Consider the following 71642-nt stretch of genomic DNA (forward strand, 5'->3'; position numbering starts at 1 on the left):
ACCCCCGAGCGCTCACTGGCTGCTCTGCCCGAGGAGGCGCTGACTGCTTTTTAAACGAGGCACATTTGGAGCTGTGTTTTTGTTTTTTTGTTGTTGTTGTTTTTTACTGGCACAAGAACAGGCAGATAGATCAATGGAACAGAACAGAGAATCCAGACATCAACCCAAGACATGATGCTCAATTAATATTTGACAAAGGAGGCAAGAGCATTCAACGGAATAAAGTCTCTTCAGTGAATGGTGCTGGGAAAATCGGACGGGCACGTGCAAACAATGAAAGTAGACCATCAACTTACACCACACACAAGAATAAACTCAAAGTGGATAAAAGACTTAAATGTAAGTCATGACACCATAAAATCCTAAAAGAAAATGCAGGCACCAAAATCTCAGACATCACATGTAGCAGAAGTGTCACTGATACATCACCTTGGACAAGAGAATCAAAGGAAAAAGGTAAACAGGGCTACATCAAAATAAAAGGCTTCTGCACAGCAAAAGAAACCACCAATAAAATGAACAGGGATCCCAGGATATGAGAGAACATATTCTCCAATCATACCTCTGATAAGGGGTTAATTTCCAAAATATATAAAGAACTCGTACAACTTAACAAAAGGAAGATTAACAATCCAATTAAGAAATGGGCAGAGGATCTGAATAGACACTTCTCCAAAGAGTACATACAAATGGCCAAGAGACATATGAAGAAATGCTCAGCGTCACTAATCATCAGAGAGATGCAAATTAAAACAACAATGAGGTATCACCTCACTCCTGCTAGAATGGCCGCCATCAGCAAATCATCAAACAAGTGTTGGCGAGGGTGTGGAGAAAAGGGGACTCTAGTACACTGCTGGTGGGAATGCAGACTGGTGCAGCCACTATGGAAAACAATATGGTGCTACCTCAAAAACTTAAAAATGGAACTTCCATTTGACCTAGTGATCCCACTTCTAGGAATATACCCTAAGAAGCCTGAAACACAATCAGAAAGAATATATGTACCCCTATGTTTATAACACTATTTACAATAGCTAAGATCTGGAAACAGCCCAAGTGCCCATCAGTAGATGAGTGGATGAAAAAGCTGTGGTATATATATACAATGGAGTACTATGCAGCTGTAAGAAAGAAGGATCTTTCACCCTTTGAGATGACATGGAGGGACCTGGAGAGTATTATGCTAAGGAGATAAGCCAATCAGAGAAAGACAAATACCATATGATCTCACCGATAGGTGGAACTTAATGAACAAAGACTGATGAACAAAATGGAACCAGAGCCCTCAGGGGCCAGGGGGGTGAGGTGGTGGGCAGGATATCAGAGCTCCATGAATCCCCACACCCAAGCTGCCGACCCTGGAGAGTTTGAGCTTCCACATCTATTCAATATAGAAAACCTGGCCCCTGTAACAATGAGGCCCTAGTCAGAACGGATTTTCCTTGGTGGACAGCAGCCAAGACCCATAAATTGAAAAGCTGTTTCTGCCCTGGCTGGTTTGGCTCAGCAGTTAGAGCTTTAGCCCACGGACCTAAGGGTCTTGGGTTCAATTCCAGGTCAAAGGCACATACCTGGGTTGTAGGTTCAATCCCTGGCTCTGGTCAAGGTCATGTGGGATGTAACCAATCGATGTGTCTCTCTCACATTGATGTTTCTCTCTTTCTCCCCCCCTTCTTGCAATCTGTCTAAAAAAACAAACAAATCAATGGAAAAATATTCTCGGGGGTGAGGATTAACCAAAAAATAGAAAGAAAAAAGAAAAAGCTGTTTCCACCCTGAGCATTGCCAACCCCAGAAAACTGAGGAGCTCTGGGCTCCTGCGATTTCCTGCCTGGTGCCCAGTCTGTGAAGCAGCTGAACAGGGGAACCTCAAGCAAACGAGCCAACTCCCAGCGAGCAGGTGGCGTGGGCAAACACCAGGGGGCGCTGAGGATAGAAGGATGGTCTCACCTGCTCTTTGCTGTCCTGGGAGCCCAGGAGCAGCGACTGCAGCCAATTTCCTGATTTGAGAGTCACTGGGGAACGGTGCCCTCAGATTCTTGAACCACCTCCCTATCAACCTGTCACCCTCAGACAGGCCCCCCGACAACCTGCCAACACACGCTTCAGAAGGAAGCCCTTCTTTCCTCCACCTCGGAGTGCCAGAGGGGGCTCCCGTCACCAGACAGGATGCTCCTGTTCAGGGGTCTGCGTACAGCGTCGCAAGGGACTTCCTGATTCAAGGTGTAACGAAGATTCCCTTATTAAGACGCATTTTCTCGGCAGTTTGGGAGCACCCTCCCCCGGGTTTACAAATACGGAGGTTTTGAGGGAAGGTACTTTGATGGTGTCTGTTTCACAGATGAAGACAGTGCCAAGTGTCCCCAGCAGGTGCATGGCAGAGCCAGGACTCAGACCTGGGCACTCTGTGTCCACTGTGCTGCCTCAAGGCGCCTGCTGAGACCGGCTGGAGTACCTGGTGGGACCACACACTTGTCATCCACGTGATGCATAAGGTCACTGGGCAGGTGTGCACAGCCCTTCCTGCTCGCTAAGGGACAGGCCCAGCTTTGGCCAACGCCACCCCAGGGCTCTTCCCGCCACCAGTGCCTGTCCCTCCATTCAGAGCCCCCAGAACGAATCCGGGGGAACCACTTGCTTTGTTCATCATTCTGCATTTGGTTGTTAAGCAGCAACCCATTTCTTCAGAAAAGGCCGCCTCCTTCCAGATCTCGGCGTGGAATTCTGGCTGCCCGCCCGGCTGGCCACCCTCGGGACCTCTCCCCTGAACACCGTGTCACGTGCTACCTGGTGGCCGTGGTCTCCCTGAAGTCATCAGACCTGCCTGCCCTAACGAGCAACACATGTGAATCTCCCTTTGGCGCAAAGAACTATGGCTACTCAGACTCCGAACTAAAACCTGATTCCCACTGCGCAACGCTCCGGCATTGCCTGGAAAATGTAGCCTTAGTGACTGTTTCTGTCGACGTGCTCCCGGGGAGAACGTGCGCCCCACGGTCACGGGGAGAACGCGCGCCCCACGGTCACGGGGAGAACGTGCGCCCCACGGTCACGGGGTGAGAGGCTCCACACCGCTGTGCTACCTCTGCCGCCAGCCAGCCCGTGGGCGGGACAGCAAGGGTGCCCGAGCCGGTCTCTGCAAGAGCTCACACACCCCTGAGGGAGAGGACCCCCAGCCCCCCACAGAGCATCCGCTCAGCTAACAGGCCCCTTGCTCCACCGACGGGCAGCTACGCATTGCTTGTGTGGTCTGAGGTCATCCTCACCGTGAGAACCATGACACCAGCGTGTGGACTCTGAGCTGTCGCCCGCCGCCCACCCCACTCAGACGGCCGACCCTTCGCAGCGGGTCCGCACCTGCAGTTGGATCACTGTCATCCGGAGAGATCGGGCTCATCTAGACGAGGAAAACCTATTTGATGAAAGGAAACGCTCACCCACTCACGCGGGGAGTGTCCTTTCCCGCTGTGATTCTCAGACGTGGTTCCGCGTTAGCATGGTCCAGGGAGCGGTACATGCCCGGGCGCCCGGCTGCACGTAGCCCTTATGTCGGAGGGCCCAGGGGTCCCACGTCTAAAGTCCCCCCCGGGAGGTTCCAACGTGTGGCTGGATTTGAGGACCCCTGGGTCACGGGGAGCTTTTCAGATGGGAGCCCTTACGAAGATGCCCACCCTCGTGTGGCCACTGCTGGGCCCGGCATCTGGAAGCAGGTTTCAACCAGAAACGCGTTTAGTCCTCCCCGAGACCACAGTGTTGGCGGGGGTACAGGACAGAGATGCAGTGACTTCTCCGGAGTCACCCTGCTACAAGGGCAGAGTCAGGATTTCTGCCCCGGCCCTTTGGCTCTTAACTCACGTGTTCTGCCATTTTCTGTGCTTTTCCTCTTCAGCTGGAAAGGGTGTGGCGGGGCGGAGTGTCCCCTGCACACAAACTCGCCGAGAGGCAGCGTTGCCAAACCATCGCCGGCTCCGGCCCGTCCCTGCTCCGTCTAGTTCCGTGTGTTACTGCTCTGGTCTGGGAACAGACCTCTCTGCCCAAGGCTTCTGTTCCTGAGGTTGGAGACTCGCTGTGTACCAGGGACCGGAGCTTAAAACCGTTTGTTAACACTGACAATGTCCATGGCCGACCGTCTTGCTACTATGATCACCTTGCCTCTCGTTCTCTTCAACGAATGATTCTTCCCCCCAAACAAACAAGCCAGCAGAGCTCCTTGGGCAGCGGTCTGGACCCCGTGCTGTCTTCCCAACGTTCCTCATTCACCCCGTGGACTCTCTTGACCCCAGCACAGCACAGAAACCAGGTGCTGATGGGCCCACAAGACCCAGAGGGAGAGGCTACTTCCCTCCTGAGCTGCAGCCGGAGGGGGGCCTCCCAGCCCGGGGCTCCCGGCAAGCCTCTGGCGGCTCCTGCTTGGATTCTGCCTCCGCTGCCTGGTAATGACCTGCGGGCGGACTGACGGGGGCCCTCGGGCCTCCAGGTCCAGCACTGACCTGCAGCTGCCGATGGTGACCTGGCCATTTGCGTGGGGCTCCACGCCCTGCGGTCGGTCAAGGCTGAGAAGAAACAGACCCCACCGCAGCTGGCCGCAGCCCACTCGTACGGGGCTGCCGCGCACCTGTGAGCACGCCCCCTAAACCTGTCTCAACAACTGTGTCTGTCCCTGCCTTTCTGTCCCAGCCTCTGAACAGGCTGACCTTCCACCCCGGGAGTGTGCAGTCCACGCCCCTAAGTCCAGCCCCAGCCAGGACTGCCACCTGCCTCCAGGTCTCGTGGACACACACAGATGGACACACACAGATGGACACACACAGATGCTCTCATGGACACACACAGATGGACACACACATGTGGACACACACAGATGGACACACACAGATGCTCCCGTGGACACACACAGATGAACACACACAGATGGACACACACATATTCTCTCATGGACACACACAGATGGACACACACAGATGCTCCCGTGGACACACACAGATGCTCTCGTGGACACACACATATGGACACACACAGATGGACACACACAGATGCTCCCGTGGATACACACAGATGAACACACACAGATGGACACACACAGATTCTCTCGTGGACACACACAGATGGATACACACAGATGCTCCCGTGGACACACACAGATGGACACACACAGATGGACACACACAGATGCTCCCGTGGACACACACAGATGCTCTCGTGGACACACACAGATGGACACACACAGATGGACACACACAGATGCTCTTGTGGCCCCAGGCCTGTCGACAGGCCTCTCAGAAACAATGTGCCCACCTGGCCCATATTTTCCCGTTACCACAGACCCTGCGACGTGTCCTGGGGCCCTTCTCTGCCCCGGGGCTGTGGTGTGTGTCTGCGCACTGGTCTTTTTTCAGCCTGACAACCCAGGGGCCACCTGAGGCTGAGGGGACCTTCTCTGCCCCGGGGCTGTGGTGTGTGTCTGCGCACTGGTCTTCTCCCGCCTGACAACCCAGGGGCCACCTGAGGCTGAGGGGACCTTCTCTGCCCCGGGGCTGTGGTGTGTGTCTGCGCACTGGTCTTCTCCCGCCTGACATCCCAGGGGCCACCTGAGGCTGAGGTCCGGCAGCCTGCTGGCCTGGAGCTGGGCTTTGTGATGAATCACAGACACACGCACCTGGGATTTTGTTTGTACCAAGCGTGGCTGGCAGTTTGCTCCTTCATTAAAGGGGCCAGATCCTTTTTAGTAAAACATTGAAAAACCACCTAGAAACAGGGCACACCTGTAAGTGGGTACACAGTGGTTTCTCAGGACGTCACTGGGCACCCCTCCTCCCAGCTGCTCTGGCCAGCACTGTCCAGCCTCCGCCCAGGCTCCTCCCCTCACCCCCGCACGCCCCTCTCACACCCCTCACCCAGCGGACTCAGTCCTCCTCCGGGCTGGGGCTCTCTGAGCATCACCTGAACTGCCCTCAGTCATTCCGGATCTGCCTGGGGCGTCCGGAGTCCCTGGAAGCCCGAGACTTCTGGGGAATGTGGTTCCTGTTCTTTCACGTGGAGGCCAGCAGCCCCGGCCCCCAGATTTACGGCGTCTCTCCATTGTCCTCGTACTCCTGACGCGTTACGTGGCATCCCGGGGACGGTGTGTGTGGGGACTGCGAGGTGGGTGTTCTCATGGTCTCTCTCCTAAGGCGGAGCTGTGATTCCTGTCCACCAAACCTCTGGGCTAGGACCTTTAAACAAGTATGTTCCACGCGTGTTCCCATCCAGTACACGTTCTAGACCTTGACATTCCTGGTCGCTCTGCTTTTTAAAACGCAGACCGTATTTTCCTCATTTACATGTATTCCTTGTAGGAAAAAACAGAAAACGCTTACAACCAAAACAGAATAACCAAAAGAGAAATCTGTTCTTACACCACCCAGAAATGACCAGCGAACCCTTTACTCTCTCTCCACTTGCTACATACCAAATTGAATCATACCTTATTCATTCAGCAGTATATTGTGTGAAAGCTTAGTTTTACTTTTTTTAATTTACATTTTTTTCTTTATTGATTTTAGAGAGAGAGAGAGAAACATTGATGAGAGAGAACATCAATTGGCTGCCTCCTGCATTCCCCCCATTGGGGATCAGGCCCACAACCTGGGCATGTGCCCTGACCGGGAATCGAACTGGTGACCTCTTGGTGCAGGGGTTGACGCTCAACCACTGAGCCACACCGGCCGGGCTGAAGGCTTAGTTTTATTAAAACAACTTGTGGACAAGCCAGCGAACATCAAGGAGGTTCCATCGTAAATGTGAAAGTCCCCGGAAGGACCCTAAGGTCTCTGGCTGCCATGTCCCTCTCGCCCAAACCCTTAAATAAACTTGTGTTTGGAAGAATGAACCTCAGGGGACTGTGAAATAGGGAAAGGTACTCTCTAGCAACTACATATAGGGACCAAAAAAAAAAAAGTGTAACAAAATGAATCCATTTCCTGAGGGTTCTGAGTGTTAATCCACACTTGCTGCTTTGACAGAAGAAAATCGCAGTGGCTGGTTCTGTCAGACACTTTTCGCCAGGCACAGCGCTAAACAGTTTACATGAATTCTTTTCTTCTTCTTCTTTTTTTAATCCTCACCCAAGGACATTTTTCCATTTTTTGTTCAGATACAGTGGGAGGGAGAGAGAGGAAGAGAGAGAGAAATATCGTGAAAGGGACACATCAAGTGGCTGCCACCCACAAGACCCAACCAGGGCCGGGGACAAACTGCAATCAAAGTACATTCCCTTAGCAGGAACCGAACCCGGGTCTCTGTGGACCGCAGGCCGATGCTCTAACCGCTGAGCCAAACCGGCCAGGGCTAAGTGAATTCTCGTTGACTGCTCACAATAGAACTGTTAACACTATGCAGTTATTGCGACCCCAAGGTTATAGTCATGCAAACAAGCCTGAATAGGCAAAAAACGTCAGCTGGGATCCAGGGGCAAACAGGGTGTCACGGGATCATCATGGTTGTTTCTGTCAAAAATGCAGTATCTTGCCTGGCTGGTGTGGCTCAGTGGTTGAGCGTCGACCCTGCACCAAGAGGTTGCTAGTTCGATTCCCAGTCAGGACACAGGCCCAGGTTGTGGGCCCGATCCCCAGTGGGGGGCATGCAGGAGGCGGCCAATCGGTGTTCTCTCTCATTGATGTTTCTATCTCTCTCTCTTCTCCCTTCCTCTCTTTCTAAAAGCAATAAAGAAAACAAAACAAAATAAAATAAAAAAAACTCAACAGCAAATAAACCAAACAACTCACCTAGAATATGGGCAGATACACACAAGACACCTGGAATGTTGAATAAACACACAAGAAGAGACTGAACATCATTGCTTTAGGCGAATGCAAATAGAGGCTCAGTGGGAACGCACTGCACAGTCAGAACAGCGATAGAAAAAGATGCGGAATGCTGGCGAGGATGTGGAGAAACTGAATCTCACGCGTCGCTGGTGGAAGTGTAAAGGCCACAGCGCTCTGGAAAGGAATTTGGCAATTTCTTGAAAACCTAAATATACAAACCAGAGACTCAACAACCAAACTTCCTGGCATTTCCCAGAGAAATGAAAACGTATGCCACAAAAACCTGGCTGCCACAGCTTTATGTGAAACAGCCCCAAACTGGGAACACCCAGCAGGTCCTACTGGGGTGAATGGCCCAGGGACCGGGGGACATACCTGAGGACTGGGGTGATCTGAAGGGCCCTGTGCTGAGTGCACAGACAGCGGACACCCAGAGGTTATCCACTGTGTGCACAGCCCCTCAGAAGCAGCATGGGGGACAGGCTGACGGGAGGGGCTGAGGAGGCGGGGAGGGGCTGGGGTGGCAGAAGGGAGGTCTCCTCCCCATGGGAGAGGCTTCTACCTGGATTTTGGCTGTGGCTCCGGGAATCTTCACTTGGGATCAAATGACAGACCCCGCCACACACACACTGTATCCTGTCAAGTTCCTGGTTTTGTACTGTCCCATACTTAATAAGACGGAACCAGTGGGAGAAACCAGGTAGGGGCCACACGGGACCTCTCTGTGACAATGATTTTTTAAATAACAGAAACAGCTGCGGGCCACATTATTTCATAGGAGAAGAAATGGTAGAACACACGGGGACCCAGCCCTACCGGTCCCATGACCTGGGGACTAGGAGGTGCGCAGGCGGAGCGAGCGGGTGGCGCCCTCCGCCGGTGGGAGGCGACAATGCGAAGGCCAGGTGCCGCCCCGCCGGCAGCCAGGAGCGGGCAGAGGAGGCAGAGCCAGCGCGGGCCGTGCGCTCCCCAGAAGGGCGGGAGCAGCCGGCCTGCACGGAGAACCGGTCGGTGGGAGGGTCCTGCCCCAGGCTCCGCGCTCTGCACCGCGGCGCCCCTGGAGCCGGTGCAATGCCGTCTCTCAACATCACCCCAGAGCAGTTCTCCCGGCTGCTGCGGGACCACAACCTGACCCGCGAGCGCTTCGTCGCGCTGTACGGGCTGCGGCCGCTGGTGTGGGTCCCCGAGCTCCCGCCGCGCGCCAGGCTGGCCCTCGCGCTGGCCGGCGGGCTCGCCTTCGCGCTGGCGCTGTCGGGCAACGCGCTGGTGGTCTACGTGGTGGCGCGCAGCAAGGCCATGCACTCGGCCGCCAACCTCTTCATCTGCTCCCTGGCGCTCAGCGACCTGCTCATCGCCTTCTTCTGCATCCCGGTCACCACGCTCCAGAACGTCTCCGACACCTGGCTGGGGGGTGAGTCGGGTCCCGGGGCCCACAGCCCCACACACTCGGCTCCTCTGACCTCCGGACATTTCTCTCCAGCAGAGGAGCCCGGCCTTTCTTAGAACTTCTCGCCTGTGCTCACTTGCAGAAAAGTTTTTTTGTTTTTTTGCCACTTGTGAGTCTGTACTGTTTCCTCTGCTTGTCGCTTAGAGATGCAGGTCAGGGAACAGCTTGGGAAGGAGGATCCGGGCGGAGAGGTGGGGAGTGTACTGCTCTCTAGTCATTTCTGCTCCCTTTTTCATAATTACCTGGACCCCCCCACCCCATTTTAAATAAAAGATAAAAAATGTTTCAAATAATAACAGCCTCCCGGTCCCCACATCCCCAGCCTCGGGGCTCACTCCCCAGGGTGCTTTGGTGGCTTCCAGACAGCCCTTGGCAGCCCAAGCACACATATGGAGTTAAAACTTTTAGAAAACAGATGTGATACATTTGCAGAAACGGGGCTGTTGGACCAGGCGTGAACACTGGGTTGGCAGTCAGGCAGGGGCAGGGACATGAAGCCTCTGCCTCCCAGCAGAGCAGAGAGCAGTCTCTCTCTCCCTGAGCAGGGAGCAGAAACTGTGGGAGCCCTGGGGGTCCCGGAGGCCCGAGCAGCGTGTGAGGCTGCGGCCCGAGCAGTGTGTGAGGCTGCGGACAGACACTGCACTTCCCGGATTGGCCTGTCCCCCAGCGACAGCGGGGAGCCTGTCCTTGTCCCGGGAGCCTGTCCTCGTCCCCGGAGCCTGTCCTTGTCCCGGCAGCGCTGCCCGGGGCCTGCGGTGCGCCCCTGAGAGGAGGCATTGGCTGCACCCACGTTTTCAGGGGTGGGTGTTTTCTTGTGGCCACCTCAGAATCCTCACGCAGTGGTTGGGGATGGAGGGAGAATGTGGGAGAGATGGGTCATGATGCCTTCAAGCCCTGGCATTTCCACCGCTTGGCTGATTCCTTTCGATCTTGCTGAGGGTGTTCCTGGCAGCCCATCACCACCAGTCTGAGACCTTCAGGGTCTCTCCCGGGCATCACTTTTCCATCCATTCGCACCGGTGTGTGGTCAGTGGATCAGGATGCTAACACCTGCCATTGCCATCTCGTCTATAACGTAAATACCTCCCCCAAGGCACAGAACATTCCAGTACGGAGAACTGACCGAAAGTGACCTTTCAGGCAGAGAGTTGTAAATTGATTTCTGGGTGAGAGACTTCCCTAGGCACTTGGTGAAATCCTTGCACTTGAGTATTTTAAAGTTGCCCAGGGCAACTGACTCCATAAAGTTTCTGTGAAATCTTTTGATCATCCTAGGCAATTTACTATTTTGAGAAAAAGGCACAAGAGTTTTTGCTTCTAAGTGTTTGTGAAGACAGATTTAGGAAGCACCCTTGTGTTGCTGGGTGGTCTCAGCCCCATAGTTCAGGGACAACCTCACTGAGCAACGTGGAATCATCTACTGGGAGTCGAAGACATGGGCTCCTGCTTGGGCTCTGAGACGTGTTAATTCTGTATGTCTGGACCTGGGCTTTCAATAAAACATGAGGGATTCTGGAAGCTGGAAGCAGAATGAGGCTGACTTAGTCCCAAGCCACAGGGGAGAACGGTGCCTGGGGGAGCCGGCAGGGGATGTCCCCACCCGCGGACCTGGGTGGACCCTGCATGGGCGGTGCCTGGGCTGGACGGGAGGGGATGTCCCCACCCGCGGACCTGGGTGGACCCTGCATGGGCGGTGCCTGGGGGAGCCAGCAGGGGATGTCCCCACCCGCGGACCTGGGTGGACCCTGCATGGGCGGTGCCTGGGCTGGACGGGAGGGGATGTCCCCACCTGCAGACCTGGGTGGACCCGGCATGGGCTCCCTGCTTCTTTGCTTCCTCGCTCACGGAGGGCATCTCCCTTAGCTTCTAAATGCCGAAAAGGGTGATACATTGCTTATGTATTTCACAGGGTTGGTGTGAGGATAAAGTGTGTTTGTAGAACTGCTTGGAAAAAAAATCAACCATTCCATGAAAATGTGAGGTAGTAATTGTATTAAGGAGTGCTGTCGGTGGTTCTCAACCTTCCTGATGTTGTGTCCCTTCAATACAGTTCCTCCTGTCGTGGGGACCCCCAACCATAACATTATCTTCGTTGCTACTTCATAACTGTAACTTTGCTACTGTTATATCTTAGGCGACCCCTGTGAAAGGGTCGTTCAACCCCCAAAGGGGTCTCCACCCACAGGGTGAGAAACGCTGGCTTAAGTGGAGGTGACCTATGTTTCTCGGGGGCCAGATTTATAGAATAAATGTTATTATAACCTGAGTGAGCAACACGGAAATCGAAGCTCGGGGAGAGGGAGGCTTGCAGAGTTTCTGGGGACAGCGGGGCCGAGAGAAGGGGGATGAGCTAATCGCGACAGGGCGCCCGGGTCACCCGAAGAGAAAGGCCAAGGGCGCGAAGTCGAGGAGTCGAGAATGAGCTCAGCATGTGTCATTTCACGAAGCTCTTGAGGGTCACCTTTATGGCAGGCAGATCATTTGTTCAGAAACGCAGCCAGCTCACCCGTGCCTCTGTGGGCCTCAGACAGCCGCCGTGGTCTGGAATGAGCAGGGAGCAGGTGGACGTTCACCTGGGCCTGGGCCCCGCTCCCGGGGTCCCCGGAGGAGGAAGGGGACGTGCGCTCTGGGAACAGGGGTCAGCCCCGGGCGTGCAGGGAAGGAAGGCGGCGAAGTCCTCCAAGGAGGCCGTGCAAGGCCTTCCACAGCGCGGTTCTGGGTGGGAGAGGCGGGGAATGAGACGGCAGGCAGTGCCGCTGGGTGGCGGTGTACTGAGAGCCACATAAACCGCAGCCAGGGCACCCCTCTGGGGCTCCAGGGGCACCTCTGCGGGGCAGGCGACGAGCACCAGGGGCGACAGGAGCAGAAGCCCAGGCCCACCCATGGAGCCGCCCGCTGCCCAGGGTTCACACCTTCTCTCCTGGTTGTCTTTGCTTTTGCTGTTCTTCCCAGAGAGGCTGGGGGGCAGATTTGGAGGGTGTTGGCATCACTTCGCATTTGGAAAGTAAAATGCGTTCGGGTGGAAGAAAATCTTTCTGTGGGTCTGGCCCCGAGTAATTCAGGGACCTCCGGTTTGGGACGTGTCCGCAAGCCTTTCTCAAGCTCGGACGCTGGCAGGGCTGCGTGTGGCTCTGTGCCACCCATGTCCCCTGCTGGGGCCCGAGCACCGCTGAGTCCGAGCCGCATTTTGACAAGATCCTCACCCAGGGGGTTTGCAGGGAAGCCGAGGCACTAGGCTCTCCAGACCTGGCTGCAGAGACCCTCCTGAGAGGCTGATGGAGTTGGGCTGTGTGAGCCCGGGCGGGGGCTCAGCTGGTTAAAGCATCGTCCTGTACACAAAAGTTTGCAGGTTCTATCCCTGATCGGGGTGTGTACAGGAGGCAACTGATCGATGTTTCCCCCTCTCTCTCTGTCTCTTCCTTCCTCATCCTCTAAAATCAATAAAAACATATCCGCTGAGGATCAAAATGAAGTCAGCCTGGGTGGCCCCAGACCAGTGGCGAGTCCACACTGCCCCTCTGAGCAGGAGCCAGCCCACACGGGGCCGCCCGCCCATCTCCACCCAGCTCCCCCAGGAGGGCGCCCCGCTGCGGCTGGAGCGGCCACGTGGGAGACGGTGGAAACCGGCGGCTACAAATGAGGCCTTAAAAAAGCCCCAAACGGTTGGGTCGCAGCGTAGAGACCGTGCTTCCTTCTGCACATGACGGCACCATGGGACGCCCAGAGCACTCGGTTTCTACTGAGTGACATTGACCAGAAGGTGACCCTGGGTGCCCAGCAGCATCTCAGCGGTGCCCAGCTCCCGGCGAGCTGACCGAGGCCAGCTGACCGGCAGTCGCTCCCATGTACCTGCATTAGCGCCCTCGCACCCAAGACCTTTCCTCCGCGGTCACTCCCACACTCTCCCCAGAACTCTTCCAAAGGAGCCCGCAGGGGGTTCTTTCTCCCCAGAATAGCAAATGGCGCTTGCCTACACTTCCTTTTATCACTGTGAGAAGGGTTGTGTTGCCATAGCAATTAGGAGCCTGGCCCTGGGAGTCCCGCCTCCTGCCTCCTCTCTTCTCTGCGGTCGGTCGGACTCCGGCAGGGAACTTGCCCGGGTGCCCGTGGTCCACGGCATAACCTGTTCTGGCCTGCCCCCCCCCCCGTCCCTCTCAGCTGTCTCCCACTTCTCCGTTCACCTCTCCCTTCACCTCTTCCTCCACAGTGTCTGAAAGTTCGCCCGAGTTCATCGACTGCGTGTGTTGTTTTTCCCAGGTAAATGCAGAAAAATCATGTTCTGTTTCTTCCAGGTAGTCAGTAGGATTTTCCAGGTAGATTCAGACGCCTTGCTCTCTTCTAGAGGGTTCCATAAATGCCTCTGTTGCTTCTGCTTACATTTTCTGTGTGTCTCTGTCCTTCACATCCTACCTGTGGCGGTCCTCGCGCCTCCTCCCCGTCTCGCTCCCCCCTCGCTCGTTCTGCGGAGGCTGCGGCCGGACTCTCGTCACTTCACGGTGGTTCTGAGATCAGTACCAGTCGCCGCGAGCCACGGGCTCTGACCCGAGCTGCGGACACAGACGGGGCTCCTCTCAGCATCCCGTGTTCTCGGCCCCCTGCCCAGGGCTCCCCCGTTCCGGCCGCCCTGGGGTCACTCTGGTGCTCAGCGTTTCCTGGCCCTCGCTGTGTGCATGGGGTGTCGGAGGAGGGACAGAGGTGTCGGCGGGGGGGACTGCTCGGGAGAGGATGGAGAAGGCTGACGGACGTCGGGGTCCCGCATGCCCAGTGGAGAAAGCCGCGTAGGCCAGGCTTCCCCGGTGTGACCCGAGGCTTGGCAGAGGCTGGAGACACGCCCTGCAGCGGGCGAAGCCAGGCACGTGCCAGCACGGGGCTCTCTCCGGGCCCTGCAGGAGAGACGTTCTCGTCCATCTCGCTTCGGTTTCGAGCCCGGGACCCCACACCCTGACCCAGTCGAGGCCCCGCCGTGGGCTTTCGTGTCAATGTGTAAAATTGCTCCCCTGTGGTGTAAGAGCGGCTGCTGCTCCTCCCCCCGAGGGACCCACGGGGCATGCTGTCGGGCGTCACAGCCACTGAGAGACAGTGACATACTTTCCATGACTCTCCTGTGTTGTTGGCGCCATTGGCTGGGACGGGGCGATTCTGGGCGCTGGAGCCTCGCACCGCTCCCTCGAGAAGTGGGAATAATAACGAGGACACGAACAGCAAACTCTTGCACAGAGGTACATGTGACAAGCACATCGCATCTTCCAGTACAGAGGGGAGACCGAGGCACAGAGGGAGGGGACAGGGCGGCAGTCCCTGTCCTGCGCGACCCCGGCTCGTCTGTGCACAGTGTCGCCTACGCAGCTCGACGCCCAGCCCTCAGACACTCTTTGCTACTGTAGGACACATTTCTGAAATGAAAAATGGCCACGGCCTTTTCCTCAGAAACCTTCATGAAAATGGACTCAGGGACGCCTGTCCCCTGCCACACCGATGTCCCCGTTGACCAGGTATGGACCTGGCTGTCGTGCGTGGCTTTTTAACTGTTTCCCTTTGCTGCAGTGGCCACCGACCGTAAAGGAGGAATTTCACTGGATCAAAATCTAACCTAAGTATCCAGATGACCCTGATCCAAGCCGTGATTTCCTCAGTGGGTTCAAGGAAGACACCCTGATACTTTTAAAAGAACCGTTTTACTTCTTTAAGGAGCCACGTGATGGAGCCTTGGAAATGAGCTGGAGGCTAGTGCTTACAACAAATTGAGGACTTAATGAAACAAGACACCGCTCTGGGCAAAATACAGAGCCTGTGCAAATGCGATGTTACCCATAAACACGATCGTTAGGCAGAAAGTACAGATCTTCCTTACGGTGTCTCGTCGAGATGCTGAAACCGCCGGGTAAGTCACGTGACTCGGATGGGGTTTTCCGTGGGGGGAGCTGACCCCGAAGGTTAGGACTTGGAAGGCATGTGAGAGGCCGAAGAAGGCGATCACATTTCTCTTTTGCATGTCTTGTACTTTGGCGGTTTGGGAAGGCTATTTTGTAGCCACAGAGGATGGGGCGGGGTGGCTCTGGAATTTAAGGGCAGTGCGGGCAGGGGTCCTGGAGACTGAGTGGGACCAGCGCAGCCGTGTGGGCTGAGCACGGGAAGTCACGAGAGTCCAAAACATCCTAAGTTATGTAAAGAACAAGTGAGAAATCGTTTATTTCCACATCCAGAGATAATTACGGTCATTATCTCACTGTGTTACATTTTATCTTTTTTTCTACTCATAGTTTTAGGAATATTGAAACCTTTCAGTGTTCGGTGTATGTGTGTGTCCACAGATATATCATTTGTTTACTGCTTGATTTCAGTTCGTCTGCTATTTCCTTTTAAAACACCCATTGCAAGATGATGAAATAATTTACATTCTGTTGACACCAATAATGTACTTAGCCACTCTGCTGTTTTTGACATTCATTTATACTCATTTGAAATATGTTTGGTGAGCAACTGAGTTAAAAAGTTACATAAATATTTCAAAAAGTATATTATTTCTGGGGAAGGCCACTTGATCATGCCTTTTTTTTTTTTTTTTTTTTTTTTGCCTGATAATATTTACATTCAAGACTTTTTCCCTGATGTCTAACCTGACCGCCCACATGTCTTCCCTAGTATCCAGAGAAATCCCTCCTTTATTTCTTGACTGCAACTTATTTTAACATTTTCAACACACTGAAACCATGTTGCTTTCTGCTTTTTTGCCCTAATGTTTAAACTGGGCTCATTTTATTCTTTTCTTTTTTTTAAAGTCTAATTAATTCCATTAGTGGAGAGTAAAACAACCAATTCAGCTATTTTTCTAAAATAGTATTTGTAGCTACTGGAATAATGAAACGTAGGAGAAATGACCAGAAAGGACATGATTCCACTCTTGGTTTCCGGAACAGAGGTACAGCAGAAGGTTCTTAGAAAGTGACTGCAGGACACACTCTGCGGAGAACCAGAGAATTAGGATCAGCTTTGGCGCCACATGGAAAACCCTCGAAGTGTCACACCTTGCGGGGCCCACAGTGGAGCCCCCTCATCCCACACTAGAGTCGTCTCAGGACAGGGACCTCCAGCCCCGTGCATAGGAAAGCCAGTTGCCCTGTTGTTAAATATGAAAGGCAGCCAAATATTGGCAGCCCGTTGAAGGAGTTTGCAAGTTAAAAGGAAAAATGACAAATAAACTGATACATAAATCTGTTAGAAATGGGTTTTTATAGATTAATTTAGAAATAAGCTCCAAGTCACATTTTCATTTCCATGGAACATGCTGAAGACTGTGTCCTCGTCTGATCATTCCCCACCGGCATCCCTGCTGGTTCTTAAGTCACACTTCTGCCATCGGTGTGTCACTCAATAAAACAATGGTTTTAGCTGATGTTCATGTAGGAGACATTTATGTTCCCAAACTTAATAGAACCTTCTAAACAAAACAGTATGCAGAAAAAGTCTCGAGCTATGTTCTGAATACCTTGGTAGAACATCAGCATCACAAGTAGAGGTTTTGCACAGCATACCTCGTACCCACGAGGACTCTGCGTGACGTGGTGTGGACACTGGGAGACGCATCAAGTCATTCTCCTCATTCTTTGCCACTGTTACTCTGGCAAAGAACAGGTTGTTGAAATAGACGTTGCAGACTGTAAATGTCACCCCGAGAAATGAACAAGTGCTGGACTGAGAATCCCAGGCTGAGAAGGCTCAGCACGGTGATGCCCTGGAAAGTATGCGGTTAATCAGTCCACTGGACCTTGCTTGCTGAAATAGTGTGTGGGCTACACCGGTGCAGTGATAGCCATTGTCCTTTAACTTGGTGGAGACATTGCTGATATTTCTTACAGCATCGTGCAAAGAAGCTCATAAACATAAACAGCAGGGCACTAAGTACAGCTCCGTCCTGTAGTTTCTCATCCTAAAGTGTCAACACCTCCCCTGAAGATCCACTCAGGGGTCCCTATCCCAGAATGGAAGTGATGAGGAATCCCTGATGAATGGCACTACATTGAACTAAAGGTTCTGCACAGTTAAGGAAACCATCAACGGAACTAAAAGACAACCTACTGAATGGGGAATATATTTGCCAATGGTACATCTGATAAGGGGTTGATATACAAAACTTTATAAAGAGCTTCTACTAAACAGCAAAAACCCAATCAACAAACAAAAAAACCAATCCAATTAAAAAAAAAAATGGGCAGAAGACCTGAATAGACACTTCTCCAAAGAGGACATACAGATGGCTAATGGACATACGAAAAGATGCTCAATGTCACTAATCATCAGAGAGATGCGAATTAAAGCCACAATGAGATATCACCTCACACTTGTCAGAATGGCCATCATCAATAATAAATCAACACACAAGTGTTGGTGAAGATGGGTGGAAAAAGGAACCTTTGGGTACTGTTGGTGGGAATGTAGATTGGCGCAGCCACTGTGGAAAATAGTTGGAAGGGTCCTCAAAACAAAAATGGAACCACCTTATGATCTAGCAATTCCCCATCTGGGTATTTATCTAAAGAAACCCAAACAATAATTTGAAAAGATATATGTATCCCTGTGTTCATTGTACCATTATTTACAATAGCCAAGATGTGAAAGTACCCATCAATAAATGAGTGGATAAAAAAAGCTGTGGTACATACATACATTGGAACATTACTTGGCCATAAAAAAAAAAGAAAGAAATCTCACCATATGCAATAGCATGGATGGATGTAGAGGGTATTTTGCTAAGTAAAATAAGTTAGAGAAATTCGAATACCATATGATTTCATTTATATTTATATTTATCAGAATCTAAAGAACAAAATAAATGAACAAACAAAACAGAAACAGACACGTAGATAACAGAGAACAGGCTGATGGTTGCCGGGGGGAGGGGGCTCGGGGGCTCGGGGGCTGGGTGAAAAAGGTGAAGAGATTGAGAAGTACAAATTGGTAGTTACAGAATAGTCATGGGAATGTAAAGCACAGCATAATATTGTGATCACTATATACAGCGCCACTTGGTGTACTGAAAATATCAGGGGGAACACTTCGTAACGTATGTGATTGTCTAACCACAAAGCTGTACACTTGAAACTAATACAAAATAATATCGAATGTAAACTGTAGTTGAAAAAAAAAGAACCTCTGACAGTTTATGAGTCTCACAGTCTGCTTGAAATGGCCCTTTTGCGATCCAACTCACCCATGATATCACTGTCCACAACCAACGATAACGGTTAGACTTCAACCCTTCTCGCCTTTCGGCTACTTCGGATTTCTAGTCTGCGCCTTCATTCATGACTAACAGGTCCTCCCAGGTAACTGCCCCGCTTGGGTTGCAGATTTTACCTTCAGACTATGCCTTATAGGCTGTATTGGGACGAGGTGCATCTATTGTTTGAGTATGGCTTGCTTTTTTAGTACAGGACATTAAGGTAATTATACGCCAGATTGTTTTATAATACGTCAAGCCAACCTTCCTTCCCTCCTCCTTCTCCTTCTTCCTTCCTCCTTCTTCCTTCCTCCTTCCTCCTTCCTTCCTTCCTCCTTCCTTCCTCCTTCCTTCCTCCTCCCTCCCTCCCTCCTCCCTCCCTCCCTCCTCCCTCCCTCCCTCCCTCCCTCCTTCTTTCTGCTTACTGAAGCTGTCTATGTAATTATTTAGCGCTGTGACTACTGGCCAGATGTTCTCTAAGCAACACCAACAATCCACTCTTACGCTAGAACAACGTGTTTCTGGGTTGTGCCTTCCGCCCCTGAGTTCTCCATTGGTAGATGGTCCAAGTCACCCACGGGCTGTGGATTCCCAGACATGTATGCACAGGGCTCCTGCAGGGGGAACATGAGGTTTTCCCCAGACAGACTGGGCATGAAGGCCCCAGTCTCCCTGAGGCACGCATGCTGGTGGGAGCTCTTGACGTTTTAGTCACAGTCACATTTCAGGGCATTTGGGCAGCTGGCTTCTCAGAATGTCCATCTCTATACTTTTTTTTCCAGCCCTGAAACCAAACAGATGGCATTTTCTGTCTGGAAGCCTACCAGTGCCCTTCAGACACACTCCCTTCTCCTTCCCCTGGGGCGCACGCTGACTGCTGCTGCTGCTGCTGGTCACACACAGAGGGGCACTGGCCACACGGCCCGACACGCTGCCCTGGCCGTGAGGCGCATGCTTGCCTTGTAGGCTGCGCTGTGCGTAGCAATCCCGGTCTGCAGAGTATGCAGCTTGGAACCCAGCGGGTGCTCTCCACGGCCCTTAGAGCAGTTCTGCTGCATTCAAAGGCGCCTCACAGACACGGTCAGTGGGGGTACATCTGCATCTTACAATTGAGTTAGGTTCAGAGCCAGCAAATATGGCCGAATTCAAACCACCGTCAAAGTAGGGTGTGCGCGGTTCTGTGGATTCTGTGCTGTCTCAGCCCATCCAGCCCCCTGGCCTTCCCTCCAGCAGCGCAGAGAGCTTGTCCGTGGTTGTGCAGCAGAGGACACCGCCGGCTTGTGTTTGGGGGCAATGCTACGTGAAGAAGAGATTATTCCACCCTCAACAAGTAACCCTGGACTTGTGTACACTCGGTGTGTCTCTGTGAAGACACTCTACCCTTGGGTGGAGACTTGGAACACATGCTGCCCTCTCTTTCTCCACTGTGCGTGCTACAGACATTTCCTTCTTTGGTTCCCGTGGTGGTTCGTTCCATCTGGGGTTCCACAGTTCTGATGCTTCGCGTGGACCAGGCACTGCGGGGTTCTTCTGTCACCTGCGTGCAGCTGAGTCAGCGCTTGGGTCACTGAGAGGGTCCCCCCTACATTTCTGGCTGGTAGACAGCACAGTGCATCCCCACAGCAGCCTCAGGTCTGCGCACCGTTGTTTCGAATCCTCACTGTATCAAGTAGCCTTTCCTTTAGGAAACTGTCCATGTCCATTCATGTCGGTTTCTTTTTTATTAAACTTACTGGGGTGACGTTGGGTAGATACCCAGAAGAGAGATGGCTGGGTCATATGGTAACGCGATTCTTAATATTATGAGGAACTGCCATACTGTTCTCCACAGTGGCTGTACCAGTTTACATTCCCACCAGTGAATGAAGGTTGCTTTTTCTCCACACCCTCGCCAACACTTGATATTGTCTTGTTGGTAACAGCCGTTCTAACAGGTGTGAGGTGGTGTCTCATTGTCATTTGATGTGCATTTTCCTAATTGCTAGTGAAGTTGAATATCTCTTCATATGTCTATTAGTCGTTTGTATGTATTCTTGGGAGAGGTGTCTGTTCAGGTCCTTTTTCCACTTTTAATTGGATTGTTTGTTTCGGCTGAGTTGTGTGAATTCTTTATATATTTTGGATATTAACCCCTTGTTGGTGCTGTTTTATCCAAATATTATCTCCTATTCAGTTGGTTGCCTTTTTGTTTTGTTGTCAGTTTATTTTGCTGTGCAGAAGGTTTTTAGTTTGATATAGTCCCATTCATTTATTTTTGTGTTTACTTCTCTTGCCTTTGGGGTCAAATTCATAAAATGTTCTCTATGATCAAGGTCCATAAGTTTAGTCCTATGTTTTCCTCTATGTAATTTATTGTTTCAGATCTTATATTTAGGTCTTTGATCCATTTTGAATTAATTTTTGTGCATAGGGACAAACTGTAATCTACTTTCATTCTTTTGCACATGGCTTTCCAGTTTTCTCAGCACCACTTATTAAAAAGGCTTTCTTTTTTCCATTGTGTGTTTTTGGCTCCTTTGTCAAAAATTACTTGCCCGTATACATGTGGTTGAATTTCTGGGCTCTCAATTCTGTTACATTGGTCTGTGTGTCTGTTTTTCTGCTAAATACCATGCTGTTTTTTGTTTGTTTGTTTGTTTGTTTGTTGTTTATCCTTACCCGAGGACATTTTTCCATTTTGTGTTCGGATACAGTGGGAGGGGGAGAGAGAGAGAGAGAGAAACATCGATGTGAAAGAGATACATCGAATGGTTGCCACCCGTACAACCCAACCAGGGCCGGAGACAAACTGCAACCGAGGTATGTGCCCTTAGTGGGAACCGAACCTGGGTCTCTCTGGACCACAGGCCGACATTCTAACCACTGAGCAAAACCGGCCAGGGCTACCATGCTGTTTTGATTATCATAGCTCTGTAGTATGATTTGAAGTCAGGTGGTATGATACCTCTGGCTTTGTTATTTTTTCTCAGGATTGTTTTGACTATTCAGGGTCTTTTGTGGTTCCATACAAATCTGATGACTTTTTCTCTATTACTTCAAAAAATGACATTGGGATTTTGATGGAGATAGCATTAAATCTGTATATAGCTTTGGGTAATATGGCCATTTTAACTTTGTTGATTATTCCAATCCATGAATATGGTATATCTTTCCATTTTGTTGTGTCTTTTTCAATCTCTTTTAATAATGCTCTGTAGTTTTCAATATATAGGCCCTTCATCTCTTTTGTTAAGTTTATTCTTAAGTATTTTATTCTTTTGGTTGCTATCACAAAAGGAATTGTTTTTTTCATTTTTTTTCCCCGAAGTTTCATTGTTAGTATATAGGAAAGCAGTGGATTTTTTGTACATTGATTTTATAACCTGCAACTTTACTATATTTATTATTTCTCATAGTTTTTTGGTGGAGTCTTTAGGATTTTCTAATAACAGAATCATGTCATCTGCAAAGAGAGACACTTTTACTTCTTCATTTCCAATTTGCATGCCTTTTGTTTCTCTTTCTTGCCTGACTGCTCTGGTTAGGACGTCCAGGACTATGTTAAATAAGTGGCGAGAGTGGGCATCCTTGTCTTTTCCTGATTTTAGAGGAAATGCCTTCAGTTTTTCACCATTGAGTGTGATATTGGCTGAGGGTTTGTCATATATGGCCTTGATTATGCTGAGATATTTCTATACCCATTTTACTGAGTGTTTTAATAATAAATGGAAGTTATATCTCATCAGATGCTTTTTCTCCATCTACAGATAAGATCTTTTTTTCCATCTACTGATAAGATCTTTATCCTTTGTTTTATTAATGTGGTGTATTACATTGATTAGCTTGTGTTGAGCCATTCATGTGCCCCTGAAATAAACCCCACTTGATCGTGGTGTATTATTTTTTTAACACCTTGTTGTATTCAATTTGCTAGTATTTTGTTTCTGATTTCTGCATCTGTATTCATCAGACATTGGTCTGTAGTTTTCTCTTCTAGTGTTGTCCTTGCCAGGTTTTTGTGTCAGGGTTATGTTGGCCTCATTAAATGTGTTAGGAAGTATTGCCCCCTCTTCAATTTTTTGGAAGAGTTTGAGAAGGATAAGTATCAATCTTCTTGGATTGTTTGGTAGAATTCACTAGTGAAGCCATTGGATCCTGGACTTTTAACTTTTGGGAGGTTTTTGATGGTTGTTTCAATTTCTCCACTGTTTATCAGTCTATTTCGATTTTCTATTTCTAGGAGTTTTTCCATTTTTTCTAGGCTATTGAATTTGGTGGTATATAGTCTTTCATAGTATTCTAGTATGACCCTTTGTGTATCTGTGATATCTGTGGTAACTTCTCTTTCGTTTCTGATTTTGTTTATACGAGTCTTTTCTCTTTTTAGTCTAGCCAGGGATTTGTCAAGTTCATGATTTTTTTCAAAGAACCAGCTCTTTGTTGTATTAATTTTTGGTATAGTCTTTTTGTTCTCTATTCCATTCAGTTCTGCTCTAATTTTTATTATTTCCTTATATCCCAGGTAAAGAACCTAACGTTACATCTTAAAAAACTAGAAAAGAAGAACCCATATTGTTTTTTGCAACCAACCTTGGAACAAACAAAGTGGTTATCCTCATTAGATACTTTCATGCAATTATAGCTCCTTGTTCCATTTTCTAAATTAATCAAAGAATGGTTTTAACCTTTTCTACATATGAATTCTCTGTTCTTTTCACTTGGATCCTTTTAAAAGTCACTAGTACACTGGGGTGAAAACAAATACTGGCCAAGTTGTTTTCTATTTCCAAGACTAGTTTTTAGAAGCAATGAGGTCTTATTGCTATTTGAATCGTTGAGACCTGCACTGTGTGTGATGGGAGGTAAGGGCTGGCGTGGGTGTAGGACCATGGGCACCATTCACGGCCAGAGCCAAGAGCTCATATTCTGGAAATAAAACTATATAAGATAAGGCAGGAAAGAGAAGGAATACATATTAAACCAAAGCATTGGTTTCTAATGTAGTAGGCACAGGGGAATTATTGCGGTTGTTTTATGCAAGAGTCCGATGAGTAGAAATGGAAGCAGCAATGATGGCAAACTGAAATAGTCGGATTTGGACTGTGCCGCTGTAGCATTGACAATGCACACAGGTGGGGCACTAACCACATGTTCTACATTTTAGGAAATGTACCTTCCAGAGAAAAGGTAATGTAAGAGGATGATGTCAAGTAAGTTTACTTGGTTATGAGAACAGTTGATCGCTAAGGAGCCTAAGAGATGGGGATGTACCAGAAGGATGTTGGAAGTTCACAAGATCAGGGTGAAGCTCACGGAATAGGCAGGGGCCAGTTCAGAGGTCGGCAGCAGTAACTGAGCTGTGGTCTGTGGTCACTCAGGACCCAGTGATCCCTGGACCGCATACCTCCCACCTGCCTTCCAGCTTCACTGGCTCTGTCAGCACCGGAGGATCTGGCCATGTTTCTGCCTGTCTCCCCAGGAGGGGCTCCGGCCTCACCTGCCCGCGTGGAGTGCAGTCCACACACCAGAGAAAACTGTTGCTACTGGGAAATATAGGTCGATGGATGGTCAGAACATGAGCGGTAGCCGTTCCAGACAGGCTTTGAGAAACTCAACTTCGATTTAAAACTGGATGATCCTAGAAAGAAAAAAGGGAAGGACCTTCCAAGAAAACAGTGCCCTACACAGGGAATTCTAGGATTTTCCCAGTTTAAAATCGCCGTCTACAGGAAGAAATGTCACAAGGACATACTCTTGCAGAATAGCTTAGACCTGTAGAAGTCACATTGGGGAGGCTCCTGTGTAGAAGGAGCCCACTGAAGAGTCACCAGAAACAGGAGCTGGAAATGAAGGGAGAGCGGGCCGGTGTGGCTCAGTGGACTGAGTGTGGTCCCTTGGACTGAGAGGTCCTGGTTCGATTCCTGGTCAGGACACATGCCCAGGATGCAGGCTCAATCCCTAGTAGCGTGTATGCAGGAGGCAACCGATCAAGATTTCTCTCTCATATTGATGTTTCTATTTCTCTCTTCCTTCCTCTCTCTCTAAAAAATTAATAATTAATAAAATTTTTTGAAAAAAAAAAAAAGAAACAGAACATCAGTGGGTGACATTTAATAAAGGGCAGAGGCAAAATCAAAGTCCTGGTGCCTATTTTGCTTCAGGCTTCTAGAACTTGAAAAATGATCTCCACGTTAGAAAGGGCAAAGCAAAGATGGGTTGGATGGAAATCAAGATCAAGATAAACGAGCAGGTAGTAAAAGAACATCTGCCTATTTTTTTTTTTTTTGTATCCTCATTCAAGGACATTTTTCCATTGTTTGTTCAGATAGAGCGGGAGGGAGAGAGAGGGACAGAGAGAGAGAGAGAGAGAGAAACATGACATGAAAGGGACATATTGAGTGGCTTCCTCCTGCACGACCCAACCTGGGCCGGGGACAAACTGCAACCGAGGTACGTGCCCTTAGCGGGAACCGAATCTGTGTCTCTCTGGACCGGCCGATGCTCTAACTGCTGAGCCAAACCGGCCAGGGCGCATCTGCCTATTTTTAAAAGAAGGCACATCTTCAGCGTCGATCCATTACACGCCGGGACATGGACGGCACTTGGAGACGTGATCAAGGGAACTGCAGCTGTTAGAGAAACACCAGAAGGAATGGGCTGGGCAAATACTTTCTGGATTCATAAGAGGAGCAAGAGGGCAGGCTATAGAACTCGGTCTTGGCAGAGCACTCCAGCGGTTATTACTTAGGTGATCTGTGAGCATGGACACGAGAGGGCTGCCACCGAGCATGGTGCACTGGGACAGGGCAGGGTGACGTGATGGAAAGAAGGGGGGCAGTGACCCGGACCCATGTCCTCATTCTGTCCATACACAGCTGCGTAGACCTGAGCAAGTCACTCAACTCCTTTGAGCTGCAGTATCTTTATCTGGGAAATAAGGTTATAGAACTGGATGTCCGTCAGTGGGCAGGTGAGCCACCAACAACACTCTATCAACTTCCAGTGGATCACATCTACCTCCATTCTTTTAATCCAGTTGCCTGATGATTTTTTAAAAAGCTGCCATTTATTAAGAAAACATATCCTGTACTGGGTGCTTATGTCATTGTACGAAGTACTCACATGAAAGGTGGGTACTATTCACCCCTTTTCACAAATGATGACATTGAGGTTCAGGCTTATCTAACAAGTAGTCCAGAGGACAGATGGTATCAGAACATGTGACCCGTGTCCCATGCTGTTACAGTGGACAAGATGGGTAACTCCAATGACATGATCTACAATATTAATTCCTATGTGTTTGGATAATTATGCCTAAAATGTGTTGATAACAGATCCACATTCATTCCATGCTAACTTTCTTCTGGTATTCATTTGACCTTGGACTGTCCCATGTATATATTTTTTAAATAAACAATTTGGTTGAAAGAATAGAAGAAATTCTGATCAAAATTTCAAAGACAGGGGAGATATCCAGATAAAGAATGTATTCACATGTTCATTTATGCAGGTATCACATACAAAACAGGGTTTGAAGTGAGCTAATTCATTCACAGGTGTGATCAGCATCCAAACAGAAAAATATATTAGTGTTGAAAGTAAATTCCTTCATTTAGTATCTAAACGATCTTGCTGGACAAGAAAGGGCTTTAACTCGGAACTGGGTTGGGATTTGGAGATCTGGAACCAAGGTTGGGGTGGTGACGGGCTCTTGGGTTGCCACTTGGAGCTTCCAAGAAGGACTCGGAAGGAAGGATCTAGAACAATATCTAAATACGCTTTCCCTCAGTCACGGGAGTCTTAGATGAACAGAAATGTCTATTAAATGGACACAGTGCATTTCAAGTTGATTTCAAGTTCCATGGACACCAATCATTTGAAAATTCTAGCGCAAAAGGTGATGTACATTGTAGTCACAACCAGAGAAGAGGGTGTTTAGACCCAGGGAGACAGGCTAGTCCTATAGTTTCTGCCGCAGCCAGACCACACCCTGAGCACGGGGTGGGGGGGTCCCCTCTGGACCACCCAGGAACAGCTGGGGCAGCTGGGAAAGACTCCGCAGCGACAGGGACGCTTCCTTCAAATATACGAAGAGCTGCTGTTGGCAGAGGGTGGCTGGTGAGCTCTGAAAGTCTGAAGGCAAAGGTGGGAGAGGGCGGAGTCACGGAAAAGCAGTTTCCTGGTGGGAGCCTCTCCGGAGTGAGGTGGAGGCACCCCGCGTGGTTAAGAGCCTCCGGCCACTCCCTTCTCAGCGTGTTTGCCGACCGCCTCCCGTGCGCCATTTGAAATGCCTGGGTGCATCCATGGAGGAAACAGACCGAAGTCTCTGCTCAGGAGCGTTTCCGTTCCAGTAGATGTGGGGGAGGTCAGCGGACCCTGGACAGACACACCGCAGGCCGATGGTGTGCGGGTGGTGAAGGGATCGGGGAAAGGGGGTGAGGGGTGAATGAGAGGAGAGGGTGGAGGGCAGGCTGTGGGTACAACTATGGGTTGAGAAGGTGACATCTGAGCGACGACTTCAGTGCAGGACGTGAGGGGTTTCTTGCGGAATGTCATTCCAAGAGGAAGGGTGTACCAGCAAGGAGCCCACCTGCAGAGCCTGCCCTTCTGTGAGAGGAGGTGACGAGGACCTCTGCTTGGGGACAGCTCAGAACACAGGACCTCTGAGGCTCTGCCAACCTCTTCTATCCCCGAGCTGATGACTCCTCACTCTGACCGTTCAGAACAATTAATTTGATAACTTTGAGCAAGATATATTCACAAGCAGACATGTCAGGCTGGGGCTCATGGATACAGATGGTAAAGGTGCCAGAGAAAACGTTGGCAATGACTTAAAATATTTTTAAAATATTACGTTGAGCCTGGTCGGTGTGGCTCAGTGGATTGAGCATCGTCTCATGGACTGAGAGGTCCCGGTTCGATTCCCAGTCAGGGCACAGGCCCTGGTTGTGGGCTCGATCCCCAGTGGGGGGCATGTAGGAGGCAGCCAATCCATGTTTCTCTCTCACATCAATGTTTCTCTCTGTCTCCCTTGCTCTTTCAAAAAAATCAATAGAAACATATATACACACTCACATGCATATATATTCCATTGACCCCGTCTGCAGACCTAACCTTGCCCCGGGGCCAGTGGCCTGAGACCTTTGCGTTGGGGGGACGTGAACTGAGCTGAGGAGGAACCGTGTCATCCAGACAGGAAGTCTCGGACAGGAAGTCTCAGGGGAATACAAGAGAAAAGCAGAAACGTGGGTGTCTTTGATGAGAGGTAGCCCTTTGTTGTGGTTTGACGGGGACAGAGGGAAGGAAGAACCAGAGAAGACCCTGCAGCATGGAACCCAGGAGGCCCGCTCACCCTGGCTGCTTGTTCGCGAGGAAACATCACCGTGATTCTTTTTCCTGCCTGTTTTCAAAGGCCAGGGACGCCCTTGCCCTGTGGTCGCTGTACTAGACGAGTATATACAACGATTATATACAACGTAGCAACTCAGACTCCAACTAGGGAGAGGAAGCACCAGCCCGGGACCTTCCCCCGTTGTGTCGCATCCGTCAGGAAATGGTAGACACGACCCTCCTGAAGGAGGCTGCGTGAATGAATTGCGACGCAGAGCGACAGGGCAAACCTTCCCTTTGTGTATCACGTGTCTCCCGCTGCAGGTGCCTTCGTCTGCAAGATGGTGCCCTTCGCCCAGTGCACGGCCGTGGTGACCGAGACCCTCACCTTGACCTGCATCGCCGTGGAGCGGCACCGCGGGCTCGTGCACCCCTTCAGGATGAAGTGGCGGTGCACCAACCGCAGGGCGTTCACCATGCTAGGTGAGGGCGTGCGGGGCCCACATGCCCCGACCCGGCGGTAAACGGGGCTGGTAACCCCAGGGCTTCCGTCCGCTGCCCGTCCACCCCACCCTCACCCCCTCTCCGGGCGCACCCCAGCACGGACAGCTCTCACCCGGGTCCTCCTCTTGCTCCGCCGGCTGACCCGAGCCAGCCCCTCGGCCGCATGGCTGCAGGAACAGTCATTAGCCTGGGAAGCTGCCATCCTGAGGTAGAGGTCGCCAAGGCGCCCTTGTCACGGAAGGTCGATTTTCTCTGGGGGCAGAAAAGCCGAGAAGGGGGGTGCGGGGCCCACGGGAACACTAGGCGCTGGTGACACCTGACGGACAGCTCGGCCACATTAGTGAGCCTGTGTCCGTGGGGCTGGTGAGCAGGGACCTCGTGGGAAATGTCCCAGAGCCAGCACAGGCCACGGAACAACTCTGTGTGACAATGACCATCGAGCCGTTCATAACCCTTAATGCCCCTCCCAGGGGCCGGGGGTGCTACAGGGAAGTAGCCGGAGCTCTCAGAGCATCTGAAGCAGCCCGCAGAGAACGATTCCGGGACAGTCCCTGGGAGGGTGGGTGAGCCGTCCTCTCCGCCGGGGAGACTCGGCCGATCGCAGGGCAGAACCCCCAGGCTGCGGCGCCTCGCTCGCTCCGCGCAGTTCGAAATGAATAGACAGACGAATAGGGACAACATGGTTAGTTTCCGTGAGTTCCAGATTTGTGTTTACCCGTCCTCTGCTTCCTACAGAGAATCCAAAGGCCTTAGTCTTAGCCCTTCCACCCGCAGAGCACCTAGAAGCAGCGGGCGGGCGAGGAGAGAGGGCGAGGAGAGAAGCCCCTGGCAGGAGGGACTTACTAAGAAAAGAGACGCGGAGAGGGAGGCTCAGCCTCTCAAAGCAAAGTGGGTAATGGGCAGTCCAGGCAGTTCTTCCTCAGAGGTCACAGGACTCACCTCCCACAGGGCCTCTGTGCGGGGCCACTGCCCCTCCCCCAGCCCCGGGACCCCGTGAAGCCGCGTGTCGGGTGTCCATGCTCAGTGCCACCCCGGCCGAGACCACGCGCCCCTGGGCCCAGCTGGCAGGTGAGCTCACGGGTCAGATCAGAAATGTTCGCCCCGCCTGGTCTCAATCCCTGAGCTCGCCTGGGCCAGGATTGTCCCTGAGCTAAGCCCGTTAGACTCTGCTCCTCCTGAAATTCTCCCGGAGGCTGGAAGGTACTTGGACACAATGTAACGTAGCAGGGGGAGCAGAGCAGAGCACACGCAGGTGCCCTGTGGAGGGAGGTTTGTGAGAGGCTGGAAGGTACTTGGACACAGTGTAACGTAGTAGCAGGGGGAGCAGAGCAGAGCACACGCACGTGCCCTGTGCAGGGAGGTTTGTGAGAGGCTGGAAGGTACTTGGACACAATGTAACGTAGCAGGGGGAGCAGAGCAGAGCACACGCAGGTGCCCTGTGGAGGGAGGTTTGTGAGAGGCTGGAAGGTACTTGGACACAGTGTAACGTAGTAGCAGGGGGAGCAGAGCAGAGCACATGCATGTGCCATGTGCAGAGGTTTGTGAGAGGCTGGAAGGTACTTGGACACAATGTAACGTAACAGGGGGAGCAGAGCAGAGCACATGCATGTGCCATGTGCAGAGGTTTGTGAGAGGCTGGAAGGTACTTGGACACTGTAACGTAGCAGGGGGAGCAGAGCAGAGCACATGCATGTGCCATGTGCAGAGGTTTGTGAGAGGCTGGAAGGTACTTGGACACAATGTAACGTAGCAGGGGGAGCAGAGCAGAGCACATGCAGGTGCCCTGTGCAGAGGTTTGTGAGAGGCTGGAAGGTACGTGGACACAGTGTACACAGTGTAACGTAGCAGGGGAGCAGAGCAGAGCACACGCACGTGCCCTGTGCAGGGAGGTTTGTGAGAGGCTGGAAGGTACGTGGACACAGTGTACACAGTGTAACGTAGCAGGGGAGCAGAGCAGAGCACACGCACGTGCCCTGTGCAGGGAGGTTTGTGAGAGGCTGGAAGGTACGTGGACACAGTGTACACAGTGTAACGTAGCAGGGGGAGCAGAGCAGAGCACATGCATGTGCCCTGTGCAGGGAGGTTTGTGAGCCTCAGGCTGTCGGGCAGCCTCCGGGCTCTCCTGAGGTGGGTGCCAGGTCACATGTGTCTTGATAGTAAACCCCACTGTGGCTTAAGAGAGTCTCAGCTCCTGAAACCCACGACAACACACGGTTTCCCTGCTGGTCTCACTCAGGAGAGAGAACAAGCAGTCTGGGCTGGGAGTTTTTCCTCAAAGTCCACGTCGGGCTCTTGTCCGGCCTCTTCCCAGGCTGAGATTCTCGTTCATTCCTTGCTGAGAAAACACCGTCAAAGCAATTCTCTCAACAGGCTCTAGTTTCTGATGTGCTTGTTATGTAAATAAGAAAACAATGCCCATCTTAGGATGGTGAAGGTAAATGTACTCTCAATTTTTTTCTTTTTTTATCCTCACCCGAGGATATTTTTTCTATTCATCTTCAGATAGAGTGGGAGGCAGAGGGAGGGAGAGAAAGGGAGAGAGAGAAACATGGACGTGAGAGGGACACATCAACTGGCTGCCTCCCGCACCACCCCAACCAGGGCCAGGACTGAACCGCAACCGAGGTGCATGCCCTTGACCAGAATCGAACCCGTGACTCATTGGTCCACAGGCTGACGCTGTAATTGCTAAGCCAAACTGTCCAGGGCTATACTGTCAATTTTAAGAAGACATTTTTGAGGGCGATGCGTATCATGTTTAAGTTATTCATTCATTTAACGAACACATTTTTGCTGATCAAGCACCTACTGAGGGAGCTTCCCTGGGAAAATGCAGGTGGTCAGTTCCGTCTGGGAAGTGTAGCAGCATTCAGAGCTTTGGAGGAGGTGACGCAGAGTCACGTCCTGGGGCCTGAGTGCAGACAGAGTGGGTGGGCGCCAGTCCGCGGGGACAGCGTGGAGGTGTGGAGGCACCGTGCCCTCTGGGGTACGGGACTGAAAGCGACTCTGTGAAGTCTCAGTGGAGCACAGGGGTGAGGGCAGCAAGTCAGATTACGGGGAACCGAGTTGGGGAGTTGGTTTTATCTTAGAGGTGATGGAGCACTGCTAAAGATTTTATACATTTAAAACATGTCTTAGGCCCAGCTGGTGTGGCTCAGTGGTTGAGCCTCCACCATGCAGCAAGAGGTCGCCAGTTCGATTCTAGGTCAGGGCACACGCCCAGGTCGTGGGCCAGATCCCCAGTGGGGGGCATGCGGGAGGCGGCCAATCGATGTTTCCATCTCTCCTCCCTCTCCCTTTCTCTCTCTCACAAATCAATAAACAATTTTTTTAAACGTGTCGTGGGAGGACTCTTCAAGCAGCAGTTTTGAGGGAGGTGAGAACCTGAGGGGCCCCCTGCAGGGCTCCAGGGTGGGGCTGGGGTGCTCTGGGCGCAGGAGTCTTTCTGGTTAGAGAAGTAAGCACGCAGCATTGTACTTCGCTGAGTCGTGTTCTGATGCCTGACATTTTCACAGGTGTGGTCTGGCTGGTGGCTGTCATCGTGGGGTCCCCCATGTGGCACGTGCAGCGACTTGAGGTACGTTCAGGGCTGGGATGGATGATTGCACTGTGCAAACGCCCCCCTCCCGGGCATGATCATTCCTTCATGCAGGAGATTTACAGAAGATGTTCATGGTCTCAGTTATTTCACTGTAGAGTTTTCCAGTGGATTCAAGTAATACGTTTTAAGATTTGTTTCCCTCTGTTGATCTAGCTTGTCTTTGATTTTACACAGGTAACTTACCAGGGTCATTTTATACACTTTCCTGCTGGCTGAACATGGCTTTCCTAGTATCCTGAGGTGTCCAATGGCATGGTACGAGTCCATTGGTCACTCCAATATTTTTTTTTATTTTGACGTCACATAAAGAAATGAGTAATTGATTATCTATTTATTAGTTGATTTTCTGTCTTAAGTCCTTTCTTACTTGCTTCCTACTCAGTGACAAATTGCAGTTCGAGTTGGCAACATGCGAGGGGCTGTCCTTACCCAGCCCCTGCCTTCCCCCCACTTTGTCAGCTGGGCCTGGGAGTCACAGCACCCGTGCTGGTGTCCGGTGACCCCAGCCATCTGGGGGTGTTCTGCTGCGGGGGGGGGGGGGTGGCGCTTCCAGACCTGATGGTAGTCTTCAAACACTGGACGGCACATGACTCCCAGAGACAATTTTTAAACTGTGTAACCTTTTGTATCTTTTGAAATCAACACAGGCATGTACTATTCATCAGATATGCCCTCAGGCAAGGGTCCATTGCAATTGTGTTATTTATTTATTCATATTTTAAAAAATTTATCTTTTTAACCTATAGTTGGTATACGATCTTATATTGGTTATATTAGTTTCAGGTGTACAATATGGTGATATAACACCTATACCTTACAATTCAATCGCCCCACTAATTCTAGCAATCATCTGTCACCATGCAAACTCACCACAATATCTTTGACTATATTTCCCTCCCCCACCTCTCCCTTCTGGTAACCAGCCCTTAGGTCTCTGTATCTATGAATCTGTTTACGTTTTGTTTTGTTCTTAGATTCCAGATGCACGCAAAACCATACAGTACTTGTCTTTCTTTGCCTAGTATGTTTTCACTCAGCGTATTACCCCCTATATCCACCCATGTTATCACAAATGGCAAGACTCCATGCTTTTTTATGGCTGAGTAGTATTCCATTGTATATATCTGCCACCTCTTCTGTATCCATTCACCTACTGATGGACACCCCGGTTGCTTCCTTATCTTCGCTGTTGTAAATGATGCTGCAGTGAACATAGGAGTGCATATAAATTAATGTTCTCGTTTTCTCTGAGTAAATACCCAGAAGTGAAATTGCTGAGTAATTGTGGTAATTCTGTTTTTAGTATGTTAAGGAATCTCCACCCTGTTTTCACAGTGCCTGGGTTTCCTTTTCTCCACGTCCTCACCAGCACTTGTTTGTTGATTTACCGATGACAGCCATTCTGACAAGTGTGAGGTGACATCTCACTGTGGTTTTGATTTGCATTTTCCTGATGGTTAGTGATGTTGAGCATCTTTTCATATATCTGTCGGCCTCTGTATGTCCTCTTTGGAGAAGTGTCTATTCATGTCCTCCGCCCATTTTTCCATGGGACTGTTCATTTTTTGGTTATTGGGTTGTATGAGTTTCTTTTACATTTTGTGTATCAACCTCTTATTGGCTATGTCATTGATGAATATGTTCTCCGGTCAGTAGGTTGTCTTTTCATTTCATTGATGGTTTCCTTCGCTGTGCAAAAGCTTTGTCGTTGGATAGAGTCACACTTGATTGGTTTTTATTTTGTTTCTCTTGTCCCAAAAGATACTACTCAGACTGATGTCAGTTTACTTCCTGTGTTTTCTTCTAGGCATTTTATGGTTTCAGGCCTTACATTTAAATTGGTAACCCATTTTGCATTTATTTTTGTATATGATATAAGAGAATGGTCCTGTTCCACTGTTTTGCATGTGTCTGTCCAGGACTCGGGGCCTGCTTTGTGACGTCAGTGCGGACTCAATGGGCTGGGCCCCATCGCGAGGGCGGGAGGCAGCTCTGTTCTCGTCCTTGCTGCCTGTTGGAGATGCCGTGGGCGGGGCCTCGAGCAGGGACTGTAGCTCTTCCAGCCACTCAGAGACATCATGGGCGGGGCCTCGAGCAGGGACTGTAGCTCTTCCAGCCACTCAGAGACGCCATGGGCGGGGCCTCAAGCAGGGACTGTAGCTCCTCCAGCCACTCAGAGACTCCGTGGGTGGGGCCTCGAGCAGGGACAGTATCTCTTCCAGCCACTCAGAGACGTCGTGGGCGGGACCTCGAGCAGGGACTGTATAGCTCCTCCAGCCACTCAGAGACTCCGTGGGCGGGGCCTCGAGCAGGGACTGTAGCTCTTCCAGCCACTGAGATGCTGTGGGCGGGGCCTCAAGCAGGGACTGTAGCTCTTCCAGCCAGTCAGAGATCTGTGGGCGGGGCCTCAAGCAGGGACTGTAGCTCCTCCAGCCACTCAGAGACGCCGTGGGCGGGGCCTCGAGCAGGGACAGTAGCTCTTCCAGGGACTCAGATCATCAGATTCCTCGGGTCACTTCCAGTCACAAGAACCGTGTTGTTTCTGTTACTGCAACATCCAGTCCGGTGTCACCGTCCCATCAGTCTGAATTTCCACGAACTGAAAACGTCTCCCTTACCCCGCGTGAGCTGTTTTGAGGGCTCGAATCCCGCCCTGCGGAGAGGGGCTTTGATCCCTCCTGCTCAGCTTCCTTCCCTCTTCTGCTCCCCCAGCCTCTGGCTGGCTGGCAGCTGGTGCGCAGAGTGGGGAGAGGTGTCCCCCGGATGTGACTGCCGCCTCTGACCGAGGCTTTACTTCCTGGGTGTTTCAGAGAGAACACCACTGCGCCCCGCCTGCTGTCCCTGCTCCGCCGGCTGCTCCTGAACCCCGGCTCCCCCGCAGCGTGTGGCCAGCTCCTTCTCCGAGGCCTTTTCTCCAGCAGGAGACCCACCCGGATGGGCCCTTCTAGAAACGTCCCACCCCGCTCCCATTAGTGGGGTCCATTTTGTGCCCACAGAACTCTAGGGGATTTGTCCTTTTGTTAAAATAAAATTATTTTGTCCCGTGCTCGAATATTTTACCCATATACAAGTCCTTTCATTTGTAGAAGATGCATATAATCTAATGGACAGGGCCAGTCCTCGCTGTCGGGTAGACCAGACCAGCCAAATCAGATTTGCTTTCTGTGAGGAAAAAGTGTGAGTTCATTCTCAAAGCGAATAAATGTGTTTAGATGCATCCCACGGCCTCCTCCGCACTCCTAAACTCTCGGAGAGGTGGCCTGTGCCTGTGTGACCGAGGCCTGGCCTGCCCACCTGGGTGCCATCAGGTGCCACCTGCCTCGCCGTCCCCACACTTGGCTGTCACGGGGCCCCTAGGACCCCTGTATCTGACCACTGTCGAGGGTTCATTGAAAACTGTTGTCACTCTGGCCCCTGCCCTGTGAAAATGTGAACGCACACCTCAGCACCTGTCAAAATACCTTTTCTAACGTCAGCGGTACCCTGACGAGAAATAGGTTTCGTACCGGGAGAGCACAGGGCCCCACTACCATGGGTGGGTGGGGCCCTGATCCCGCTGGCTCCTGGCAGCAGCAGCATGACCAGGTTTCCTGGGTGCTCCAGGGCAAGGCGTGGGTGGGTGAGAGTGCGTGTGAAGATGGGGAGAAGGGCGAGACGAGAGAGGGCGTGGGAGTGTGGACCCACAGGATACGGCAGCCTGAGCTCGGAGGCGGCGGCTTGTAGAGAAGCGTGTGTTTGGAATAGAAGTTCCGACATTGGTTCTCATAAAAGCCCGGGGCTGTGCTCTCAGGGAGCCTTTGCTGTCCCCGATGGCACACGCCTGTCCCGATCGGCCACCTGTGCGCTACGAGGGTGCGTCAATATGCAGTCCCCGTGGCTGGCCCAGGTGGTGCCATCTGCGTGTGTCAGAGTGGATTCCATTGCCATGTCTTGTCTCAGGGAGCCTGGATCTTGAAATTATTACTCACTGAAAGTTTTCATTCCTAGTTAGTTGTATTTGTAAATAACACCTGGGTCAGCACTTGACGTTTATTTCTGGTGAAGAAAGAGCTTTCCCCCATTCGACCGGCATTAAAGATCGGTGAGAAAATGCTGGGACTGGAGGCAGACATGCGTGACACTGAATTATGTTTTGTCTGGAAAGCTGCAGAGTGGGTCAATCATTTTGATAAACTCTCTAACTTTCATCTTATTATCCAGAGAAATGACTTTCGAATGTCCCTTCCCTGTTTAGTTTGTCTCTCACGAGCATTTGCTATTTTTAGTAATATTACTAGTAATACATTTGAACTCATGAGTCCGCGAGAAATGGCATCAATGCGCAGACATTGATTGCTGTAAAATACACCCCTCAAAGGCTGATGCTTGAGCCTGAATATTTATAGATTAGCACTAGTTTGAATCCCAATTTCTCATTCACCTCAGAATCTGAAAGCCACCGGCTGCCTTTCTAACATCTGTCCTTAGCATCAGGAAGAAGTCTGATGCTGTGTCCAAATCTGTCGTCTCAAGTACCGAGGGAGCAGGGTCAGGCCAGCACACCAGCTGGCCGGTGGCACAAAGTATTGTTCTCATTCGTACTCTGGCCACGGAAGCGCACTTGCATCCCACTGAAAACTCGTGACGGGAATGTCAAGAGTTGAGAAAGATGAAAAGTGAACAGGCTTTGGACCTCGATTCCATTTAAAATAGAAAAGAAAGCATATCGTTCAGAAGAATTTTAGCGGTGATGTGGGAAACTGAAAACACTCCAGAACAAAAGAACACGCAAAGTTGTATGTCACTCGAAAGGTGTACCCCTGGTAACCACGTCAGGATCGAGAGCGCTGCCCCCCAGTGGTCCGTGGCCGCTTGCAGTGCTGGGTGCTGACCCGGGGCTCTCCTAATGGGGTCCTTCTCGTTTCAAAGGTGAAGTATGACTTCTTGTACGAGAAACAACACATCTGCTGCCTGGAGGAGTGGACCAGCCCCGTGCACCAGAAAGTCTACACCACCTTCATCCTCGTCATCCTCTTCCTGCTGCCTCTGCTGGTGATGCTCAGCCTGTACAGCAAAATCGGCTATGAACTCTGGATCGCTAAGAGAGTGGGGGACAGCTCGGTGCTTCGGACCATTCATGGGAAAGAGATGTCCAAGATTGCCAGGTCGGTTCAATGAAATACTCATGTCAGTTTCAAATATGTTTGATTAGTTGTGCTGGAAGGGATGGTCACCAGGAGTCTCAGAATTCCGGGGTGAGTTCGTATCATTTGTCACTCACACGCAGGGCGTGCCTGTCTTTAAACTTTAGAGATTCTGTGTATGGCAAGAAGAAGGAGCAGCCTCACCAGCTCTCCAGTCCACCATTAGAGACAGAAACTTTCTTGGAGTTTGGACAGTGTTCTGTTTTCATGGCTGTGTCAGGAGGACACCGTAGGAAGAGCGCGGCCATGTCCCTCTCTGCCGCTCACCCGCGCCGCAGGACGTGGGCAAGTCTCCGTCCTCCCCTGCCTCACCTGCCCCGCCTCACCTGCCCCGCCTCACCTGCCCCGCCTCACCTGCCCCGCCTCACCTGGCCTCACCTGCCCCGCCTCACCTGTCCCGCCTCACCTGCCCCGCCTCACCTGCCCCGCCTCACCTGTCCCCCCTCACCTGTCCTAGGGAGCACATGTTCCATCCTTCCTGCCTCCTACCGGAGCCTGGTGCTAAAATACGTGAGATGATACTTAGGAAAATCCTTTGGAAACCAGAGCATGCTATTTAATTATTGACATATCTTATTCTTACCTAAAGACGTTCCTTTCTGATTGCATTCATTAACAGAAAATTTAAATGCAACTTACTGCTATGGTACATTCACATGGTTCATTTTATAACTGACACTGAATGGCCATTAAAAAACAAAAATTAAGAAAAAAAAAAAAAACCCAGCCAAAACCAAAACTATCAACAGATCTCTAAATACTGTGTAAATGAAAGTGATATACAATTTATAATACTATTCAAGTAATTAAAAATACCTAGATTAAAAAAATGCATCTATTGCTTTCCCTTCATTGATCAGATTTAGATTAGTTTGATAGAACTTGAAAAAAAAAAAAAAAATAGAAATCTAGTGGCTTGATGAGATTTCAGCATTTCTCCGTGTGTGCAGCGCCCTCTAGTGCCCAGTGTGTATGACGACATCCTCCGCTCTGAAGGATGCCCAGCATCTAGGTACTTACTGCTGATTCAGTTCTCTACCTCCTTGGAAGAAGGAGCTACCGTGTTGAAATAAGAAATAATGACTATGACTTTTTATAAATTTAAAGCACGATGCAAATGTGTGGATTTCTTGCATGTGTTTGTCTCTGTTACAGGAGGAATGGAGAAAACTAGTTTGAAATCCTGGTTAACCATGTCATTTAGCGATATAATAGAGGTTCACATTTTAATTATACGCTCAGGGCTTCGCATATTTTACAAATATTGATATTTTTCTATCACGGGGATGAGTGGTCTTAAATATAAAATGAATAAGAGCTTAGACTCTGAAGTTAGACCACCTGAGTTTAAACCCAGACGAGCCCTTGTTAGTTTAAATACCTTTACCTGCCGATCTGACTTTGCAGGTTACTTAACCTTTTCTGTGCCTCAGTTTCTGCATCTGTCAAAGGCTTGTTGGGAATATTAATGACATAATCCATGCCAAGCATCCAGGAGAAGGCTAGACTCCTAATGAGCACACGTCACAAGGATGTTTATAATGTGAGAAATATCGGGGTGAGGGTGATGGGGAAGAGGATACACAGCCCACGTCATTCTGAACATGAGCTTCATTCATATTGATGAAATTATGGTTGAGAGATCTAGGCTCAGACTTGGTTCATCAGTCTGACACACTTGTCAGAGAGAGGTCACCTGATACAATGTATCCTTGTGGGTCCAGGAAGAAGAAGCGCGCCGTGGTCATGATGGTGACAGTGGTGGCTCTCTTCGCCGTGTGCTGGGCGCCCTTCCACGTCGTGCACATGATGATGGAGTACAGTGAGTGCCTGTCATTCTCACTGGACATTGCTACTGTGTTTGCTGCTAGAATGGACGATGAGTCGTTGAAATTCATTGCTATTTATGTGGGCAATCAAGTCTCAAATATTTAAGAGGGTTCTTACATGTTCTTAAGACCACTAGACATTTACATGGTAGATAATTCTGTATGAAGATGACCAGATCTTTAATAATTATACAAGGTCAAGAAACCCTTCTGAGAGCCTTCCTCCATGCTGTCCTGAGTTATTTAAATATTGGGTGAGGGGGGAGAGCCCACGTGTTCCCTATTTAGAGCCTGGATCTGAGCCACATGAATTCAACAACACGTGGGATTTTCGTCCCTCAGCGAAATCTCCCTAATAATCTCAGACGTCCCGTGGTTCTTGGATGCCTGTGTTTCTGTAACACAGGGAACATGTAAAGAGCGACCACTGATCCCTGTTTACACGCTGCTTGGAGTCCAGTAGGAGGCATTGAACCCCCCACAAGTGCTGGGCCCCTGGCTCAGCTTGGCCTCGATGTCAGAATGAAGGCTCATCACAGAGCTGGTTTCTCTCCAGACATCAACGGTTCCCCCCAAAAGGGTCTTGAAAATTGTTCATGCCTTTAGCCACTTGTCCATGTGTGTGGGGTAAAGACAGATGATACGCAGAAACTGCGTTTTCCGATCACTAAAACGAAGGTGCCTTCTCAAGTGTGTCTCTTTATTGCAGGCAATTTTGAACAGGAGCACGACGAGGTCACAATCAAGATGATTTTTGCCATTGTGCAAATCATTGGCTTTTCCAACTCCATCTGCAACCCCATCGTTTACGCATTTATGAACGAAAACTTCAAAAAGAACTTTCTGTCTGCTGTTTGCTGTTGCGTCGTGAGAGAAACCCCGTCCCCCGCACGAAGGCGTGGCAATTCGGGGTTGGCGATGACCCAGAAGAAAGCCGGGCTCTGCCCGAGACAGAACCCGGGCGAGGAGACCAAGGGCGAGGCCTTCAGGGACGGCAACGTCGAAGTCAAGCTGTGTGACCAGCCAGAGGAGAAAAAGTACCTCAAGTGACAGTTGACCCCGTTTCGTCCCGAACTTCTAAGAATTCTGCGTTAGGCCGTTGGCATCAATTATCCGCGTCTTCATAAATAATGTCATGCGCATCTAAATCTGAAGAGAAAATTATTTTGAGCAAAGGTACTTCTTTCATTGGTAGAATGATGAAAAGAAGGAAACTTACGTCCTCTTTCCGTAAAACTTTGACATTATCCACGAACACACGATTTTGAAAAATGAGTGATCTTCCCTTGTAGCTCACACAAGTGGACTCCAAGAAGTCTTGTACACACTGGGCTTGTAGTTCCCTCCCACCCAGTCAACATCAAACGGCTTTCTCTGTGTGAAGTTGGATGAGGAAATAGAAACGGTATCTTCCTTCTGGAGTAAGAGTTGACGCCGCGATGGCATTTCCGGGGCGCCGTTGAGATGGGGAGCGGGTGCTGGCATCTTTGGCAGACGAGGCCTGTCCAGGGATCATCATGTCCGAGAAGATGGAGAAGGAGCCCAATGATGGGGGATGTAGAGACAGACACCTGGGCTCGAGCTTCACGTGGTCCTGCTCGTTTCTACTGCTGTGGCGGGGCCTGTCCCGAACCCCTGGGCCTCGTTTCCTCCTGTGGGAGGCGCTGCGGAGCAGGCGGGGCGTGAGTGGGAAGGCGCCTTCCTTGCACACCCGGCTTCCTGGTCCTGATCGCTTAACCGCCCCCCACCCCACCCCCGCCCCCGGCTCCCGTGGGTCCCGTAGCCTTTCTGAGGCTTGTCCTCAGCCCCGCCCAGCTTTCCACTGCAGACCCTGTTGTCACGGTTTCTCCACGCGGAAGGAGAATGATTCCCTCCTGCGTCCTATATATTTAGATCCATCTATGTCAAATATTTGCACTTTTAAGCCCTTCATTTTCACCGGTGGGATGAAAGACTTCTTGCTACATCAAGGGCCATTAGGGCACTTCGCGGATGAGAGAGGGTCGACTCCCAGCCCAGGACGCTCACTGCGCCAAGACTGGCCCCCTGAGAGGGCTCAGGCAGACCCTGGGGCTCCCCACTCGCGTGCCTCCCCTAAATCTCCCTTCACCTCGACTCCTCACTGCTCAGCCTCCTCTTCTGCCCCCCAGAGGTCAGGGCCCAGTGCCCCGCTTCTTCCCCTGAGACAGCCGAGATCCCCGGAGCCTGTCGCAGTCTCGTGTTCCTGTGTGGGTCCCTCCAGCCAGGTGTCCGAGAGGACAGTGAGCCGGGGGACTCGCAGGGGATGTCACTCCTACAGCTCAAGGCTCGGGAACAGAACTCAGGCCATTGGGAGGGTCCGAGAGAGAGAGATTTCCTTGTTATGGGTGTTAATGTAAGCATGATGGGAAAAACTAGGATGGCACAGCGTGTGGTACCAGGGAACGCGGACAGGGCAGTGTGTGCTGAAATGAGCTCATCATGGCTTCTTCGTGGGCACCGCCTCCCGCCATGCCCAGCTACCTGCAGCCAGTGATCGGCACCGACTCGTCAGCCCACTGAGAACGAAGCGGAGTCGCTGGCCGGGGTTCTTCCTACTTGCTCAGCAGACAGCCATCGGACTCTCCTCACACTCCACGTATACACACCCGGTACGACTGACCAAGAAACGACGGAATCGACACAGCTGGTAACCACTGGACATGAGGACGAGAGTTTTACCCCTCGCGGAGCTTGATGTAAAACGCCCGGATCTGAGATACTGATCTGAGTGTTTCCTGCGAAATTTCCAGACAGCCTAGGAAAACTTTTTTTGCTGTTTCAGAAACAGGCACGGCGACAGCACAGTTCTTGGCCGTGACACACCCCTCTTTGCTCTGTTGCGAGGTTTGGAGGAGAAAGCCGGTGCGTCCTCCGCTGAGAGTCTCCTCCTGTTTGCCAGAGAAGCTGAGTCCTGAGCTGGGAGGCCACGTCCCCCTGCGTCTGCAAAAGGGGCCCTGGTTACGGCCTTTCTTCCTCCCTCTTGATGTCACAGTCCCCTCCCCCGAGTCTCTCAAACACCTCGCTCTTCCACCCAGGGCTCGGCTCTCCCCCTTTCTCTCTCCCGTGTTATTCCATCTGGTGTCCCCTTATCTGCTGCTCGGAGCGGGAACCGAGGAGGTCTGCTTGGATCCGGGCGGTGGGGTCAGGAGGGGCACCGATACAAGCCTTCCACTTGCTAGCATCTGGGGACAGTGCCGATGCTCTCAGGGAGAAGACCCGTGTCCCTGCCCAGACCTCCAAGCCCTTTATTTCACGATGGATCATTTTGCCGAAAAGAGCTGGGCGTCTTCCCCCCACTCTACCCGCGCCCCTCCCACCCCAGTTCAGGGGGACCAGGCCAGCAGCCTCATGCATGAAGCTCCCCTTCAGACCAGTCTAAGTCCAACACAATTTTAAAAAGAAGGGCCGAACCTAATGACCAAAGTAAACTGGTGAACAAATTAGAACCAGAGGCAGGATACATGGTATAGACAGACGGATCTCAGAGGGGCGGGGGTGGGGGGAGAAGGGGCAGGGACTAGCTAAAGAGCCTGCATAGACCGTGGACACAGACAACAGTGTGGGAAGGCCAGAGGCAGGGGCTGGGTGGAGAGGGTAAAGGGGGGAACATGGGAGACATCTGTAATAATGGCAACAATAAATACATTTAAAAAAAGAAGGACCACGTCGCAGGGCTCACACACCTTATCTGAAGACTGTTATAAATGACAAGCATCCGGAGACTGTGGCATCGGCTCGAAGATAGACGCGGGAGCTCAGAGCAGAGACCCCAGAAGCAGGAACACCTCTGCCGTCAACTTACTTTGACCGAGGGCAGCGTAATCCAGCGGGGACAGGAAAAGACTCCGAACAACTGGACGTCCCCGTGCCAAACACAGCCCCTGGCCCTTAGGCTGCACACACGGAACTCACAGTGCGCCACAGACGGAAATGTAAGAGCTCAATACGTAAAACTCCAAAATGAAGCAGGGAAGAAAACTTTGTACCCTGGCTTAGGCGAGGCAAAGACTTCAGACAGGTGCGTTACCTGGTTCATGCACCTTTAGGACTCATGCCTTTGTTATGATTGGCCATTTTATAATTATGAAATGTCCCTTTTTGTCTTCTGTAGCTATAGGAAGGTTTTCAAAGGAAAAAACATTACTCGACCTTTTTTTTTTAAGTTTTTTTTGGTTATTGATTTTTAGAGAGGGAGGAAGTGAGAAGGAGAGAGAGATGGAAACATTGATGAGAGAGATCATCAATTGGCCGCCTCCTGCACGCCCCACACTGGGGATTGGGCCCACAACCTGGGCGTGTGTCCTGACCGGGAATCAAACTGACGACCTCTTGGTGCAGGGGTTGATGCTCAGCCACTGAGCCACACCTGTTGGACAACTCATCAACCTTCTTTAAATATATTTCATAAAGTTAAAAATGACGTGTACTTTTGTTCAGCGATAGAAACTATAACTCAAAACAGGAAAAACTGAGTGCCCAGCAGTGAGGATGAGCAAATAGACGATGTGCTGTCCAGATGGTCTTTATTTTCAAAGGTGTTTATGCCACGTGCAGAGGGTGAAGTGAGGCTGGTAAAGTGCATGGACTGCTCATCCGCCCTGACCCTGCCCACTCCTCGAGCGGACTGCAGACGTGAACTCTTTCTCTCTCACTCCATACGGGGTCATTTCTGCCTTCTCAGCTCACCGGCTGTAAGAGGGTTGCTCTGCTTTGTTGTCCTAAAATCCATCCAGGAGCCATTTAACTCCATTGTAAGATCAGCAGGCTCTTTGAATACAGTGCTGAGGAGTTATTGATATAGTAGCGAGTAACTAGGCGGTTCAGCTCCTTCCCCGATGTAGTATTTGTAGATTTATGAGGCCTCCGGGTGCCCTGGAGGTGCTGGAAAACAGGCCCATCCACAGAGCGTGGACGGCCGCGTGTTGTTCTCACGCACTCGCTCAGGGAGCCTTTGGACTTCCTGCTGCGGTCAGGCCCACACACCTCTGTCCATTTCGAGATCAAGAAATTCCCTTCACTCTGAACCAGATGTGACTGGAAAGGGTCAGCTGACAGATGAGAACAGGGGGAAGAAAGTCCTAACAATCAGGTAGATCCGTAAACTTTAAAAAACATACAGTTTTGCTGGCCTCGATCGCAGGCCTTTTTAGCTTCTGCTCACCAAAACTTTTGTTTTCTGGAAGCGTGATCCTGATTCTTTTTCTTTTTTTATTAAAGAAAAAAGTCAGCAAGAAAAGAGAGAAAGTGGCATGAAATGCCCCCATGGGCATCTCTCGAAGGGCCGCGGGCAGGAGCAATGTTCTGCTAAGGAAAGTGGTACAAATCAAGATTCTTCGGGGTGGTTAGGGAGACTTTTGTGGAAATTCAAAGAAGGTGATTTGAAGGCAAAGACATCTACAGCGAGTAGGGGTGGTGTTTGGAGGGTTTGAGTGTATAGAAATGGTCCAGAACAGTCAGCTATGGGGCGGGGTGTGCGCATCGTAAGTGACGACAGGGCCTTCTGAGCGAGCCGGAAGGCATTGAGGTTACATACATTTCACAAGGTGGTGGCCAATCGAGGCAGCGTGGTCTTCTAACATTTTCTAGCCAATGCCGAAGAAAAAGTGGGGTTGTCTGGGAGATCCAGAGCAGATCGGCCGAGAAGGTGAGCCCCAAAGAGCAGTGAAATAAGAGGCGTTTTCCTGAAACCGTAACAGCCGCTCGATTTTCAGTAGTGGCGACCTGATGAGAAAGAGACGGAGTGGGGGAGGGGAGCAGAATGATTTGGACGGGAGTGAGGAGGCAGGAGGTTACCTCTCCGTGGTCAGTCACAGGGTTGGACGCAGGAGGGGTCGGACGTGTGAGCTGTGGCCCAGACAACGCAGCCAGGTCAGACTGGATGGCATTGAGGGCTGTTGGATTATTGTGGTTCCAGTTGAAAATGTGATGTGCCTCGCCCGGCCGGTGTGATTCAGTGGACTGGGTGTCGTCCCCTGGACTGAGAGGTCCCGGTTCGATTCCTGGTCTGGAGACAAGCCTGGGTTGTGGGCTCGATTCCCTGTAGGGGGCGTGCAGGAGGCAGCCGGCTAATGTTTCCTTCTCACATGGATGTTTCTATCTCTGTCTCCCTTCCTCCGTCTTAAAAACAAAACAAAACAATAAACACGTATTTTTAAAAAAATTTGATGTGCCCGAGTTTCTGAACACCACCCTGGATGGGGGAGGGGAGGATGCTACTCGGCTTGGAGCTCAGGCCTTGCTGGTAGCAAGAATTCCCCCCTGAGAATGAAATCTCACCGAGGCTTTCAAAATTCAGTAGGAGAAATGCTAGTTCCTAAGATTGTCCAAGAACTGATGAAAGCGTTGTGTTTCCATGGTTACACTTAACATCCTTTCCCTTAGCAGGTCCTTCGTCACTACCTGCCTAGATCACAAAGAGCTAACAGTATGTGGCTGAATCACATCCAAGGTGTTACTCTTTACTGGGGGGGGGGGGGGGGGGGAGCAAGTAAAAGCGCATATTTTAAGGTTTCCTCGTCATCTACTAATGAGGACAACATAGAATTGTCTGCATTTGTCCCCAAAGAGCTTGGCCTGGGCTGAGTTCTGTCCCCACTCTCTGGGCATGTTTTGGCCGGTAGCATGTCCCTGGCCATTGGTCCCTCTGCGTTCTGTTGTCTCAGCTCTCGTTAGTCTTTATGTTCTCCTGTGGCACACAAACATCCAGATTTCAGTAGCAGTGAGGAGCGGAGGGCTTGCCCCGAATCTGGGTGATCGTGAAGAGGTGAATGTGGGGGCTGTTTTTGCAAGCAGCCGTCAAACCTGCTGTCGTCCCTGGGGGTAAAGAAATGCGTCCTGTGCCACGTGCTCCGGCCTCCTGATCTCGTCCGGGAGGCCTCACAGTCTTGTTTGGAGGCCCATCCGGGTAGGCTCCCCGGTAACAGGAGGGTAGACAGAGGGATCGGGGTCTGGGACCGAAGGCCCTGGAAGAGACCGTGGAAGTCCTCTGTTAGACAAGGGGAATTGTTTTGTGTTTTAAACTTCCAGGAGATCTCAGATATGCAGTTGAATATGTTGGTTACCGTATGAAATATTTTCTTTGCGTAACAGCTTAGGAAATGGCTATTTTATGATTTCACGCTCAGTGCCGGGCCAGGTGCATTTAGGTCTTACCTCGCCAGCTAATGGGTAGGCTCCTTCAAGGGCAGGGCATCTGCACCCCTACACATACGCGGGACAAAGGGCACAGTGCGTGGCCCTCACCGTGCTGAACCGCTCACTGCCGATGAATGGGCACGTTTCCTGCAATGCCCATCCTCCGTCTGGATTCACGCACGGGTCCCACGGCCCAGCGGACACGAAAACGGAGTGGGGGGACAAGACTGCGGGGCCTGGCACCCCGATGCCGAACCCTTGCTTTCCAGGATTATATAGCAACTTCTCTTACCTAGCATCTCATGTCTCTCAGTATGAGGTTCCTGAAACTTCTGACGGGAGGGCTCAGATTTCTTTTCATTACTAAAACGCGTGCCACCCTCAGCCGGAAGCTGGGGTAAGGTGACGAGAGGTCTCGTGGGAGGGGGAGCACTGCCCCCCACACGTGCGGGGAGACCTGGGGGATGGGGCGCCCTGGTTGACTCCCTGGTTATCACCAAGGCTCCACCCGGGCGCTGGGAATCACCGGAGACCTTGGCCACAGCTGCCACAGAGAGCCATCTGCCGGGTGACCGCCCTTACCAGCAGCGTCCAGCTTGTCACCTACCCTCGTTTGATTCCTTTCCAGCTGTTACTGCTGGGCACACTCGGGTTTCCTATCGCTTCATTATGACTTATTTTAGTCACCATTTAAGAACGTAAGCCGACTTGAAGAGGCATTTTCTCTGAGATGAACCTCTCTGTCTCCAGTGATACCTTCTAAAATGTGGCCTTTGCCCCTTTAAGCTTTTATGTGTATTTTAGAGACTTCGTGATACATTTCCTCATGTACCTCATGCCTGCAACAGCTGTTTTGTCTTCTGAGTTACAGGTTACTGTTTCCACCTTACGTCATCAGTACACCTGTCTGAGAGGAGACGTGCTTATGCTGCCCCAGTATCGGAAAGAAAAGCTACATTTAAAATGTCTGTGACTATGATGACGTCATGCTGTAGAAACAAATTCGAGAACCGAGGTATCACTGTACTTCCTTGCAGCCAAAAGGAAAAGAAACAAATTATATGACAAACACTATAATAAACCATTATCGCCACTCAAATCAGTGCAGGAAATAGCCAACTCAGAACTGTGAACGAAGACTGATTTTCAACAATTTTTCTTTGGACTCGAACCCACTTGCATTGTGGTGCAAAGTAAGAGCCTGTTAGACCTGGAGCACGGTAGTGCGTGCGGAGAGCCCACAACACGCTGTCTCGATCCATGTTCCCTCCCTCCACCTGAATGCCCCTCTGCGTTCATGTCCGTTCTTCCCTAAACATACTTGTCCCTCATGTAGTCCATCCACGTCCAAGTTTATCTGAATGAAATCTCTTGGGAGTTTTCTCTTTATTATTAACTTTCATCGGAGTAGACTATGCCTAGAGAAAAGCACACACATCGCAAGCACACCACTTGAAGAGTAAAAGTGGTTTTAGCATGTTTCATATTGCTGCCCATGTTGGCTTCATTATAAACTACACCCCAGGGCTTCTTATCCCAATGAAACCCCAGCAGACCTCATGGGAAGTCATTGTCATTGTCAAATAGCGTATATTTAAATACTTCGAACTTCCAGAGAGGTCAGCTGCTCCAGTGACCCCGGGAAGCTGTAAAATACCTAGCAGGCGATTGTTTGGGGAGCCATTGGGTCTAGGCAGCGTTTACGCCGTGTGGCTGGACCCTCCTGGGCAGGTGGAGACGGAATCTTAGGGTGCTCAGGGGGGCCCGCAGGATGAATTCTGGTCCCCAGTCTGAGCTCCCTTCTGAGGCGCGTGTCCTTCACACGTCGCTCTGTAGGTGGCGCCATTGCAGCATGGTGGCAGGTCAGCTGCAAAGGAATTGGGTCTGAGAGGACGCAGGGTGTCCGGGCTCTGGCACAGGGCGTCCGGGCTCTGGCACAGGGCGTCCCGGGCTCTGGCACAGGGCTGGGTCAGTAAAAACACGCTCGGAGGTCGCAATGCACGGAGAGGAGAGCCAGTGCCTCAGTGTTCAGAGGGGACGGCCCGGCTCAGGCTCCTTTTGCCCTGCTCAGGGCTCACCTGGGCCAGTGCAGGAACGGTCCCTGCACGATAGACGGTCCCTGCCCGATAGACGGTCCCTGCCCGATGGACGGTCCCTGCCCGATAGACGGTCCCTGCCCGATAGACGACGGTCCCTGCCCGATAGACGGTCCCTGCCCGATAGACCGTCCCTGCCCGGGAAGGCGGCTGGCGAGGTGCCTGGGACCGGAACCCGGGGTGCGAGGAGGTGTCCCACGCCAGCTCCTTCTTTCTTCTCCTGCCCAGCCGCCCTTTCTGACCTTCGGAACTAAACACTGTGTCTCTTTCTGACTTCAGCTTTATGGATTAAGTCCTTCCCTCGAAACTTTATTTTTGGAAGAGAAAGTAGAGTGGAATATGAATGTAAGCAGCAAAGTCCAGGTAGGGAGGACTTTGCAGGCTCGGTCACCGAGGCAGAGGGCCGGGCAGGGGACGCACACGGACACTGGCTGCTGGACCTTCTGTTTGACTCCCGAAGTCCTGCAGCAAGTCCGGACGATCCCTAGGAAAGCCGCGGTCCTGAGGAGTCACGGTGTCCGGTACGGGTGACAGTGTGCAGCCGCACTACGGACAGAGAGGGACAGACAGCCCATTGACAGACCTGCACGGGATCCGCTCTGTGCGTCCCAGAACACAGTCCGATAGCGAGCACGCGGGCAGGGGCAGGGACTGTTGACTGTCTGCACTTTAGAAACCGGCATCGTCTGGAAGTGTGGTTCTTACCTCTTAGCACAGAAACTGCGTGAGCGCCCCCTGCAGAGGAGGTGAAGGCAGGTCCAGGCAAGAGCGGACGACCTGCCTTCCCGCGTGCTCCGGACGCCACTCCGAGAGCGCGCAGGCTTTGGAAGCCGGCCCTGCAGAGAAGGAGTAAGGGGACTGAGGCTAGGTGTCGGAGCGCAGGTGGCCCTCCTGGGACCTGCACCTACAAGGCTGGACATGAATGAAGGGCCAGCTGAGGGTGAGATGCGGGCCTCAGGTCTTGAAACCCTAGAACCTAAATCCCTCCACTGCCTTCTAATGAAACCCTGGCTGACCCTGCGGTCCCTTGCCGATTCGTCTTCCTGCCCGAAGGGGAGACACACACACACACACACACACACACACACACACACACGGCGACGCCAAGTGGAGGGTGGGTGCTCATCCTAAGGGAGTGGGCTGGGGCGGGTGGGGCCGTCTGAGCTGGCCCCGGCCAGAGGCCTCCCCTGGCTGCTGAGAGCCTGTCGCAGGAAGCATGGGGGCTGAGCGGGAGGCGGAACCTGTCGCACGCGCGCCGGAGTGGACCTGAAACGGACAAGCTGAGGACAGGCGTGCCCAGCTGTGGTCGTACAGCCGGCAGGGAGTGAGAAAGAGTGTGGACGCTGCAGCACGTAGGTGCCGTTTCTAACGTATGAAAATAACGTGAACACCCCAGGGTAGCAGCTCTGGCCTCAGCTAGTTCAAACCTGTAGCATGAAGTCCGGCACCCTCCTTTCATTCTTAGAAGGGGCGGCGCCTGTGTGGGGCCCACGTTTCGGGAAAGATGAAAACGCCGGAGAGCAGCAAGAAGCAGGGGACGGAATTCACCTGGCCTTCAGCACTGAGCATTTCTGTCTTAAATATCTCCCCTCCCACCCCCTTGCTCAGGTGTTAAGGGCCACAGAGGCCCAGGTAGGTCTGTGTTTGTATGTCTGACCCAAAGAACCAGAGAAAGGTGGATTTAGGGACTTCAGAGAATGAACTGGGAACCTTAACAAGAGTGCTTGGACTTCACTTTTCTGACAGTTTTTTGAACCACGAGATCACAGAAGCAGAAAGAAGCCTGAGTTAGGGATTCGAGTCCCCAGCCTGACAGATGAGGCTCGGAGGACCTCAGGTGTCCGAGTCCACGGGGCACAGGTGAGCGATAGGCGCCCCTCCCCACACAGCCCAGGGATGCTGAGCTGCCCAGCGTCTGCCTGCAGTGCGGTGTCCACTCCACCCTCATTCCCGGGGGAACTGGCTACTTACAGGGACAAGAAAAGGAAGGGAATCCATGCTGAATCTATACCCACAACCTCACACCTCCAGGAGGCCCTGAGCAAGGTGGTGACGGGCACTGACGGGCGTGTCCTCACCCAGACGGTTCCCGACATGAGCTTCTTCCATGACTCAGCTCTCAGCCTCGTGCCCGCCAGACACAGAGATGAAGCCCAGACAGGCTGTGTACAATCTACGCCGTTGGCGTGTTTGCTGCTCAGCCCGCCAAAGTCAAACGCAAACGGCCCGGAGGAGGGCGGAGCGCGGGCGGAGGAACGCAGCCTTGTAGGCAAACCTCTGAGGGCGAGCTCACCGCGGCGGGAACCGCTGCCTGGCTGTCTGCTTTCATGCTGCACGCCTAAGGGTCACACAGCAGGGAGGCTGTGTCACTCGGGAGGAGTCGAACCCTAGCCCTAAAGCTCCCCAGCTACAGGCAGGCCTGTCACCAGCAGGGCCCCCCTGCCGAGGCAGCTCCAGGGCTCTGTGCTGTTTGCCGGATGACAGTGGAAGCAACCCTTCCCCCAGGACAGACAGCCAGCCCTTCCCCCAGGACAGACTGCCCTTCCCCCAGGACAGACAGCCAACCCTTCCCCCAGGACAGACTGCCCTTCCCCCAGGACAGACAGCCAGCCCTTCCCCCAGGACAGACTGCCCTTCCCCCAGGACAGACAGCCAGCCCTTCTCCCAGGACAGACGGCCCTTCCCCCAAGACAGACAGACAGCCAGCCCTTCTCCCAGGACAGACTGCCCTTCTCCCAGGACAGACAGCCCTTCTCCCAGGACAGACAGCCAGCCCTTCTCCCAGGACAGACAGTCCTTCTCCCAGGACAGACTGCCCTTCCCCCAGGACAGACTGCCCTTCCCCCAGGACAGACAGCCAACCCTTCCCCCAGGACAGACAGCCCTTCGGAGACAAGGAGACGTAGAGCGGTAGAAGTCAGGAAAAGTGCACCATGACTGTCCCCCACAACCACTGCAGGAAAAATGGGCACATCAAGCCACCAACCAGGGGAGCAGGGTTGCAGTCAGGCAGCCACTTGGAGGGAGCACAGACCTGCCTGCCGGCACTCTCCGGAAGTGTGCAGGGGTGCGGGGCGCAGAGGAGGTGAGCAGGGGTGTGGGGTGCAGAGGAGGTGAGCAGGGGTGCGGGGCGCAGAGGTGCGGAATGGCTGTCTCCTCCCCCAGAACCCACCTGCCTCCTGGCCTGAGCTCCGGGAAACGTGGCTAGTCCACCGCGGAAACCACCTGGGTCCTGCACCCCGGGCTCCAGACAGGCCCCAGCTGAGGCCCCCCCCGGGCGCGTGGTGGGGAGTGCACAGCTCTGTGCTCCCCGCAGCACAGAGAGGGGTCCTGGGGGTCTCTGCCCAGGTGCTTGCAGAGCCCTCTGGTGTCCACACAGCCTGCCCTCCACCTCTGAGGGAGGGCCAGTGAGAATATTCGGGGTGGCCAAGGACACAGGTCCTCGAAGGATGCGATTCAGATTCTGGGTTTTTTAATTTTAATTTTTAAAACGTGGCCCCACCCTCTGCTACATAGACCCCCGGGAAGAGTATGCAAATGTACCCACCTCTTCCCGGGGGTCTATGTAGCAGAGGGTGGGGCCACGTTTTAAAAATTAAAATTAAAAAACCCAGAATCTGAATGGCATCCATCGAGGACATGTGGGTACATTTGCATAAGGAGCCCAGAGACCTTCTGGGAAGGAAGGGACAGAGAAAGTCCCCGCCCCTTGCGTTTGAAGTTAGGGAAATAGGCCATGGTGGAAGGAGGTGGCCCCAATCAGAAGCTGAGGGCACACAGGGACATCTCTGTACCCATAAGGGGAAGAAGAAGGATGGAAACTGATGACCCGAAGGTCCCGGCCTGGGCAACCCTTGCACAAGGCTGGTGCAGGACAGGAAGCCCCTCCGGACTCAGCCCACGTCCCAGGCCAGGTGCTCTGGGAGTAGAAGTTCAGGCGGCACCTGTGCAAGAGCTTCTGCTGAACTTAGACACTCCTAGTTTCTGTTTAGGAATAAATAATGACCATGCAGATATCATGCTTACGAGGGACCACACCCTGTTGCCAGCACTTCATCGGCAGCAGCTCACTGCAGCCTCACAACCGTCCCATGATCGTCCGTCCACAGCGGAGGACACTAAGCACGGAGAAGTTAAGTAACTTTCCAAAGGTCACACCGCCGTACGTGGAGGAGGTGAGGGTTAAACCCGCCATCCTGCTCCAGAGTCTGTGCCCCTGACTGACTGCACCGTGTACCCCCTGGGCACGGGGACCACGACAGTTGAGAGGACAACAGCCAGGCTCAGCTCTGCAGAAATGCACCCGGCCAATTTAACACCCAGAGTCGAGGAGACGGTGTCACGTCACAGAGAAGCAGAGAAAGTAGGGAGGCGCTGAGAACACCTTGGCAGGCAGACTGGTGAATCGAAGCTACCCCTTGGAAGTGGTGAGGTAGAGAACTTCTATGAAAGCCATCGAGATGGTAAACACTGCCTTCTCCTCCTCTGGGGGAGCCAGGGGCGCCCCTCTGTTTCCACACAGCCCGCTTCTTACCCGTCTTTGGATTCTTTCACGTGTTTACATCCATGCAGCCGGTATTTAACGAGCCCTGGAGATCGAATAATAAATGAGGGTCCCTCCTCGCCTTCAAGGGACCTACTGATGAGCAGGGACAATAACGGAAAGTCATAAAAAGTGTGGAGCGTGCTGAGTTCCGGAGCCGTGGGCTGGGGCTCGCTCGGGGGTGGGAGTCGGGAGGAGGTGTCTATGGAGGTGACTCACATGGGGACAGGTGGGGGTGACAGACCAAGGAAGCAGCGCACGGTGTCCTGGCAGGGGACAGTCCAATGCGCTGGAGGCAGGCGCAGCCCCTGATGTGTCCCATGTTGATTTTGTGTGAAAAGTGGCCGGGGTGGGGGAGCGAGGTGTCCGACGGGACCAGGGGCACCCCTGACTTGTGTCACGAGGGCCTTTTATACCAAGTCAAGACTTGTTGATTCTGTTGTGGGGACAACAGGAACCGTGGAAAGGCTTAATGCAGGGATGTGATCAGTTCGGGTTTGCAGTAAAGAAACATGGTTGCAGCACAGACAGTGGTTTGGGGGCTGCTGAGATGGGCGAGCTGACCCGGCACTGTCGTAGCGAGTCAGGGTATGGCCGGTAAGACCAGAAGATGTAGATCCACTCAAGAGAGGGGAAGGTCAGAGGACCAACTGGTCACCACCTCGAAGAACAGGGCGGCGGAGCCAGGGGGTGTCCAGTTTCTGACTCGCTCAGGTGCGTGACGGGGTGTCGGTAGGGGAGGAGCAACACATGCCATTTGAGCTGCTCTGGGGGGGTCAGCAAGTGGTCCCTCTGGCTGGCGGTGACGGGGCTGGGGCTGGGGCTGGGGTTGGCGTGGAGGGAGGCACAGTTGCTTGGTGAATTTGGGTACTTTCAGCAAATAGGTGGGAACTGGAGCCATGGGGTTGGGGTGGGATAGGAGGAGTCGGGAGAAAAGTCTGCAGAGGACAAAGCTCCGGAGCCAGCTGGCCGAGGACCACTGACCCCAGCAAGCGGCAGGGAGGTTTTTGGTGGTTCCGACGGAAGCAGATTCAGTGACGTGATGCGGTGGTAACTGGGTCCAGGCGGCTGGACACGAAGACAGGTGAGGAGGAAAAGGCACGAACAGCAGACTGGCTCTGGCTGGGAATCTGGCGCCTGCGGAGGTCAGGATAGTTTTTCTTGCCAGTAGGAAAGATAAAAACTGAACTCCAGCCCGGCTGGTGTGGCTCAGTGGTTGAGCATCAACCCAGGCACCAAGAGGTCGCTGGTTTGATTCCCGGTCAGGGCACATGCCCAGGTTGTGGGCTGATCCCCAGTGGGGGGCACGCAGGAGGCAGCTAATAGATGTTCTCTCTCATTGATGTTTCTCTCTCTCTCCCCCTCTTCCTTCCCCTCTCTCTAAAAATCAATAAAGAAAAATTATTTACAAACTGAGCCCCAAAGGGAAGTGGGACCTCATTAGGCAATCTGAGCTCTGAACTTTGAGGTCTTTCTTGGTGACTGGACCTAACTATGGAGAAATGTTTCAGGCTTAAGGACGTTGGGGGAAAAGATGGAAACGCTGACCCCAAGGGTTACAGGAAATTGATTCTGCCTGCTCTTTCCCCTCCGCTGAACCCATGAGACAGTGAAAAACACATCTGTGAGGCACAAAGAATTTAGAGGAATTTGACATTTCCATTTTTACTTCCTCGATTCATCATCCTCCCCATCCTGCATAATCCATCTCAGCTTCATGAAATATGTGACATATGTACTTGGCAAAGGAAAGCAGAAATCATAACCAACATTTTTAAGAAAGAGTTTGAGCCAACACTACTTCCACACGAGGCTATAGTATGGACTGTTGCAAAGGATAAATTGTATTCAAGTGAAGTTTCACGGATGTATCCAGTCCCCTCTCACACACAAAGGCTACACCATCTTCCAGAGGCATCTTTGTTTCTTGGATTATCTGCTGACTGATTTTTATTGAAAAAGTAGCAACTTCCCCATTGAAAGGACGTCACACAATGCTGTCTTAAGTACCGTCTCGGGCTCTTTTCGCCTGAAGTTTTGTCCTCCTAGCAGGCCCTGGGAACCCCTCCCTCTGTCCCGCTGTCGCCTGTTGGGTTAAACGGGTCCTGAGCACGGGCCCGAGCGCGCAGGGGAGACGGAGCCCATCGTCCGCCCAGTCTCTGCCTGGGTGCCTTTATTTTGGGCTTTCGGAGACAGATGGGTAATAAGGGGCCCTCCTCTCTTTACAAACTTGGTTTAACGAATGACAACCTGTTTTTCTCTCCGTGGTTGGGGGTTCACAGGACTCATTTAGACTCTTTAAACCCATTATGCTCTTTTTTAAAAAATTTTTTTTCTTTATTGATTTGAGAGAGAGAGGAAGGGAGAGGGAGAGAGAGATAGAAACATCGATGAGAGAGAACATCGACTGGCTGCCTCCTATACGCCCCCCACTGGGGATCAGGCCCCAACCTGGGCATGTGCCCTGACCGGGAATCGAACCGGTGACCTCTTGGTGCAGGGTGGAGGCTCAGCCACTGAGCCACACCGGCCGGGTCAACTGTGCTCTTTCACTCAGTGTACTTGGTGACACAACGAAAGAACCCAATAACCACATGTCCGTGCGTCTGCGGTCTGTGATAGCCCTTAAAATCAAGCGGAACCTGACAAAAGTTTACCATCTGACAGAGGAAGAGAGATGTTTCAAGAAGGAAATCCACCCAGGATGCTAAAGGTGCTGTCCTGAGATTCCATCCAACGTGGACCCATCTGAGGAGCAGGCCTCTGCTCAGGGCTGGGGGTGCGGGAAGGTCCCCAGCGCAGACACTGAGGACGGACGACTCACCACCTCTCTGTGGCAGAACCACGCACCACGGCGCTCACTGGAGACCGCACCGACTCGCCCGCTGAGCGACGCCCCGCGTGGCTGGCGGGGTCGCAGTGCGTGGTCAAGGGCCGCACATGCCTTAGTGGGCCAGCTGCTTCTCTCGACCTGCCATCCGCCAGGAGGAAAATGGGGCCTGGGGAGCCGGGTCCACAGTGGGAGGGAGACGTGGGGAGCCGATGGAGACGGACCCCAGCCTGAAAGGAGCCGCCCTGGCTGAGCTGCACACCCACGAGCGGGGTAAACGAGATGGTCCCAGTCCACCGTGACGAGGGTTACTTGTTACCCAGCAGACCCCAACCGGACCTCACGACCCCAGTGGCCCCAGAGCCTGTCAGGAGGATGGGTCTGGAGGGCACTCCAGGTAGGAGGGGCAGCCGGAGCTGTCCCCGCTCAGAAAGGCACGCCCGGCCCTGCAGGGGGCCCAGGAGACGGACGTCAGGTGCAAGGGGCTTAGGGTCGGACCGCAGTCCTTGGGGCCCAGGTGTCACGGAGGAGAGGCCACAGTGTGGGGGTCTAGCCTGAACCCTGTCGGCATTAAGGAACTGGAGTAGTTTAAGCAGATAAGACATATAGTTGGACCTGAGTTTTAGAAAGAAGACATTTAGCGGGAGTGTAGGGAGCGGTTTGGAGCTGGGTGGAGCCAGGGACAGGTGAGGGGCCCAGGAGGAGCGGGCAGCCCCCGGCGGTCAGTGAAGACCCTCATCACCCCCACAGCGTCAGCCTCCTGCACACTGCTCAGAGCCAGCGGGGGTCAGCAGGTCAGGCTGACTGACAGCCTCTTCCCAGGAAGGTGATGCTCTGAGGACCTGGGCGGAGCCAGGGCCAAGGCACACGGTCTGCAGCCAGTGGTCGAGGGGCCTTTTCCCCTAAGCCTTCAGACACAGCACAGAGCACAGGACACGGTGAAGGCGCGAAGAGGAAGGGGAGGGAGGGGCAGGGCACAGGGGGCGAAGGGGAGGAGCCACAACGAGTGGAACATCTTCAGGAAAACAACCTTGAGGAGTCAGCAAATTAGCTTTTTGGCAAAGCAGCTTTCACCGATTTGGGTGAGTTGCTATCTGTCGGTCGGAGTCCCTCGGGGAGCAGGCAGCACAGTCACGGGGCAACCTGGCGAGATGCCCCCGAAGGGACAGTTTAGGAAGGAGAGGGCAGAGTGGGCACCAGTGAGGGCAGGTGAGCCATCACGGGACAAGCAGGAGTGAAATGCTCTGCACTGCGGCCTGAGGAGCCGGGGGAGGTGCCTTCCTGGCCGGTGGGAGGGAGGCTCCCCAGGGGTGCAGCTGCTGGCATCCAGCTAAGACCCGGAGCTCCCTGGAGCTCCATGTGCTTGCAACAGGGGATGGGGGAGGGAGTGTGCGTGTGCACGCGTGCATGTGTGCACATGTGCATGTGTGTGCATGCATGTGGGGGTATGTGCGTGTGCATGCACGTGCGTGTGGGTGTGTGCATGCGTATGTGCGCACACATGTGTGTGCGTGTGTGTGTGCGTGTGCATGTGTGTGCCTGTGCAGGCAGGTGATGAGGGGCTTGGAACCTGCCTCTGCTTCAACAGGACACTCCCTCATTTCTCCCTGTGCCTCGAGGCTGCAACAAAGCAGAGAAAGGGCTCTGCGGCTTGGAGACCTTGTTTTAAGGACACATGAGAAAATCCAGCAGCAAGAAACGGCTCCCGCTCCCGGAGCCTATGGCTAAGGTGGGGTTCAGAAGACAAGCACCTGTAAGCTCACATGTGCTACATGCCAAGCGAGGACAGTGGGCAACCAGGGCCACCGCCATCTGGGAAGAAGGGTGGGGTCGAAGGGAAGGAGAGCGAGTCTCTAGCTCATCGTTTAGATTTCGAACGTGAACATGTTTCACTCCCTCGATTTCAGAGCAAATGTGAGGTGCAAGCAGGCAGCCGTGACCTTGGCGGCAGGCGTCTGCCACCGGACCTTGACCCTGCGCAGTGCAGCTCGCTTGCCCGTTGGCCCCGATTTCTCCCCTCGGTCGGAGGCAGCTGTTAGGGGCCGGCGTCAGCACACCCCACCCACATGGCAACGCCGCACAGCTGGATGACCGCGGGTCATCGCCGCCGCCGGCTCCTCCCGGGGAAGTTCAGCCTGACACGGCGCCAGCGGGTCCGTTTTCGGCGACGTTCAGTCTGTGCAGTGGAAACTGGGGGCGGCCTTCCCCGGACCACTGTCCCCGAGGTTCAGTTCACGGCCCGAGCTGAGGTCCGTGTGCTCCTGTTCTCAAGTCGCCACCCTTAGAGGTCTTTGCAGGGCACTACGCCTCCCCATGGGCGTTTCTGGGAACTTGAGGGCAGTTTTGGCTATGACAGCGATGAGGGGGTGGGGTGCTGCCTCTGACATTTGGGGGGGAGGCGGGGATGCCCGACCTCTGCAGCGCAGGACAGTCCCACTCACCGAGAGCCCCTCATCCCCCAGCCTCACATGCCCGACGGGAAACCCCTCCCGAGTTCTCCGAACCCAGAGCTTAACCTCCACTGTCCACGCCGACACCCAGTACTTGGGGCACTGTGTGAACTTGTTCTGATCTGTCACGAATGAAACCACGGAGCAAATGACAGGGGGACTGTACTCTGCCTTCTTTGAATGAGCCCAGGTGGTTCCCCATTTCGGAAAGCTCACAGGAAGCCCGTCCGGAAACTCACAACGTGCTCCAGGGCCTGGCTGTGCCCGCCTCTCCCGGGACCGCTGCCATCTGGGGGTGCGCTGGGGGGGGCTCCGCTGAGCACGAGTCTTACCCTGCCCCCGCCCGCCACACGCCAGAGGGGCAGGACAGGGACAGAGCCCAGCGGGGATGGCGGTGGAAAACCAGGCCCCCTCCCCGCCGAGGTGCCCAAGCCAAGGGGCGAACATGAGAGGGTCACCGGGGCCACAGGGTGTGAGACTGAGGTTTGCATCGCACGAGGACAGGACGTTTTCAAGCCTAAAATCGAGGCCCGATGACTGGAAACAGGGCGACTGGAAACTGCGGGACCCCAGATGATTCAAGGGCTGGCGGACGTTGGAGCTGCGTCAGCGCGGCGACGAGAGAAATCACGGCCAGTCCCTGACCCTCTCCCTGGAGAAAGCCCGTGCCATTCACTGGCTGCAGAAGGGACCCAAGGGTCACGGTCACGCCACTTCGCAGCCGCGCTCTGAACGGGCAGCCCCTCCTGGGGGGCGCGGGACCCTCCCCCGCCCCCAGCCCACGGCTCGCCGGCGGTGGTCTCTACAACCAGGTCGAAGGAAAATAAACTTCTCAGGGACTCAGTGAGATACCACAACAGGATGTAGAACTTGGGTTTTGAGTAAAACTGGGCTAGGACACACAGGAGTGCTGAAGTCCCTTCCATGCCCCGGACTCCGGGCGGCCGGGCTGGTCCTCAGAACAGAGACGAGACGAGGATGCCTCCTGGGAACTGAGTCAGAATGGGCGGCCGGAGCCTGTCCCCAGGCCGGCAGGACACGGCCATCCGAGCCCCGCGGGCCGGCGGTCGACAAGGGGCTCTCGGCCGGAGCCTGTCACCAGGCCGGCAGGACACGGCCATCCGAGCCCCGCGGGCCGGCGGTCGACAAGGGGCTCTCGGCCGGAGCCTGTCACCAGGCCGGCAGGACACGGCCATCCGAGCCCCGCGGGCCGGCGGTCGACAAGGGGCTCCTCGGCCGGAGCCTGTCACCAGGCCGGCAGGACACGGCCATCCGAGCCCCGCGGGCCGGCGGTCGACAAGGGGCTCTCGGCCTGAGCCTGTCACCAGGCCGGCAGGACACGGCCATCCGAGCCCCGCAGGCTGGCGGTCGACAAGGGGCTCTCGGCTAGTGCACACTCCAGCCGAGACCTGGGAGGTCGGTGCAGGTGTAGACAGTCGGGTCAGCAGCCACAAGATTTGCCACGTCCTCGGCTAGATCCTGAGATCCAACCGACCCCCCCCCCCCCAGGGCCGTGCGTTCTAATCGCTTCCTTCCACACCCTGCTAAACTTAAAACATTTTCTCTGCTAGGAAACTCGGTTTCTATCGTTGTTTAATCATGATTTTTCAAATAACCTCGCTTGGTAATTTGATATTTCCTCTGAGGAGCCAGGCTGAAGAAATACACGTAATAAGAGAGAAAAGTATCTCCTTTTCTGCTACTTAGAGTGACCCATTTTCACACTTTACATGGCAAGTGTTTGTTCTTAGGCAATTTAGAGCAAATGCGTTTTCAGAAAGTTTTACTTCTTAGGAGGGTAGACTTTGCTGTGTTTAAGAAACACAGGTTGTGTTTATGATTGAAATGGTGAGGATGGTTGGGGAGACCAGGGTCATTGCCATGGCCCGAGAAACTCGTTCCCAAGTAAGCTCGTTTAGACTTGGCTCCACGTTGACGCACCGGGCCACACGCAGGTGTGCCTGCCCGGCACCGGCCAGGTGTGGGGGTGAGCGAGTCCGCCGGGGAGCCGAGCCCAGCCTCCCAGTGGCCCCAGCTTTGACGTGCGGCAGGGAGTGGCTTGAGGACCTGTGTCCCCTCAGAGTCCCGTGCGGACATTTCGGGAGACTCATTACACAGCAGCAGAAGACGGGAACACCTCCTCGCCCCAAAGCCAGGGTCACAGGCTCTCCCACTGCTCTGACGGAGGCCACATCTTTCCTGTCCCTCTTTCCCTCCGCGCCTGTCCTCGCTCTCTCACCTACGTGCACACGCGCCTGCTAATTCCCGTGATTACTTCAACCTGCGTCTAGACAAATCCGCCACAGAGGAACTCCCTGGACACGATCGCTTCCAGGCACAGGCAGGCGGAGAGAATGGACGTGCCCGGGGTTCAAGCTGTACCTTGACGACGGCAAGAGGACACCTGTGGGGGTGACACGGTCCATTGAGCGACCGTGGGCCGAAGAGAGCGGAGAGACGGCGTTCCGGCCAGCTGCGGCTCTCTGCTATGACTTACGTGCACAGCTCACACTGTACGTGCACAACCAATGGACACAGACATTAGGTGGTGGAGAGCAGGAGGGGGTGGGAGCGGGAAGGAGGGGTCAATGGGGAGAAAAGGGGGACATCTGCAATACTTTTAGCACTAAAAACAAAAACCTCGACGTGCTACATGAAGTAAAAAGTTAATTGTGGTGAACATAGCCAGTTTAATATTTTAAAACCACCCCCAAAGCGCGGCTGTGCTGAACAGAACATGCAGCATAGATTTATGGAAGGAAGAGCCCCGGACGGGCGTGCGTGGTTGCACCCTGGACTTCTCGTGCACTCCGCTGGCTCCGCGGACTGGGTCAGGACTGGCTTTGCCATGTTGGCACAGTCTCTCCCTGCCAGGCTGGCTCTTAGACTGCCCGTGCACGATGGGAAGCTCACAGTGTCCTCGGTCCACGACTCAGGGGCGCTTTGCCGGGGGTTCTGGCTCAGGGTCACTCCTGAGGCTGCCATCAGCTCAAATGTCAGCCAGGGCTGCAGCCTGAAGGCCCCACTGAGGGTCTAGCCCTGAGCTGGTTCACGGGGTTGGGAGCAGGAGCCTTAGCTCCTCACACATGGACGGCTGCTCACTCCGGCTGCCGGGCTCCCAGGAGAGCCGCCGAGAGACACAGCATGCGGGCAGGGAGCCGAGGGGACTCTGTGACCTAGTTTTGCAAGGGTAATACCATCGCGTCTGCTGTAAGCTCCGGGTGGACACAGACCGACCTGTGCCCCATGGAGACCGCACAAGAGTGTGAAGACCAAGAGGTGGAGACAGTGGGCCCCTGGGAGGCGGCTCCACACTCCCTCTCCCTGTTCGTCCAGCAAACTGCAGGCTCTGCTCTTGGGCGGAAGCCCGGCCCAGACAACGAGTGATTTTCTCCACAGGATTTTCTCCAGGTGCGCGAGTTGCTACAGGAAGGTCTCCGGATAAACTGGGCGCCGACAGCGGAGAGCAGAGCTGTTGCAGCCGATGGCACAGACAACCGGAAGAATGTCCCAGAAACCTAACAGTTCACGGGGGCTGTCTGGGGGGAGAGAAAGGCTTATTCATTTCCGCTTTATTATTCTCTGTACTATTTTCATTTTGAAACACATTTAGATGTTTCTTTTAGAAATAATGAGTTTGGGAGTGGTGAGGGTGTGGGTAATTTTCAACTTCCCTGTGATTTTATGTGTTAAAAGTATAGTCATGCTTTTGAAAGCAATAACTGTTAACTGCCAGAGAAACGCTTGTCTGCCCGGAACTTGGAAGCCGGTGGAGAGAAGGGTCCATCAGACAGTACCAGAGCCCCAGCTCGGCCCGTCGGCGGCGCTGCGCGCAGACACCGTCATCACACGGGGAAGCAGAGAGGCATTCCGCTCCCGTGATGATTGGCCGGCTGACCACTCTCCCAACCTTCTAATAAAACCGAGAACACGTGGGAGAACCATCTGGAACCATGCCCCAGCATCCTGCTCTGGTCCCCAGATACGTTTCGTACGTGGCAAATGAAAGTGAAATCTTTGAACAGTTTGGCACCTGGATCACGCCAATTTCTGCATAAAGCAATTGACGATGGCTTCCTATTATTTTCTCAAAGACCAGGTCAACGTTCTTCCCTTGGCAGGGTCAGGAAAAGCAGGTGATGACGTGAAGAATCCTCCATCATCCTCAGAATCCTCCTAAGCCAATTCTCCCCGGTCAGGGTCAGCCAAAGGGGTTTCTGGATCCCACCATCCCTGGCTAAGCCCTTATGAATAGCTGCCACCAGGTGGCGCCAAACTGAAGTTGGGCCCAGGGTGCCTTGGCATTAAGACCCAAACCCTGGCCGACTGGACTGGGGGTCCAAAGGGCGGTTCGCAGAGCTCACACGAGGCAACCCCACATTTTAATCTTCACTTTTTAACACCTACCTGCATAGTTATAGCAACATTTGACTATCGTAAGTAAAAGATCTTTCTTTTCCCCTCTTATAATCTTAAAAGGTCAACAGAGGATCTGTTAATAATGACAAGTTCTATTAGAACCAGATACAAATTTATATTAATCGATTAAAGAATTTGACTCATTTCATTTGACTGCCGTTGGAAGGAAGGAAGGAGACAGACCAAAAACCCTTCGGCTACTTTCCAAAATCTTATTTATTTATTTTCCTAAAGAAGAGTAAAAACAAATTTCAGAAAATAAACATCATTCCTGATTGTAGGAACACTTCTTAGTTAAGCAAGTTAATTTCCTGCTATTTTATTTTATTTTATATTTATTTTTTTATCCTCACCCAAGGACATTTTTCCATTTTTTGTACAGATAGAGTGGGAGGGAGAGAGAGAGAGAGAGAGAGAGAGAGAGAGAGAGAGAGAGAGAGAGAAAAATCGACGTGAAAGGGACACATCGAGTGGCTGCCACCCGCATGACCAACCAGGGCCGGGGACAAACTGCAACCGAAGTACATGCCCTTAGCAGGAACCGAACCCGGGTCTCTCTGGACCGCAGGCCGATGCTCTAACCACTGAGCCAAACCGGCCAGGGCAATTTCCTGCTATTTTAATGGCCAATCCCAGTGCCCTTGCAGTGAGCTCCAGGGACATGGTGTCCCGTGGGGCCTGGGCGGTGACCCAGCGCCGCTGCCGGGCTTGCGACGGTCGCCGGCGCCGGAGGCCGCCGAGGGAGGGCGCTCCCTTCCGGCAGCAGGGCGGCGGGTGCTGGCGGCTGGAATTACGTTCACTCCTCCAGCACAAGCATCGTTGACGTCACAAAGTCCACAATACGACGCAAACACAGGAAAGACAGCCTGAAGATGTTTTTCATAAACTGCCTAACTTCCCCTACAAGTGTCATCCCTTTAAAACATGCATGAGTAGGGTGGTTGGGGGAAAGGGGTACAAACGTCCAGTTATGACACAGGAGTTCTGGGGGAGTAGTGGACAGCGTGGTGAGTGTAGCTAACAACACTGTGTCGAATCTTAGATCTTGGTCTCATACCAAGGAAACAGCTGTAACCAGGGTGCATGTTAACTACACGTACAGGGGTAGTCATCGCCCGGTATACACATGTATCGAATCATTGTGTCACACACCTTCACCTTATACATGTTATATGTCAACTACATCTCAATGAGAGCAGGGACATTATGAGTCCACCATACTCCCCTGAATGAGAGGCTACGATATGGAGACTGATGTATCTTGCTTGGATTTTCATTGTTGCCTTCTTATGGAAACCTTGAATCGATAGTGGGCGGATTGAGAAAACACGGAACAGTGGTCCACGTGCTGGCGGCAGGAGGATCCGTCGCTATAAATCTACCCAGACTCATTCCTTTTGCTCCTTAACTCTTAACTTTGAATGAAGTTGGACTCAGAGGTAAACATTCATAAAATATGCAAATTTACACAGTAAGTTTTCTCGGTTTTGTCTCCTGTGGTGAAAAGTCTAGAACCACAGAGAGGCGGATTCCCCTCCTCACTCTGGCTGGGAGAGACCCTGCCTTCTTGGGCCAAACCACACACGCTCTCCTCTTGATACGATGAAGAGTTTTCTTTTTAAAATGCATTTCTTGGTTTTGGAGGGAGTGAGGAAGTCGAGGGTGGACTGAGAGAGAGACCTGTTGTTCCACTTACTGGTGCGTTCATTGGCTGATTCTTGTGTGTGCTCTGACCAGGACGGACCCCGCAGCCTTGGGTATCGGGACGACGCTCTAACCAACGGAGCTGCCTGGCCAGGGCCAGTGCATATCTTCCTCGTCGCCATAAAGCCCCTCTCCTCCACGTCCCGATTCTGCCTTCTTAGTTCTGGAAGCGAGAGTGGAAAGAAACTGCCCATGTGAGGGTCCCCGTTGCTCGTGGCTCAGAGCTGCTCCTCAGAGGAGCTCCCCAGAGATCCTGGTGTCTTCCAGGGGCGGGGAGCAGCCACTGATGGATACCAGCCTTCAATGAGATATGAGAAGAAGGAGGTCGTTTCATCCTGGTTTAATCTAGGGAAGCAGAACAGTACCATTTGGGAATTGACTTCAGGACAGCAGTGTGCATGTACATAACAACGAGAACATTCTTTTCTTAGCCACGTTCCAGAAGTGTCCCCGGACATCCAGTGCTGGAGGTGACACCCCGACAAGTCCGTCTGATGTTGCCAGGGCTATGGTGGCCGGCATGCAGACCTGAGACTGTGGGGAAGGTTAGGGTGTCTAGAGGGAGACCCCCAAGCTGGTGACCGAGAAATAAGCCTGAGGAACGTTTCAGTGACTGTGGAGTGTAACCGCGGGTAGCACGTTCCGGGGTGGTCTCGTCTGCACCCCTCGCGCGTGCCGGGCTCCCCGGCTTCACAGAGCTCCCCGGCCGCCCGGGCCAGCGTGCTGGGCGAAAGTGCCGGCCACAGAAGACGCTCCACCTGCCGGGAGACAGGCTTCTCATAATAGGATCTTCGCGCTGCAGAGTCGCTTCCTTATCTAACCCCCAACCTCTCTGATTCGTGTGGCTCAAACCTCGGATCGTCTAAGAACAAATCTCTGTACTGTTTTAAGGAGAATGTCATCCTTAGTGTGGCTTTGTCAGGGAGCGAGGGCTTGAGGTCAGGAATTGTGTTTGGTGCCCGGACGGACCGAACCCCCTGCCCTTGTAAACGACGTGAGCCAGGATGCGCCTGTAGGTTTGGTCTGGATTTCTGTCGCTTGCAACGGAAGAGCTCCCGCCTCTGATGCAGAGAGCATTTCTGTGGTCGTCAGAAGGTCACCAGGAGGGTCACAGGGACGAGAGATGGGGCTGGGCTCGGTTGAAAGGCAGTCTGGCAGCTGAGGTGACGCCATCCTGCCTGCTGGGGCTGCTCAGCTCGGACCCGGGTTTCGGCACTCGTCTTGGCCCGAGGAAGAGGTGGGGGCTTTCCTCCGAGCCAGGTCCGTCCAGGGTCAGCCTGGTGCCGAGGGGCGGGCCAGCCGCCGCTGTGTGTGGAGGGCGGGCAAGTCCTCCGGGGCGGGGCTTGGGGGAGCAGGACAGAAGTGAGGACCGGCAGAAAGGCGCACAGTAGCGGCGCGGTCACTTGTGGGCTGGAGCGCTGGGCCTCCCTCCGGCACGAGCGGCCCGTGCTGGGCCAGTGCAGCACACGGCTCTGCCTCCCGTCCTGACCGGGCTCAGCCGGCTCCTCCAGCCGCCGCCCTGCTGGCCCGAGCTCCCTGGGCTGCCTGCCCGGCGGGGGTGCCGGCCTCCCCCAGCTGTGTCTGCGGACGGCGTCTGGATCCGGCCGTCGGTACCTTCTCAAGGCCTGGAACCGACAAACCCGGATCGAACAGGCCCACCCACAGTGTCCGGCTCCTCCTTTGGCTGTTTGGGCCCTTTGATCCGTTCTCTCCTGTGAAGGTCACCTTTGGGCAGCGGGTGGCCGTCGCTGAACATGTCAGTCCAGGGGAAAGTGCGAGGGTGCAGAGAAGACGGGCCTGGGAGAGAGCGCGGAGTTACAGGCGGTCATCGCTGTCCTATTTGCCACTGAAACCCGGTGCTGCGCTCGGGTCGCCCTCGGCAGGAGCTCAGCCGACTGGCCGGTGGGGGGTCCAGGCCCAGAGGCTTCTGCTCTACCCTCTGCCCACCCCAGGAAGGGCCCTGGATGTCAGGACACCCGGTTAGGACTGACTCTTGTTTCAACTCCCAAACTCTTCTATTTTCCCCCCATAACTCCTTCCAACCTGGCCTTGCCCGCAAACCCCCATAAAACAGGTCCTGTCAGTCACCAAAGGAACCTCACTGTCTACAAGCCAGTGGGGAGCGTCCGAGCAGCTGACGTGACTTGTCGGGAGCTCGGGCACCAGAGACCGTCTCCTGGGGGTACTTCCTTCCCAAGGGGTGCAGGGCACCACACCCTCCGATCACCCCCTGCCTCTGTTCCCACACCTCCGCTCCCCCTCCTGCCACGTGGGAGCCCTGGGCCTCGGGCGCTGGATCCGTCCCCTTCGGCACCCACTGTGTCGGGAATGTCTCTTCCAGACTCAGGGACACGTGTATGCAAATGTCCCCAGGCCAGCGGGTCTGCGCTGGATGTCCCTCCGGAACTCCCAGCTGAGATACAGTGTATACAACGCCCGCCCGCTCGCCCTCCTTAGTCCCCGACCCCGCGCCTGGACTGCACCCCCTGAATTCTGGGCCCTTTGCACACCCTCCTCACCCAGGCTTCCCCATCTCGTAAACACAGGCCAAGAGTTGCTCACACCCCAAACCTGAGGCCACCCTTGAACTCTCTAACACCTCCTATCCGTTTCATCAGTAAACCCTGCTGGGTCCAGCAACACCACCCTGGTCTAGACAGCGAAACCTTCTGTCCTAACTTCCCTCCTCACTCCTCCCCGGGCCTGCCTGTGGTCCCCGAGGGTTGATTCTTGGCATAGCAACTCCAAAGGTTCTCCTTGAAAACAGTCGGGTTATGTTCTGGTCCTGCTCAAAACTGCAGGCTTCCAGAGGAAAAGCCAAGAAGCCCTACGTGATCTCCCTTTACCCCTCTTCCTTCCAGCACCCCCCCCCCCAGGGCCTTTGCACCTGCTGCGCCCTCTGCCTGGAAGGTGCTCCCCAGATTACCCACACGCTCACCCCCGACCTCCTCCGAATCTGGCACAGTGCCTGGTACACAGCATGTGCTCCGCTGCTGTCGGCAGAGTGAATACATGAGTGACAGAAATAACCTTCCCCTTGCCCCCGAAGGAAAATTTAGTTAAAATGCTACTCTCTGTAGGCAGTTTTAAAGACAGTTCCCCCCACTCATTCGTGTGCATCATGGTCTCATCTTACACATTTCAAGACATTTAAGTATTAAAGGTGGTGAAGAAAAAACCTGATGATGAGGGCTAAGGTTTCCAGGAAATTAAGTGTAAGCCAAGAATTTAAAAAATAGATAACAATTACAAAGGATGTACCCCTTGGGGGATATAGAAGTCAAAGCAAACATGAAAAGGAATTTAAACATAGATATAAACCGGTTTAAACACGGAAGCCAGAAGACACATTTTTATTCCGGTTACTTCTGCTGCGAAACCCTTAGGTCACAGGGAATAGAGTAACTTGTAGCCAAGACAGGCTCCACTGACCACAGAGGGTCCCACGCATCCACCTGACGCCAGGGGGGAGCTTCCTGGGCCGGGACAGTGACCGCCACAGCCCCCCTGGCGTTAAGCAAGTGCGAGCGTCTGTCTGAGACACTCACCACTTTTCTCATTAAACAGTGTGACAAATGCGCACGGCACTGAGCGGAGGGACAGTTCAGGAGCGAACGGGGACATCCCATTAGCGGAGAGTGTCCCTCAATGGAGACGAGAAACGCCACTTGGTTACATTGAAGTTAGTTCAGGGAATACAGTTCATCAGCAGTGTAACCAATTTAAATCAATTTGACGTTTTCCAACATGATGTTGTAAAATACATCCCAGAGACGTTCTTCTGCCAGGAAAGGCGTGTTTAAGATGATCCTGAAATGACTCTTTTTCAGTAAATTGAGATTGACGCTTATAATCTGGGCGGCGGGGACGGGATGAGGCTACGGCTTGCTGACCGTGAGGAGGGCGTGAGGGCCCACGACTGTCCTGCCCCTGCTACTGCCGTGTCTGTGTCTGCTCCAGCTCGGAGGGCCCACGGACGCAGGGTCCCCTGGCACCTGCGGGGCGGTGCCCTGTTGCCCCATCCGCTCCCTTTGCCTTACCTTGGCCGACCCTCCTACCACCTTGAACATCCTTGTCTCACCAGATCACATCCTCCCAGAAGACACGAGTGTTATACACACACACACACACACAGACAACCACACACAGACACACACAACCACACACACACAGACACACAGACAACCACACACAGACACATACACACATATACACAACCACAAACACACACACACAGACAACCACACACAGACACACACAACCACACACACACAGACACACAGACAACCACACACAGACACACACACATATACACAACCACAAACACACACACACAGACAACCACACACAGACGCACACAACCACACACACACATACACAACCACAAACACACACACATAGACAACCACACACAGACACACACAACCACACACACACAGACACACATACAGACAACCACACACACACACAGACAACCACACACAGACACACACAACCACACACACACACACAACCACAAACACACACACATAGACAACCACACATAGACACACACAACCACACACACACAGACACACATACAGACAACCACACATAGACACACACAACCACACACACACACACACAACCACAAACACACACACACAGACAACCACACACAGATACACACAACCACACACACACAACCACAAACACACACACATAGACAACCACACATAGACACACACAACCACCCACACACAGACACACATACAGACAACCACACATAGACACACACACACATACACAACCACAAACACACACACATACAGACAACCACACACAGACACACACAACCACACACACAGACACACATACAGACAACCACACATAGACACACACACATACACAACCACAAACACACACACATAGACAACCACATATAGACACACACAACCACACACAGACAACCACACACAGACACACACAACCACACACACAGACAACCACACACAGACACACACACACAACCATAAACACACACACATAGACAACCACACATAGACACACACAACCACACACACAGACAACCACACACAGACACACACACACAGACACAACCACAAACACACACACACAACCACACACACACAGACACACATACAGACAACCACACATAGACACAGACAACCACACAGACACAGACAACCACACACAGACACACACACATACACAACCACAAACACACACATAGACAACCACACACAGACACACACAACCACACACACACAGACACACATACAGACAACCACACATAGACACACACACACATATACACAACCACAAACACATACAGACAACCACACATAGACACACACACACATATACACAACCACAACCACACACACACACAGACAACCACACACAGACACACACAACCACACACACACAGACAACCACACACAGACACACACAACCACACACACACAGACACACATACAGACAACCACACAGACACACACACATATATACACAAACACATACAGACAACCGCACATACACACACACACACATATACACAACCACAAACACACACACACAGAGAACCACACATAGACACACAACCACACAGACACACACACAGACACACATACAACTGCACACATAGAGACACACACAAACACCCACATACATACAACCACACACACATACACACTCAACCACACCCACAACCACACACACACAGACACACACAAATACACACATGTCCTATCTTATGCTTACACATATGTATACATTTTATGCTACATTTGTATATGGAACTTCTATAAACATCAGTACCAATAAACTAGCTTATAACCCTAAGATCAACACTGGCAAAAGCTGAGAAGGGAATGTTAAATTAACACATTACAATTTTATTTGTCAACTATATCTTAATAAAGCTGAAAAAATAAAATACATATTTTTCAGACTGAAAAATTAATCAATCAAGGCAGGTTTTAAACAATGTTCAACTTATGTTGCTAAATCATTAAAGAAGTATTCCTATATAAATATAAAATAAAAATAAGTGGTAGACTATAATCTGTTTTAGAATATTACTTGTTGAATATAGTTTCTTCTGGGAGGTTTGAATTTCCTTTCTTTCTTTTTTAAAACTAATTAATTTATTTTTCTCACAGATGTTTCTCCTTTTCCCCCCACTGATTCCCCCTCCCCCTTCTTCCCCACCCTGTCCCCAGCTTTGTTGTCCATGTCCATTGTTCATGCATACATGCATATAAGTTCTGTGGTTTATCTCTCCTCCCCACCCCCTCTTCTGGGGATTGTCCATCTGTACCCCACTTCCATGTCTCTGGGACTACCTCATTCCTCAGACTGTTATGTTCATTATATTCCACAAATAAGTGAGATCATATGATACTCGTCTTTCTCTGTTTGGCTTGTTCTGCTTAGGATAATACTTTCCAGGTCCCTCCATGTATTCTCAAAGGATAAGAGATCTCTCTTTCTTACAGCTGCATAGTACTCCATTGTGTATATGTACCACTGCTTTTTTATCCATTCGTCTACTGATGGACATTTGGGCTGTTTCCAGATCTTAGCTATTGTAAATAGTGCTGCTATGAACATGGGGGTACACATATTCTTTCTGATGGGTATTTCAGGCTTCTTAGGGTATATTCCTAGAAGCGGGATCCCTGGGTAAAATGGAAGTTCAATTTTTAATTTTTTGAGGAAACACCATATTGTTTTCCATAGTGCACCAGTCTGCATTCCCACCAGCAGTGTACTAGAGTCCCCCTTTCTCCACACCCTCGCCAACACTTGTTGTTTGAGGATTTGTTAATGGCGGCCATTGAATTTCCTTTCTCTCATTAATTTGGTTAATGGTTTTTTTTCTTTCTTTCCTTTGACTGTTCCCTCCGCCCCTGGAACCTGTACAACTGAAGCTTCCTCCCACCCCCCGTGAGCTCACCAGGGGTTTGTGAAGAAAAGGGAGCGTCACAGGGTGTTTACAGGAAGCTCAGTACAGGCTGCACTCTGGCCCCGTGCTGTGGGGACCGGGCCTGGGCTCAGCATCGTCACCCTGCAAGGGCAGGCGCACAGACATCGTCCTGTCTCCCCACCGGGAGTGGACAGCGACGTCGTCCTGCCTCCGCAGCAGGCTTGTACCTCCTGCCAGGTTGAGGAAATCCCCTGTGCAGATGAAGGGTTGGAAAAGCAGTCATGTTGAAGAGTGTCCCACAAAGTCATCATCTACTCTCAGTTTTTTCAGGCATCAGGTTGGGAGCTTGGCAGCCTTGTCCATGCCCCCCAAGTTCTAGTACAGCCCTTGACATGTCCCCTCCCTTATGTGGACCTGAAGGGGACTGTGTGCGTACTTTTCTGTCACTTTGCACGTGTTCATGAACCCTTCGGCGCGTTGTCCGCACAGCGGCTTTGGGGGATGGAGTTGTGACAGCCGTTGGAACTCGGGGCTCTGCAGAGGCTGAGTTCCGAAAGTTCAGTGACCACTTCACCCAGAAAGTGCCGCTGCGAGGTGACGAACTGAACCGAAAGCA

At 52.5% G+C, this 71642-nt stretch overlaps 1 protein-coding gene across 1 annotated transcript; it reads left to right on the forward strand.

The window, feature by feature from the left end:
• Positions 1-8879: 8879 nt before the first annotated feature.
• On the forward strand, positions 8880-39948 carry QRFPR (pyroglutamylated RFamide peptide receptor). Its single transcript, XM_036241984.1, has 6 exons — positions 8880-9219; positions 28106-28264; positions 31801-31862; positions 36795-37030; positions 38794-38891; positions 39608-39948. Exons 1-6 carry the CDS (start codon positions 8880-8882, stop codon positions 39946-39948), a joined length of 1236 nt encoding a protein of 411 aa, XP_036097877.1.
• The last annotated feature ends 31694 nt before the right edge of the window (positions 39949-71642 follow it).

This window comes from Molossus molossus, unplaced genomic scaffold (assembly GCF_014108415.1).
Source record: "Molossus molossus isolate mMolMol1 unplaced genomic scaffold, mMolMol1.p scaffold_m16_p_4, whole genome shotgun sequence".
NCBI classification, from domain to species: Eukaryota; Metazoa; Chordata; class Mammalia; order Chiroptera; family Molossidae; genus Molossus; species Molossus molossus.

Bases quoted from the DNA above. Each gene is read 5' to 3' on its own strand.
- QRFPR (XM_036241984.1), top strand. From the start codon at position 8,880: ATGCCGTCTCTCAACATCACCCCAGAGCAGTTCTCCCGGCTGCTGCGG. The intron at 9,220-28,105 runs GTGAGTCGGGTC...CTCCCGCTGCAG, and splicing joins CTCCGACACCTGGCTGGGGG to GTGCCTTCGTCTGCAAGATG. The intron at 31,863-36,794 runs GTACGTTCAGGG...CTCGTTTCAAAG, and splicing joins GGCACGTGCAGCGACTTGAG to GTGAAGTATGACTTCTTGTA.